Source organism: Pyrus communis, chromosome 5 (assembly GCF_963583255.1).
Source record: "Pyrus communis chromosome 5, drPyrComm1.1, whole genome shotgun sequence".
Taxonomy (NCBI): Eukaryota; Viridiplantae; Streptophyta; class Magnoliopsida; order Rosales; family Rosaceae; genus Pyrus; species Pyrus communis.
Genome location: NC_084807.1, coordinates 7,203,056 through 7,274,369, shown reverse-complemented (window position 1 = coordinate 7,274,369; position 71,314 = coordinate 7,203,056). Strand labels below are relative to the sequence as shown.

At 35.9% G+C, this 71,314-nt stretch overlaps 7 protein-coding genes across 11 annotated transcripts in view; 2 read left to right on the top strand and 5 right to left on the bottom strand.

Annotated features, from left to right (window-relative positions):
• The window catches only part of LOC137735106 (ethylene-responsive transcription factor ERF035-like), a 7,150-nt gene extending 2,511 nt beyond the window's left edge, over positions 1-4,639 (top strand). For both annotated transcript variants that reach the window (XM_068474483.1, XM_068474482.1), the window contains one exon: positions 4,235-4,639. In XM_068474483.1, coding sequence (XP_068330584.1) covers positions 4,235-4,248 — 14 coding nt within the window. In that variant the 3' untranslated portion in view covers positions 4,249-4,639. The remainder of the gene's footprint in view (positions 1-4,234) is intronic.
• Positions 4,640-21,826: 17,187 nt separating this feature from the next.
• On the top strand, positions 21,827-22,871 carry LOC137735462 (ethylene-responsive transcription factor ERF034-like). The gene has a single exon (XM_068474889.1). It carries the CDS (start codon positions 21,903-21,905, stop codon positions 22,779-22,781), a length of 879 nt encoding a protein of 292 aa, XP_068330990.1. The 5' UTR covers positions 21,827-21,902; the 3' UTR covers positions 22,782-22,871.
• Positions 22,872-31,178: 8,307 nt separating this feature from the next.
• On the bottom strand, positions 31,179-36,522 carry LOC137734722 (autophagy-related protein 3). Its single transcript, XM_068473988.1, has 10 exons — positions 36,289-36,522; positions 35,797-35,867; positions 35,236-35,352; positions 35,000-35,160; positions 34,797-34,870; positions 34,524-34,575; positions 33,324-33,389; positions 32,709-32,836; positions 31,744-31,853; positions 31,179-31,363 (listed from the first exon to the last, which is right to left on the bottom strand). The coding sequence occupies exons 1-9, from the start codon at positions 36,447-36,449 to the stop codon at positions 31,757-31,759; spliced, it is 927 nt and encodes a 308-aa protein (XP_068330089.1). The 5' UTR covers positions 36,450-36,522; the 3' UTR covers positions 31,179-31,363; positions 31,744-31,756.
• A 1,268-nt stretch (positions 36,523-37,790) lies between these two features.
• LOC137734106 (E3 ubiquitin-protein ligase BRE1-like 1) lies at positions 37,791-48,719 on the bottom strand. Its single transcript, XM_068473390.1, has 19 exons — positions 48,226-48,719; positions 46,861-47,022; positions 46,648-46,732; positions 46,250-46,477; positions 45,993-46,154; positions 44,665-44,843; positions 44,485-44,568; positions 44,239-44,358; positions 43,955-44,141; positions 43,704-43,864; positions 43,561-43,632; positions 42,199-42,275; positions 41,604-41,798; positions 40,299-40,371; positions 40,130-40,216; positions 39,824-39,961; positions 39,539-39,741; positions 39,295-39,460; positions 37,791-38,544 (listed from the first exon to the last, which is right to left on the bottom strand). The coding sequence occupies exons 1-19, from the start codon at positions 48,334-48,336 to the stop codon at positions 38,413-38,415; spliced, it is 2,622 nt and encodes an 873-aa protein (XP_068329491.1). The 5' UTR covers positions 48,337-48,719; the 3' UTR covers positions 37,791-38,412.
• A 4,205-nt stretch (positions 48,720-52,924) lies between these two features.
• LOC137734934 (uncharacterized) lies at positions 52,925-58,133 on the bottom strand. 3 transcript variants are annotated; one of them, XM_068474266.1, is made up of 9 exons: positions 57,909-58,133; positions 57,755-57,814; positions 56,982-57,114; positions 56,182-56,458; positions 55,153-55,281; positions 55,011-55,060; positions 54,624-54,721; positions 54,242-54,529; positions 52,925-53,652 (listed from the first exon to the last, which is right to left on the bottom strand). In XM_068474266.1, the coding sequence occupies exons 2-9, from the start codon at positions 57,797-57,799 to the stop codon at positions 53,170-53,172; spliced, it is 1,503 nt and encodes a 500-aa protein (XP_068330367.1). In that variant the 5' UTR covers positions 57,800-57,814; positions 57,909-58,133; the 3' UTR covers positions 52,925-53,169. The 3 variants fall into 3 exon arrangements, with proteins under 3 accessions (XP_068330367.1, XP_068330368.1, XP_068330366.1); XM_068474267.1 differs by having other exon boundaries at positions 56,182-56,461; positions 56,982-57,108; XM_068474265.1 differs by having other exon boundaries at positions 56,182-56,461; positions 57,909-58,131.
• Positions 58,134-58,728: 595 nt separating this feature from the next.
• LOC137733300 (type III polyketide synthase A-like) lies at positions 58,729-60,246 on the bottom strand. Its single transcript, XM_068472454.1, has 2 exons — positions 60,036-60,246; positions 58,729-59,714 (listed from the first exon to the last, which is right to left on the bottom strand). Exons 1-2 carry the CDS (start codon positions 60,244-60,246, stop codon positions 58,729-58,731), a joined length of 1,197 nt encoding a protein of 398 aa, XP_068328555.1.
• Positions 60,247-67,280: 7,034 nt separating this feature from the next.
• The window catches only part of LOC137735244 (probable helicase CHR10), a 7,234-nt gene continuing 3,200 nt past the window's right edge, over positions 67,281-71,314 (bottom strand). Inside the window, exons 9-17 of one of the 2 annotated variants that reach the window (XM_068474654.1) lie at positions 70,973-71,062; positions 70,611-70,718; positions 70,309-70,512; positions 69,867-69,992; positions 69,146-69,789; positions 68,285-68,430; positions 67,882-68,046; positions 67,660-67,774; positions 67,281-67,568 (exon numbers count right to left, since the gene is read on the bottom strand). In XM_068474654.1, the coding sequence (XP_068330755.1) occupies positions 67,544-67,568; positions 67,660-67,774; positions 67,882-68,046; positions 68,285-68,430; positions 69,146-69,789; positions 69,867-69,992; positions 70,309-70,512; positions 70,611-70,718; positions 70,973-71,062 (1,623 nt within the window). In that variant the 3' untranslated portion in view covers positions 67,281-67,543. The remainder of the gene's footprint in view (positions 67,569-67,659; positions 67,775-67,881; positions 68,047-68,284; positions 68,431-69,145; positions 69,790-69,866; positions 69,993-70,308; positions 70,513-70,610; positions 70,719-70,972; positions 71,063-71,314) is intronic. The other variant, XM_068474653.1, reaches the window with a different exon arrangement.

The window sequence follows — 71,314 nt, the reverse complement described above, 5'->3', positions numbered from 1 at the left end:
AATACTTTTGGAATCCAAATTTTTTTTTCACCAAAAGCGCTTCCAGTCATTTTAAAAGCACTTCCAAACTAGCCCTTAATTCATGTTTACTTTGGCTTTACTAGATGATTGCCGCCGGGAAACAACTTGCCTCCAACATCTATACCGCTTTCCTGTTTTAATTCATGTTTATTTTTGGTTTGCTAGATTGATTATAGATTTGTAGCTGTCCTAGCATTTTCTCTAAAATAAATTATACATTTATTGTCTGTTTGAATTATAATTTTCCTTTTGTATGTTTAATATTTTACATTTAGATTTTAGGTTGATTCTGTTCTAAAACGCCTTTGTATTTTCATTTTTCCTTTTCTGTTCTTCTTTTCCAACTTAATATGATGTTTCATCATATAAGATAAAGTGCCGTTGTCTAGTTAGGTCATCTCCAACCGAAGGGTCCAGAAGGCCAGAGGGCCAGAGGGCCAAAAATAGCCCGAAAACCGTCGTCAACCGAGGGTTAGGCCAAACGGCTCATGGGCCCCACGGAATCTGAAAGGGCCAAAGGGTTGGCCCAATCCAGCGAGCCACAGGTTTGCCAAAAATTTAAGAATTGTTGTCGGATATAACCGACAACATTGTTATTAATCCTGTCGGTTATATCCGACAGGAATTCTTAAACAAATTTTTGAATCCAACGGCTAGCTAACGTCAGCTAGCCGTTATTTTTTATTTTTTATTTTTTATTTTTTACAGTTTTATTATTTTTAAATTCTATTTTTTTCCATAACTTCCTATAACTTCTTTTTACAAAATTTGTTTCATTTTTTTTTAAATTCTATTTTTTTCCTATAACTTCTATTTTACAAAATTTGTTTCATATTTTTTTTAAATTCCATTTTTTTCCTATAACTTCTATTTTACAAAATTTGTTTTTAAATTCCATTTTTTTTCCTATAACTTCCATTTTACAAAATTTGCTTCATATATATATTTTTTTTAAATTCTATTTTTTTTTCCTTTGACTTCTATTTTACAAAATTTGTTTTCATATATATTTTTTTCCATTTTTTTCCTATAACTTCCATTTGACAAAATTTGTTTCATATTTTTTTTTTAAATTCCATTTTTTCCCTATGACTTCCATTTTACAAAATTTGCTTCATATATTTTTTTTTTAAATTCCATTTTTTCCCTATAACTTCTATTTTACAAAATTTATTTCATATTTTTTTTTAAATTCTATTTTTTTTCCTATAACTTCTATTTTACAAAATTTGTTTCATATTTTTTTGAAATTCTATTTGTTTCTTATAACTTCCTAAGCCATTATACAACATTAAATTAAATTAAGTAACAAGAAACAACATTAAACAATATGAAACAACATTAAATAACATTAACGAACATAAAAAAAAAAACATTTAACAACATGAAACTTAAATAACATTTTTAAAAACATTTAACAACATAAAACTTAAACACATACTCCATGCTTCTTTTGGCCCAAAGATGTGCAACAAGATCCTGTTGTAGGTACTTGTTTGTGACACGAGAACGTATCATTCTATAGCACCTCATGTACTCATTTATAGAGATGCTACCCGTTCTTAGATTGAAAGGCATATTAGGCCCATTATATATTTTTGCACGAGCCATTTTTGACCTATTTGGATCTTCTTGGTCGTCATCGGACTTTCCATTAATATACCCATCTCGCTCATCCTTCATTATCATATTGTGTAATATGATGCAAGACATCATGATCGAGTCCAATTTTTCTCGACTTCACCCTCTTGCCGGTTCGCTGATGATCTTCCACCGTGCTTATAGAAAACCGAAAGCTCTCTCAACATCTTTCTGGTATGCCTCTTAGTGTAAGGTAAACAACTTTTCCGCGTCATTCCTAGGGTTTGGAATTGCTTAGACAAGTGTCGCTCACTTTGGGTAGATGTCATCTGTCAAGTAATACCCCATATTGTATTGACGGCCGTTGATGTAGTAGTCAAGTTGAGGTGCTTTACCTTCCGTCAGGCAATTGAAGAGGGGTGAACGCCCAAGAACTGTAATGTCATTTTGGGATCTAGGGACTCCAAAGAAAGTATACTAGATCCATGTGTCATATGAGGCAACCGCCTCTAACACAACAGTTGGCTTTCTCGACCTTCCGCTAAAGCCTCCTTGCCATCCGGTGGGAGAGTTCTTCCAATCCCAATGCATACAGTCTAATGACCCTGTCATGCCCGAAAACCCACGGTCTTAGGGACTCCAAAGAAAGTATACTAGATCCATGTGTCATATGAGGCAACCGCCTCTAACACAACAGTTGGCTTTCTCGACCTTCCGCTAAAGCCTCCTTGCCATCCGGTGGGAGAGTTCTTCCAATCCCAATGCATACAGTCTAATGACCCTGTCATGCCCGAAAACCCACGGTCTTCAGCTTTGTGAAGGAGCCGATTTAGATCTTCTTGATTTGGCTCGCATACATACTTGTCTTTGTAAACCTGAACAATTGTGTCACAGAATTGTTCAAGAGTATCAAGGAATGTAGACTCAAACATACCATGGGTTTGATCCATCGAATCAGCTGGGGAGCCATAGGCCATCATTTGGAGTGCAACAGTAACCTTCTGATGAGGTGAGAAACCAAGGCGGCCTGCTCTGCCCCGCTTCTGTCAAAAGTATGGATTGACTAGCTGGACCTCACAAAGTAAACACTCGAAGACGTGACGCCTTATCCGGAAGTGACGTCTGAAATCCTCTTATGTGTACACCAAGTTGGGGTTGAAGTAGTTTTTCATCAGATTGGCATGAGTCATCGCTCTGTCTCGTGGTTTGTAAGAGCGACCAGCAACAGAGCCACCCCATTGAGGTTGTTCCTCAGTTAGTTAACACACCATGGCTGCTGCTCTGTTTTGTTTGTTGCGCCTTACTTGAACTTATCAGACTCCTCATCTTCTCGTCTGATTTGCACCCATTTTTCTTCCAATTTGGAATTGGATGAGGACCCCCAGTTGGAATCCAAAGAGGATCCAAAGTTGGAATTTATTGCAAACTTGAATTGAAAGAGATTGAATTGAAGTAGATTGAATTCAAAGTTGTGTGAATTATAGCCCAATATCCATCCTATTTATAGCAAAAAAAAAAAAAAAAAAATCAAATCCAACGGCTAGCTAACGTCACTTAGCCGTTGGATTTGAATTTAAGTTGTAGTTTTTCAATAATAAATTATGTTTGGCCCTATGGTCCCTTGGCCCTCGGTTGGAAAAGGTTTTTTGTGATAGGGCTAAAACGAGCCCTATGGCCCTTTGGCCCTCGGTTGGAGGTGGAAGCAAATATGGCCCTACAAAATATTAATTTCTTGGAGGGCCAGAAGGCTAAAACGAGCCCTCTGGCCAACCCTCGGTTGGAGATGACCTTAGTTTATAGAAGTAGTTGACTAGCACGAGTGGCATTAAAAATGTGTCTTTGGTGTCAAATAAAGCTGGAAGTCCTAATATTTAGAATGGACAATGTATTTAATCTTTTCATGCATAAATTTTAAAATTTTTCTCGTATAAAAACATCCATGTTTGAGATAGAGTAAAGCATGAATAATTCTGTTCTTATTTGAAAAAAAATAAAAAAGAACAAATAGAGAAAAGGATAATACTGCAAGTCATGGAACCTTCATTTGAAATTTGTTATTTAACTGCTGATATTAAACTTACCGGCAATTATCACTCTTTTTTTTGTCTTAAATGAGGGGTTTAGGATGAGCGAACTCTGGCGTTCTCCTTATGTTGTTGTCAAGGGCTTGTCAAAGACGGAGGCAATAATGGAAATAGTTGAGTTGGGTTTAAGTACTTATTGTGTGCCTTATGTGGTCCTTCAACCGGACAATCCATATTTTTGTTTTTTTTTTTTATTTGCTCACCGATGTTTGGTCATTGTCAAGTGGCTTTGAGATTGTGGTCTACTTCAGGTTGCTACGTTAAAGTTGGTGCTGCCCTTTTCATGCAATTCAGTTTTTTTTCGTTGTTGAGAGTTTCTGCAGTGTGTTAACAGCAGTAGTATTTGGGTTATTTCGATTGAAAGGAAGAAGCAAAATTTTTAGGCCAATGTGGGATAAAGTTAGATTCTGGACTTCACTTTGGATATGGGTTTCTCGTTCACTTTGGTTTTGTTTTTCGGGTTTTCCATGTTGATATGTTTTGAGTGTTTTCTTTCAATGTGGATTCCATAATAATGTACTCATTACTTGTTATTGTATGAATAACAGTTGAATTATCTTGATATGGACAAAGCTTTTGAATCGATCTTCCCTTCTTGGTTATCCAACTCACCCGAGAGAGCCTGACATCTCAGCATCATCGCCTCGGCCGCCACTAGAAGATGGTCCATTCTCCTTGTTTACCGAAAAAGATCCACCGGACCACTACCCAGTAAAGTTTAGATTTTAGGATTTGTTTCTCGTCTTTGATGATGTATGTATATAAGCTTTGGATGAATGGTTCACTCTTTGTGGTAGTCTACTTAACCAGTAGCAAATTATGTTTTCTGTTTGTAAGATTCACTGACTGGTTACATGTACTAGATCACCTTCTTCTCAACCCAAATCGCCCGTTTGGAAGCCTCCGGGTGAGGCATTGATCGTCATTGTATGATTAGTCTGTGATTCTCCTCATCCCGTTTCAGTCTCGATTTCCTCATCCTGCTAATATTCTTGTCTTTGATTTCAATATCTTGAAGTTTTGAACCCCAAATCCCAATCATCCGTTCCTCCACCTCCTTGGGTCCATCTCCCTCCATCATCTTCATCTTTTGGCTCCATCTTTCCACCTATCCTTAATTCGGATCCGCCACTGCATGTGTTCATCTGCATTTGTCGCGGATCTATGGGCGATCGTTGTGGTGCTACTTGGAGGATAATGAGGCTTTCTTCTTCCTCAATTATGCGGGTTTCGCTGGTGTGACTGTTGATCTCAGGCGTTCGTGGGAGGCGACATATTGTTTTGATCGTCTGTGGAGTTCGGGTGGCGGTGCTAGTAACTATAGGGGTTGTAGATTACTTGGGTTCTTCTGTTTTGTTTTCTGTAGATTCCAAATTCAAATCATGGACCATAAATATGAATTGATCCTTTTAAATCTTCAGATTTGATCAAATATTTGATCATGAGTTTGGTTTTTGGTTAAATAAAATACGTTTAAAATTAATCAAGTCCTTTCAGAGAATGGGTCTCCTTTTTTTTTTTTTTTTTTTTCAAAAAATAGGAATTAATTGTGGAACCTACTCCACATCAAACTTCAACAACTCAAATTGTGTATTTCGTAAGTCTCAATTCATAGATCGTTATTGCAAAAAGTTCAATTCAATTCGAAACCATTTACCTATTTAATTATCATGATAATATTTAATATTTTTTAAAATATAGTGTTTGTCAATTTCTTTTAACTTAATTAGATGCCTCTCAGGCTGGGTACGGGCCGGGCCGGGCCAGGTACATCATATTTCATTACAGGAATTGAACCGAACCCTGCCCGTTTGAAACCGGCCGGTACGGGCAGGGTCCACGGTTCACTTTTTTTTTTTTTTTTTTTTATTGTTTGGGAAAAGACAATTACAGTAGCACAAATTCAGTTTTAAACATATTACATTCCAACCATTACACCGGCATAGATTCAAACATCGTTCGATAATAGCCTCTTGAAATCTTGAGGAGCCCAATATTCGTCCTACAAAAATTTAAAGCTATTAGCTATATAAAATATATTGCAGCCATCTTCTGGTGCACAACTGCACATGTTCAACTTTAACAATTCTTTCGGATAAAGTTGGCTTTTGGTAAAAGGAAGATCACTGCTGCAGATTATGTTGGTTATAGCAGATCATTGCAATTTACACATACTGCAAACCACAGATTGCAGCAATTGCATAGATTCTATGATTCTAGGTTTCTACCACAGCACTACCAACGTCCAAAATAACAACATATCCAAATTCCGAGAGTCCAAAATAAAATATCAAAAAAACCCTAACGTAAAAACGAACCAACTTCCTAACTTAGGAAAAGAAAAAAACAGTGTCCTAATTTAATTATTTTCCAACACTCTCTTCAAAAACTTATTTTCCAACAAACGTACCCAAAATTCAATGAAACAAATAAAAAAAAACTCAGAAATATCTGGAATTATTCAATAATGGTATTGAAGTAGGTAGGTAATCGTGAGCTACTTGTTTGCAGACAAGGAAAGCAACTTGCTTTCTATTTCCACAAAACAAAAAAGGAAATGGAGCAAGTTGAAAAGTTTCAACTTCAATATACAACATCCATTATCCAAAATTAGTTACAGCATGATTAAGTAATACACCTGTTCAATTCCAACCGCATCAGGACCTCTATATAAACCGACCATGGCATACCAAACCCACAACTTATCCTTCCTTCTCCCTTTGCAATATTCATATACAAATTAAGCTTATACCTGGTTTGGTACTGAGGTGATTCTGAAAAAAGCTGCTATCAAAAAAAGCTGGGAGCTGTTTTTGTGTTTGGTAAACACTCAGCTTCAGTTTTTTTTCACAGTTTTGGATGAAAAAAAGCCAAAAACAAGAAGCTGCAAAACCTAACTTTGAAAAACCGGCTTTTTTTCACATCTGTTTTACATAAAAGTTTATCAAACACTCTAATACTGCTTTTTTTTTTTCAAAAGCACTTTTACAAAAAAGTTTACCAAACACTCTGCTGCTTTATTTCACAGCTGCTTATTCTCACAGCACAGCAGAAGCAGCTTTTATTCAAAGCACAGCAATACCAAACCAGCCCTTAGCCTATTGAGGTTCTAAAATCTGGTCCGACCTACTTATGATATTTATAACAGAATGGCCAACACTACTGAAACTTCAGAGCGCGGGGAGGGACAATCTATTACGTTTTCAAATATCATATTACTGACATTGAAGATAATCTAATGACCTCCAGTCTTACGAAACACAGAAATGGTTCTCAGCGCTAAAACACATTGATTATTTGAAGCTTTTCAAGTCCTTCACCCAAATGTTCCGAGGACGACAAATAAAATCGAAAACAGAGAGAACGAGAAACAACAAGAGGTTCATCGGACTTGAGAAATCATCATAGATCTTGCCTTAATTCCAGGGCAAAGCCATACATAGAAATTATCCAAACAGATCCACAATTCCTTCACCCAAATGTTCATGCATTCATCAAATTACTCCCACCTAAAGATTTAGGCTCTAATCAAATCCTATTATTCATGCATTCATCAAATCCTCCGCATCAACAAAAATAAAATTCGGAGAAGTAGACTTACGGTAGCCGGCGAAGTAACGGATGTCGTCAAGGTCGGAGGATGGCTGGATGGGTGGTGGTGGTGTCGTTGTGTTGGTCGCGGCGGCGGTGATGGGTATCCTCTGGAATGTCGTCGGAGTAGGGATTCAAGATGGTGGAGAGGTGGGATTTTGAGACTGTGAGAGAGAGACTGAAAATCTGAAACTGATTCTGGAACCCTAGGTTAGAAATTAACCGTTCAGATTGCATGATAGGTTATCATTCAATCTTGACCGTTGATTATAATTACAAACGGATTGGTCTGGGGTCCCCTTTTTCTAAGGTTTAGGAACCAGCCCGCCTCGTACATAACAAAGGCCCGGCCCGGCCCGCCCCGTTTGTTCCAAAAAAAAAAAAAATAGGACCTAGCCCGTACCCGTCCCGAACCTACATTATCCGCCCCGATCAGCAGTTCCTCTACCCATTTGCCCACCCCTAGATGCTTCAAATATTTCTGATTTAGGTAATATTTTGTAAGGATAATCTATGAGATGCAATTTGAAAAATAAATAGTTTGGATTGTTGAAGTTGGTGTCGGCTCCACAACTAATCCTCTTTTTTTTCTTTTTTTCTTTTGTTTTTTTTTTTTTTAATGAGATCCCTCCCTTAAAGGGCTTTGTAAAATTAATTATGTGTGTGTGTATATATATATTTCTACTAATTAATAAAACCTTCTTTGTCGTCAACCAAAAGATGATGAAAAGACAAATTAGCCTTCTATCATAAAAAATAAAAAAAATAATGGGCAATAATGTAATTTCACAAGTTCAAATTTTACAGTTTTTTATTGAAGTCTCACCTATAAATGATATTAAAATACCTCCAATATTTATAAAAAAAAATAAACCAAAAACAAAAACCTCCCACTTCCCAACGTTCTCTCTCTCTCTCTCTCTCCCCCCCTTCTCATTTTCTAAAAAAAAATATGTTCATGCATACGAAGTGTGTAAGCAAATGCTAGTATATATTATTACATATTAATATTTTTTTAATTATCGAATCCTCGCCGTTTTCAAATCAAAATTCTTTTGAGATTTCACGAATTCCCATACTCGTGCTTCTGAGCTGAACTAGGTTTCAACGAAAGCCCGATAACTGATCTCTCTATATCCAACAAAAAAAAAAAACTCAAAATCCTAAAGCATTACAAATAAAATATAATGCATAAATTTGGTTCATGTCGATAATAATTTCATATTTCGGCATGGATTAATAGACATTTTATTTTACAAAATTTGAAAATACTTTTACGTTCATTTCAAAGAACACTTTTTTTATTTAGAATTCCTCAATCCCTTTAATGTAACTTACCTTGAGTCAATTGAAATAATTCTTCTATTCAACTAAAGTTAATAAAAACAAAAAAATTTCTCTAACTAAAGGCCAATACCACTTTCTAAAATTCTTCTTTATTGACTTCTCCTTAAAAGCATAAAATGTTAATTGAGAACAAATTGCACCATTCCTTGCTAAATGGTTGCATTGCTTTGCTTATTCATGTTTGGTGGATTGGAAGTAAACTTGGCATTCGTGTCATGTTTTTTTGTGTTTATGTCGTTTTCACAATATACCCGATATCTTAATGGATCGAGTCGTGTCATGTAACACTCGTTAAAGTAAACGACTAATATGACCTGACTCAAAATCGACATATTAATATTATCAAGTAATACAATCCGACTCGTTATCTGTTAAAGTAAATATATTTTAAATCAATAAATAATGGAAATCTAAAAAAATGAAATTTGGTGAATAGAATAAAGCGTAAACTACAATCGACGGTCAAATTCAAATCTAAGGTTTATGAATTATGATGTCAGATTTCGAAGTTAAGCACTTCAAGAAAGTTGTAAAGCTTGTCATCACGAGTGATTGTATATAGTTTTATTTTACATTTTTCACACTCCTACAATAATTTCTATTAATTTTATTAATTTTGCACTCAAATAAAAAACACTAATTGTGACAACTCGTCCCTAATTTTAAGTTTTATAAATTTTAAAGTAGTGATTTTACAAAAATGCCCTTAGAGGCAAAGATGTTTGACTTTCGTTGACCGTTCGAAGTCACAATTAATGTCTCCGAATAGATCTCGAAGCAGCGAAAGCATAGGCGAAAGCCGGTTGCGAATCCAGGTTTTAACGGTATAGTTACGGATATTTGAAGTCGTTTTACTAAGCTATGAATTTTAGATTGATTAAAACTCCCACCATGTGGGAATTGTAACCAATCAAGGTTGAGGACCGACCCAATCATTTTTTTTTTAGGACCAATCAAAGATTGGGGGGGGGGAATGAGGGACCAATCAAGAAGGGTGAGAAAGAACCACCCTTTCCCGTCGACCCATCCATGCTCCGCAATCCGGTTTCGAACTGGTGTGAATTCCAGCCAATCTCATCCATTTTTCACGTGAAACTCAACCATCCATCACCTGCAATCTCTTTTACAACCTCCCCTTTACCATCTCCACCCAAATTCAAAGGGTTTTAGGTCCAAAACTGTGTAGAACTTCACCGGAGCACCTGAGGTGCTCGACGGTGATTCCTTCGATCTGGTGAGTTCTACGACCCACAACTACCCTTAGTCAACTTCCCTTGGACCCAAGAACAAGACCCAACCAGTGGTAGAGACGTTGGAATACCGAGGAAGGAGAATCGAAGTTCACCCATTTTAGGGTTCCGGTGGGTTTGAGTGAAATTGGAGCATTTCCTAGTCAAATTGAACTTGGTCACAGGTATAAAACTTGCTTTACTCTGAGATCTTCATTTCTATAAAATTTGAGAATTTTTGGAGATAGTTGAATTCTCAGGCAAATTGGGGCGGCCGACCACCATGTGCAACGGCGCGTGAGCCGAGTCGCCCCCTGACCTTCCTAAGCTAAGTTTGACACCCCAATTCCATAGGTGAAGTCCAATTGATAAAATCTCATCGTTTGAACATAGTTTTGATAAAGACCGCTACTTGAACATTATGTGAAATTGACAATCCGACCATTGGATCGTCACCAAACCTTAGTACATTATAGTACGTAATATTTTAGGATATTAGAAACTTATAGATTGGGAATCTGACAAATGGATCTTCCCGAATTGGATTTGTAAGTTCGTAAAATAAAACGTTGACTGCCACTTGAATTTTGCAATTGGCGAAGATTTAACCGTTGGGTCATAATGAAACCTTAGTATGATGTTCTAAAAGTATAATGTGGATCTTTAGAAGTTACGGATCAAAAATCCGAGATGCGGATCTTCTGGATTGAGTTACATAGGGTTGTGGACCTTACCGTTGATCTTTGACCGACGATTCATTTTTGGTCAATGGGTCTCAAATCATTCTAGAACGTCCTTGGGGATGTGTTTTATGTAAGTTACGTGTTCTATCGATAATAATTCTGAGACGTGACTGAATATTTGTTCTAGGCAATGATCTTTCGTGACGCCTAGATATTCGTGCGAGAGAGTTGTTGTGCGGATCTCAGGTGAGTGGGTATTTTCATTTTTATAGTATATATATGATTGATAGTTCCACAAATTCTTTTGAATTGATTTATGCATTTTATGCCATGTCATATATATATATATAATTTTTTTTTTTAAATACTATGATATGGTTAAGTTTTAGATTGCATCATGGCATATCCATATGCATATTCCCTGCATATAATTGTTCTGAATGCTTGGAAGTGCTAAGGTGAACGCGGGACGCGTAGGTAAGTTCAAGTGAGTTTACGATGTTATTTGAAATGATTGAGTTATGGCATTACTATATTTATGTTTTAGGCAATAATAGGCAACTCCGACACTGTCGTACAAGTTGCATTAGGCAACTCCAACTCATGTGTCAGCATGGATTGATGAGCACCTGATTTTATTGTGTGGCTGCCGATATGTAGTGATTGGAATATTTCTGGATTTACGGTTGATTTGCATTTGATTTCATACTTACACGTACTATGATTTTCTGGAAACTATACAGGTTTTACAACGAGGGGTTATAACGTTTTCAGAAGGTTTTTATTAAAACTTTATTTTCAGGCCCTCTTACCCTTGTTTTTTTTTTTTGCCCCTCCAGGTTCTAGTAGTAGAGCTTTCATACCAACGAGGACTATTGGCAAATCTTGGTGTAGATGATTACCATCGATGGTATCACTCTTACCCTATCTTACTATGTACTTATGCTTTGACGTCACATGTGAAATGAGTTCATTTCCGCTCACAGCGCACTCTCGTATTTAGGCACTTTTAGGTTTAAATTTATTCACATTTTCCACATCATTACACTTTATGGCTTCGTCACCTTCCAAGTGGCGGCCAACACAGCTCGATTCGGAGTCCTAGTTGACATTCCGGGTCGAGGTGTGTTTCTAATCATGAGATTTGGAAGGTTTTAAAAATGTAAACAACCATGTAACCATCATCTAAGTATAGAGGATGCAATCACGAGGCTTTATTTTACATTTTTCAGACTTGTACATTAATGATTATGAATTTTATTTGTTTTGAACTCCCTTAAAAATACTATTTATAAGGGTTTGTATAGTTTTAAAAATTCAAACAACAATATATTCATCCTCAATGCGATCACAAGCATTTGCATATATTTTTTTTCATATTTTTGGCACTTGTAAATTAATTATTATAAATTTTTAATGTGTTTGGTATTTTTAAATTACTTGATATGTTTTATGTTTTTTAATATCAGTCTTTGTGTGACATCCCACATCGCCCAGGGGAGTGATCCTTAAATGTATATTCTCATCTCTACCTAGCACGAGGCCTTTTGGGAGCTCACTAGCTTCGGGTTCCGTAGGAACTTCGAAGTTAAGCGAGAAGGGGGCTAGAGCAATCCCATGATGGGTGACCCACTGGGAAGTTGCTCGTGAGTTCCCAAAAACAAAACCGTGAGGGAATGGTAAGCCCAAAGCGGACAATATCGTGCTACGGTGGTGGAGTCGGGCCCGGGAAGTGATCCGCCCCGGGCCGGGATGTGACAATTTGGTATCAGAGCCTAACCCTGGTCGCGTGTGTGCCGACGAGGACGTCGGGCCCCTAAGGGGGGTGGATTGTGACATCCCACATCGCCCAGGGGAGTGATCCTTAAATGTATATTCTCATCCCTACCTAGCACGAGACCTTTTGGGAGCTCACTAGCTTCGGGTTCCGTAGGAACTCCGAAGTTAAGCGAGAAGGGGGCTAGAGCAATCCCATGATGGGTGACCCACTGGGAAGTTGCTCGTGAGTTCCCAAAAACAAAACCGTGAGGGAATGGTAAGCCCATAGCGGACAATATCGTGCTAAGGTGGTGGAGCGGGCCTGGGAAGTGGTCCCCCCCGGGCCGGGATGTGACAATTTGGTATCAGAGCCTAACCCAGGTCGCGTGTGTGCCGACGAGGACGTCGGGCCCCTAAGGGGGGTGGATTGTGACATCCCACATCGCCCAGGGGAGTGATCCTTAAATGTATATTCGCATCTCTACCTAGCACGAGGCCTTTTGGGAGCTCACTGGCTTCGGGTTCCGTAGGAACTCCGAAGTTAAGCGATAAGGGGGCTAGAGCAATCCCATGATGGGTGACCCACTGGGAAGTTGCTCGTGAGTTCCCAAAAACAAAACCGTGAGGGAATGGTAAGCCCAAAGCGGACAATATCGTGCTACGGTGGTGGAGTCGGGCTCGGGAAGTGATCCGCCCCAGGCCGGGATGTGACACTTTGTCTATAGTATACTATAAAAATAAATAAATAAATAAATAAAACTTACATTTTTTAAATTCATATATAATAATAATATAATAATACATATTTAATATACAATATATACATAAACACTTCGGCTATTTTATTTTATAGTAAGTTTTTTTAGTAGTTTAAATTTTAAAATCAACAAAATAATTTTTTTCTTAACTTGTTGAAACGGGTTATCCACGAGTTACTCTCGTGTAAACCTGTTAAGAACTTGTTGTTAGCATGTTCTTATCAACCTGATTAGTTATCGTATTACCCACGAGTCACTCTATATTTAATATTATTATATAAAATAATAATAAATATATATAAAAATGCTAATTCGAGCAATATATATATATATATATATATATATATATATATATATATATGTTAGCAGAGCCCACAAACCACAAGCCTACACGTATTATAAAGCAATATAAAATGTAATCAATTAAATACAACAAAGAAGTCAGAGTCAAACCGAAAAGGTTATCAATTTTCGATTATCAATTAAGAGTTAGAATCCACTTTTATTTGTCACACCAGACGCCCCACACCCCACGTTGCGCTCATGTACCTCCCTTCTCCACTACTCTTTGTCCCATTAAACCCGGATTCATAATTTCATGCAGTTAAGAAAAATTTTTATCACTGAGACTTCAAGCGATTGGAGTGATGCAGACTTTGATTAAAGTAAGATATTTACTAATATAAATATACTGATTTGAAATTTGAAGATTTAGATATTTCTCGTTTATAATAATTTTTTTCTTTTGTACTTTTTATTCATAGTTTCATGCAATTGAAGAGAAATTTTCATATCACGGAAACAATTCAAGTGATCAGAGTGATGCATACTTTGACTATAGTAAGATATTTACTAATTTAAATATCTTGAGTTGGAATTTAAAAATTTAAGTATTTCTCATCTATAATATATTTTTTTTTCTTTTGAACTTTTCAGGGAAAAACTCAAGAATTAATCAAGTAATTGTCACAACAAGAAATGAGCAGCCATAAAAAATCATTAGACGCATAGGCATTGCGGCTATCAAGTTTCATTGTTCATACTTACTATAATTTAATTGTAATCTTGTTTGAGATATAAGATATGACACCTACTAGAAAATAACCATTTGGCTACTTAAAGCACCAAAGAAAAAGAAAAGTTGAACAACTGACTCAGTCTAAAAAATGAGACATTGATAGGTTCTTTGTTAAAGAAAAAGAAGCACAAAATTTGTTCAGTAGTTCTTTTGAGCATCAATACATTCAATACATTGTTCAATTATTTTATTTTTTATTTTTGAATATTGTCTTATAAGAAAGGCCCCTTTTGCAAATGTCGCATAGGTCATTCGAAAATTCAGAAATGACCCTACCTTTAAGTATGGAGAAAGATTTATATGACACAAGTGTATTATTATGATAGCGTTTTATACTAATAATATATATATATATATATATATATATATATATATATATATTACTGACATGTGACGTTATCATGTCAGTGAACATGTGTCATAGTTGATCTCTCAAATATGAATACACGAATCATGCAATTAAACTTAATGATCAATTAGGGCTGATTTGGTGGCTCGATCGTATCTTCCAGTCAAGCAATGTCTCAGAAAGTAAGTTGGTATCTAGAAGACCTGAGCAAGGTTGACATTTACGACAGTGCTTTCCTCGTGTCGTATTTTTTTTCATTTTAAAATCAAATCCCATTTAACTTCATTTGATATTTGAGGAAATTAGATATGGCAAATCTCTACCACGTACAATTGATAGCATGTATCACAACCTACAACCTGTTAGAAAATTTAATTCAAAATGAATTAAATTTTATGTGTATGAAAATTATATTTGATGAATTGTGACTATTTGTGAATAAGTTTGTGACTAGGTGTGTTGAGAGTGAATTACACATCGGAAAAAATATAGATCTTGTATGTGTTAATAAGTAATTGGGTTACTCTCCATACTGTCAATTAGTTTTATAGGGAAATCTTAACTCTCTTTAAGGTGCAACATTTTCCTTTTAATTGAAAAGATGCAGCTATTGATTCTTAAGGAAAAGATAACTATTCTGAAGAGTTCTTGAAGAGTCACTTCTACATTTATATAAAAGGCTCATCATATTGAGTCAAAAGTCAATAAAAAATGTGGAATCATACAAGTTCATGTGAGTCATATCATGCTTAGAGATTAAGTGAATTTTTTAGAGAGTTCAACACAACCATGGTTCACTGCTGGTCATTGTGTCTTGGGAGACAAGCACCAAGCAACTAAGGGCACCGTAGTGGGTAAATTGTCTTAAGAAGAAAGAACCTAATTCTTGACTCGACCATATTTTCAGGTTTTTCTAATCTATTTTCATGTGCATTAGCATTCTGTTTTGTTTATTAGTATGTATTAATTTTTATGTTTACTTGCATGATAATTTATGAATTTTATAAGCGACTAATATAACAAGAAGACCCTACTTTTCCAAAACAATCACATCCACATTGACATACAATAAATCTTATTTTTCTTCTCTAATTCCTTTGGCATACGTTGCCCCATATGTGTTTGCTTGGGTGTAGAGAGAAATTGAGATGTTAGGTTTTATATTTTACTTAAGTGAGGGAATTTCATGAACTAAACTTGGTTCTCGTGAGAGAATAATGGTAATTTCTTTCAAATAAGACGTGGGTGGAATGCATGTTGTGTCCCGAAACAAAATTGTTGGGTCTAAATAAGATCCTTAATGGGAATTAGCTAAAACAATGTTAGTAAATTAGAGAAGAAAAAAAGAAAAAAAAAAAAAAAAAACACTCCAACATTTGTAATCTAGAAACACCACTTCAACAACTTCAAGAGTTCAGCTGTATATACAAAAACACTTTCAAGAGCTCAAACTAAAATGATCCTTAAAATTTGTCTAACTCCTCACTTTGATCATTGAGATTTGAAATCAATAGAAGTTGTACTTGAGATTGTCCACCATCAATCATCTTGGTCCTTTGGTGAGAAATTATGTTAAATAAAGATCAAAATGACAAAATTATCCTTAATATAATAAACAATAGGCCAAAATATTTAACAAAAATTGAAGGTATTTTTATCATTTTATCCTTATTTTATGGATATTTTTCACGAAATGACCAAAATGATTTATTGTGGACAAACTCATGGACCAATTTTATCGATTTCAAATCTCAGAAACCAAAGTGAGGAATTATGCAAATCTCAAAGACCATTTTGATTAAAAAGAAAAAAAATAAATAAAAAAAATAAAAAAAATCTCATTAACCATGTACTTGTCGTGCTCTAATTGATTCGTAATTTTCAATTACAAAGTTAATAGATTTTTATTTTTATTTTTTATTTCTTTATTTTTAACTTTATAGTGTACTGAGTCTGAAGTAGTTTTCTTTAAAGTGTAATACTTTGAGGACTTACATGTGAAAAATTGAAAAATTGTTTGCACCAATTGTATTCAACACGTGATATAAATATAAATTAAAATAGAGCTAGATCCCAATTCCAAAGCATTACTTTAGCAAGCCTCTCAAGGCACCGCAACAATCCGAAACCTTACACGGCAAAAGTAACTTATGCTATGAAATTAAACTACTTGTTTACACTAGAATGACTTCGGAGGGTGGAGATGTGTACCCACCCAAACTAGGGTTTTATTTTTATTTTTATTTTTGTGATTGAATTTGAGGCCATGTTTTCCTTCTCTAGAATGACTTGAAATAATTAAGGAGTAGGTTGCTTCGTCAACTACTGATCAAATCCTAATACGTAGTCTAACTTGTTTAATTTTTTTCGATTCAGGTTAAGTTTTCTTCCTATAGACTATGATTCTTTTCATCATCAATATATATTATCACTTTTCCATTATTTTTTTATTTTAGTATTGATAATAACCAATATGAAACTTTTGGTAATATTTGAGATGAAAAATTGAGGTTCACTAGATTGCATTATTGGAGGTGCCGTTTATAGTGGCAATTTTTCTAGGGTTTGTGACACACTATATGCACGTACCTGTCAATTGGAGTGGACGTGGACAATTAGCAAGTACTACCTCCTCTTGAACGTATGACTCAAACCCCCTTTTTCCTTTTAACTATAAGAGTTGAGTTTTAAGTCACTTTCTGGGTTATGCAAGTTTCGGACTTGAGCCAAAATATGGAAGTTAGACTATTTGTACAATATGAAAATTTGACAATTTAGTCGCATAATAACATGCATGAGGTCCATCCACGTACCTTTGTGACAATAACTTCAAGTATGGGAACACGGTCCCTAAGAATATGTGCACAATGCAATGTTTGTACGTGTACACATATTCCGATTCGGTCAATTTCCAATTAGAGATAAGTGAAACTCAAAAATTTTTCCTTTTAACAATAAGAGTTGAGTTTGAAATCACTTTCTGGGTTATGCAAGTTTCGGACTTGAGCCAAAATATGGAAAGTTAGACTCTTTGTACAATATGAAAATTTGACAATTTAGTCGCATAATAACATGCATGAGGTCCATCCACGTACCTTTGTGACAATAACTTCAAGTATGGGAACATGGTCCCTAAGAATATGTGCACAATGCAATGTTTGTACGTGTATACATGTTCCGATTCGGTCAATTTCCAATCAGAGGTAAGTGAGACTCAAAACTTGTGAAGTTTTTCTTGTCAAATAAGAAATAATATAAACTCTGGAGGATTCCAAATTTCAGTTTCCTTTTCAATTTGGAAATTTTAAATATTTCGTCTGATTTTCTAGATTCAGTTATACTTTTCATAACCGTGATCGTGCTCATTAACTTCGGTCATAGTGTATATTCTTTGTTGTTTTTGTAGCAACAAAACAATGGAAGGATAGATGTGTTGATTTCATTGTTGTCCGGTCGCTTGCGGCATTTGTTCGTACTCTGGACCGGGATCTAATTTTCCTTTACCCCAATGCAACATCTATTATGATATGGTGACGTTCACGTGCCTAGTGTCCCCATTTTGTTGTGTGGTTTCAAGCTGGACGCATGCATCTTCGATGCATTGTTGTTAGTGAGGACTGAAACCTAACCTCTCAATAAAAGTTGGAACATACTTGGTTACTAATGAATTAGTAGAAATTCTTATTCAAAATTGTTCATGATTGGTTTACAAAACTTCGTACTTATCAATAGAGCTCCAACATATTATTCTGTAAAGATAATATATGTCAAAATATCACAAAAAATTAAAGTTGTTTAGTCAAATCAAATATATAGACAGTTTAAAATATTACAGTTGGTTTGACTAAACAAACCGACTATCTATTTAGTATCTGCTACAATTGATTGACAAAACGACATAATTTTTTATTTTTTATTTTTTTTAGAAATGATCTTTACAAAGTGCTTTATAATATGATTGTTCTGATTATAAGTACGAAATTTTATGAGTTAATTACAAAGAGTTTTGAGTAGGAATTCTCACTCATTCTTAAGTAGTCAAGTACTATTCTTAAAAGTTTCAATACCTCTGCAAGAAGAACAATATAATTACCACTACAACTCGTGTTAATAATACAATACTAAATGAAGAAAAACTTACGCGTTAGCATTTTTTTTCTAACACATAGCATTCCTCAATTACAAAAATCGTTAGGATGACAACGTATATGTGCCACGTGCACCATAAGCCATGGATCGGTCAATTTTATTGCTATATATAATAAGAGAGAATTTATTTTTCTCTTACGTAAATTTAAATTCCTTGAAGCCTACGTCTGAACACGTCCCACCTCTCAGAATATGATTTTACTGTTGTTGTTTGGTCCATGCCATGGACCATACCAATACATACAATGATGGTAAACAGGACAACCCCCACCTAAGAAACCTTTACAAAATTAGTAATACTAAGGAGAATTAAATTTTTATGAATGAAGGAAGAGAATTAAAATTTTAAACTAAATTTACAAATCATGTAATATGTCACAAATAGAAAATTAATATGTTGTTCAATACTTAAGTAATAATTCAATTATCAACAATCATACTATGTAATTTACAAAATATAATTTTCATAGTCTCCCTGCATTACCCGAATATCAAAACAAAATTCGGGTAATGCGGGGAGACTATGAAAATTATATAGTATGGTTGTTTATAATTGAATTATTACTTAAGTATATATCAACGTATTTATTTTCTATTTATGACACATTACATGATTTGTAAATTCAATCTAAAAATTTGATTCTCTTAGTATTACTAATTTTGAAAAGGTTTCTTAGGTGGGGGGTTGTCCTGTTTTAGGAAAAACAATTGCGGTATTAATCCAAATTTCTTAATTTAATTTATGAGCTGGTGATTAGACCACAAACAAAGCCAACAACTTAGAGCTAAATTACTCTCTCAATGCTGTCAAAACACAACCAATATGTGAAATTCTTCATCCTAACAATACACGATGGTGCAATCCCTAGTATATGTTGAATGAGTAATGTTAGGAAAACTAAATTTGGTAAACTAAATTTTGTGGAAGTTGATGATTGAGTTATTATTTAAGTGTTAATTAACGTATTTATTGGTGACATATCATTTTGTTTGCAAATTTAGTCTACAAATTTCTTCTCCTAAGCATTACCCATGTCGAATACAGCACCAATTATTAACCAACTTTTTAAATGATGTATCTTATAACATAACACTTGCTTATTAGTTGTAAATAAATGATACTTAGAGTACGCCCAAATATAAGTGAAATCTGAACATGAGAACATATATATAGTAGTTACTTGTTAACGTAACACTAACTGGTGTAGCACATAACATGACAATTGCTTATTAATTATACATAAATTGTATCTAAAGTGCATCAGATATGAGTTAACAAAATTCAAAGTAACATGATGTGAGTCAGTGTCTCTTGTATATTTTAGATTTAATAATACCAAATTAAGCTGCTCATTGTGTGCGGCTTAGCCGAACTCCCCCTTCTTTTAATGTAAAAAATATCGATGTAATAAAAAAAAATAAAAATCAAAGTAACATGATGGCTTTGAATATCTAATGCAAAAATTCGAAGTAAAAAGTTAACTATGTGAAGGAAAAAAAAAATTCTTGAGGAAATATAAGGATAAATTAATTCATCAGATCCCTAAAAATCGTGAAACTTGATCAACGTAAGGTGATTAAGAGATATGTTGATAGCAAATACAACATATTAATTAATCAAGGATTACACGAAACTAATTAAGACAGTGATTAGCACAATTAGTTATGGAGAAAATGCATGAGGTGGTAGTCTCCTAGTATTTGAATAATATTCATGTGTATATGGGCTGCATTTATTGTCTTCATCCCTAAGATCAGATCTTTGTGTGACTACTTTATGGGTTTTTGACACTTCATCATCTGCTTATGCTGTCTTGTATACCAAAGATTCTTAGAATAGTAGCCATATTTCAATCGGTCCATTCATTTAATTTTAAAATTAAATTAATGAAGATCAAACATAATATTAGTTAAAATTAAATTAATAGACCAATTGAAATATGGCTACTATGCTAAGAATCTTTTCTAAGAATCTTTGGTACAATATATCAAACAAGGTTGTAGCAGAGGCCAGAGCAATATGGAGATATAATTGGACCAAGTTGAAGGTAGAATACGTATATGATCAGGCCCTTTATCTAACGGGATCCTCGTTTTTGGATAAAAATGGGGACTAGTTGTAGGGCTTCTCCACGTCGAATTTTAACAATCCGAACCTTCCATTTTGTACGTCTCGATTCATAGATCATTCTTGCAAAAATTCAATCTAATCCGAAACTATTTGCCTATTTGATTATCAAAATGAAATTTCATTGTTTCTTATAAAACAAAGTGTTCGTCAGTTTTTTTTTAACTCAATTAGATATCTCAAATATTTCCGATTTGACTAATATTTTGCAAGGATGATTTATGAGGTCTAACTTGAAAAATAAACGGTTCGGATTGTTGAAGTTCAATGTGGTGTGGGTCCCACAACTAATCCTCATTTTAAAAATGGAGATCGCTTCCCTTAAAGGCCTTCTATATATGACATGAACGAATAAACTTAGAATACTCATAGATTTTTGTCCTATTTTTGCAACTTTTATTCTTTTTCCATTTCTTAATTTTCTTTTAGTTTCATTAAACTAAATGCCAGAAATAAATAAGAACGTGGAAAAAGACAAAAGAAAGTGTTTAAAAATTATTTAATATTTTTGGACATTGATACATGATGTACTCTACTAACTAATATGTTAAGAAACACACCCTAACTCCTAGAAAAATAAAATAAACCTGAAATATATAGGTGGTTTCCTTTCAAATCAATTGGACAAACTAAACAAACCTCTAGTGTGAGAATTATTGAGACCACAGTGAGGCCTACCAAAATCTCAAATAATTTTTTATGTTCTTCACATAAAAAATGAATATGCTTAGTCACCAAAAATATATATATTATTTAAGGTGAAAAAAAAAAAAAGAGAATAAGGAGAAAAAGAAAGACCAAATTTTGTGACCAAAACAAATATATATTTAACATGAAAAAGTGAAAAAGAGCAAAAGATAGACCAAGAAAGGATAAGATGGGAAGATAAAAATCAAATTTACATATCTTAAATAAAAGAAAAGCAAATTGTGGATGCAAAAGATGGTCTCAAAGCGTACCCTGCTAATCCATTCCCATATGCGCTCTCAAAGCATACACCCAAGTCTATTTACCCATATGCTCTCTCTCTCATGCCATTGGACCCCACCATGCTTCTTCATACATATTCTTCTTTTTTTTCTTTTCCTTTATATTTTAATTTCAATTTTTTGTTTTTATAGAGAATCATAAAAGCCCAACACCTCTATGTTTTTATGCACCACTCACATTTGTTTCTGTAAAACTCTGGAGCTAGTTAGGCCCCCTATCATGGCAAACCAAATCAACATAGAGAGTGATGCTCAAGAAAACCTCCTCACCACCACTACCACCTCCTCCTCCTCCTCCTCCTCTTCCTCCTCCTCCACGATAACGAATTCCCATTCATTGGCGGATCATAAAAGCACACGAGTTTCTCTATCAGAGAATTGTACTCCAAAAAAAGGGCAAGAGCCAAACAATGAGAAAGAGCAAGGCAACAACAAGAAGAGGCGGAGGACAACTAGTGATGACAGTAATGGCAAGCACCCGACTTTCCGCGGCGTACGAATGCGCAGTTGGGGAAAATGGGTGTCGGAAATTCGCGAGCCGAGGAAGAAATCAAGAATATGGTTAGGGACATACCAAACAGCTGAAATGGCAGCTAGAGCTCATGATGTGGCAGCTCTAGCCATCAAAGGTGCTTCTGCTTATCTCAATTTCCCTGAACTGGCCCAAGCACTTCCCCAGCCAAACTCAAAGTCTCCAAAGGACATCCAAGCTGCAGCTGCCAAGGCAGCAGCAGAAGCAGCATCTGCTTCTGCTTCTGAGGAAAAGCAGCTTATTTGTGAAGCAGAAACTAAAGAAGCAGAGGCCAAGCTCCCCATGTCAGCAAATTCAACTTTGTCCAATGCTCAAGAATCAAGTAGCACTTGTGCTTCTGCTTCAACAGATTATGATGAGGAGCAATTGTTTGACCTACCAGATCTTGTCATGGATGGGAAAGATGGAAGCGATAATTTTTGCTATTATTCTTCTTCAACTTGGCATTTGTGTGCAGCTGACACTGGATTCAGGCTAGAGGAGCCATTCTTGTGGGAGTATTAGTTAGCTAGTACAGATTAAGGACTGCAATTTTTTCTCTTTTTTTTGTTTATTTTATCAAAAATAAATAATTAAGTTTCAAAATTGGTCACATTCGATCACTGCATTGTCCAAACATAAATAACAGCGTGGATGCATTAATTTGTTAAAAAAAAAAAAAAAAAAAACTTACTAATTAAATTGCCCATGAAACTGTCATGTAGTCTCAATTTACCTTCAAAAATTGTCATATGCAACTCATTTAGTCTCATTTCGTCACATTCAGTGAAAAAAAACATCAAATTCAAACATAATAAATTGTCCAATTTCGTTCTCTTCTTTCATGACTCCAATTTGTTTCATCAAGAAGATCAGTTGCCTAAACTGAAGGGAAGGATGGAGGCAAGACAAAGAGATGTAAGAAGTTAAATGCTCAAAATGCTCTTGAATTTAGAGTTACCTTAGACCAAAAGATGGCAGTTTTAGAAGGTAAAGTAAGACAAAACCAGTTTCAAAAATATAAATCGAGACTAAATGACAGTTTCATAAGGCAATTTAGAGAATAAGCCTTAAAACAATAGTTGTTAGTTTGCTTATAATTGGCCTTGGAAAAGAGAAAAGAGCACAATCTTTCCCCCAGTGTACTATATGAGCAGAATAAACAGTGTTAGATTTCTATTTATATGATTATTTTTCTGAAATTAACTATAAATGGAATTATATTTCCGTCTTGTTATCCAATCTAATTTAAAACTCGGTCAGTAAACACTACATTAGTAATAAAAGAACTATCACGATTTACCTGTTACTTTTCACTAATAGAATTGGATATTTCCTTTAATTCTATACGCAAGGGGATCCAGTCCTAAGTTTTCTTTAGTGAGAGGGTTTCATGGGGTTCAGAGAAGAAGACCATAAAGTTAACCACCTTCCTAGATTTTAAGCAATTTTATGTTAAATGACTTTTAAAAGCTACCCACTTTCAAAGGTTTATACTACCCTTCTTTCTTTTTCCTTTTTTCATTTTTCTTTTTCTTTCATTTTTCAATTTCTCTCTCTCGGAAATGTACTTGGAGAATGAAGTACTTGATGTACTAATGATGTTTTTATAATTACTTTTCCTTTAGGAAATTATTATTGACATTCTAAAAATCTTATTTTACATTCTAAATTTTGTATAATTAGAAGGAAAAATACATTTGTGAGGAGTGTAGAATAAGATTTTTTGAGTGCTAATAACAATGCACTTCCTTTATTGTCTTCATTTATGTAAGTATCGGGTATTAGGATCATTGTGGAAATCTTTTTTAGCTAATTAGAAACTACCCACTACCATTTTTAGCTGAACTTAGAGGGTCGCCTAATGTTCCAATGTCAAGAATAGAGTGATTTCCTAAATTATTCGTGTAAAATAATAAGAAAAATTACGAGCAACGCATAAAATTAATGATAATATATTATTAATTATTACTCACAATAAAAGTTCAACTCTTGTTCTCTCGTCTTCAAATCTTAGAAACTACCCACGACCATTTTTAGCTAAATTTATAGGGTCACTTAATATTCGAATGTCAAGGATACAGTGATATTTCTTGAATTTTATGCTTATATAATAATAAGCAAAATTACAAGCAATGCATAGAACTAGTAATAAAATATTTTTGTTATTCATAATAAAAGTTCGACTCTTATTCTCTCGTCTTCAAATCTTAGATCTACCATGAAAAACTTGAAGAAAAATATGATTCTACAAAATTATCTAATGAACTGAAGTGAAAGATTCGTGGGAGGTTCAAGTAGTGTCAAAGTTGAAGATGGACAATCTCTATTTCTTTTCATTTTTATATATGCATGCCACTAAACAACAAATATTTGTTGAGCCAAAAATTATGCATAGTTATTACCCGAAAAGAAAATTCATAAATAGTTAGACCATGTGAGTGTATGTAGCAAACACTTCAAGATTCCATTAGAAGTGATCTGCCCAAATATTTTCAATACAACGGTGTGTTTATACTAAGGGATCAGAGATTTGGAACAAGTCATACAATGAACTAGCAAAATAATGAGTATCGAATTTCCCATTTATCAGAGTTGATCAAAGTTATAACCTCTAACTTGCAAGTGAAGAAAAATAATATTAGACAGTAACGTCAGGTGGCTTGATGTTGATATGATTAAGAAAATGAAATGAATTAATGTGGAGTCCAAAGAATGTAAACAACCACGTAGGGTGCTCAAACTAGGTGACAATACCAAGTAATTAAAGAAATAGTTAGGTGCGTGTGTGTGTGTGTGTGTGTGTGTGTGTGTGTGTAGAATTAGGGTGTAAATTAATTTAGTGGGGAAACCCTAAAAGGGCCCCAGTGCTTCCATTAGACTTAAATGAAATTTAAAACCCAGTGTATTAGTGGTTATCTTGTTCATAGTATTCATTATTATCTCCACCTTCGTTATTTGCCACACTTCATTTGCCCATTGGCCTAAATTCAAGAAAATAAAGAAAATTGTCATGTCTTGCATACAATGCCAACTGGAAAGCTTTATGTTAAAAAATGACTCACGAGTCTCTAATCATTGAGCTCCTATTACTTTCCTCTAAACAAATAATTAACGACTAGCTAAACACAGCGGCGTGAGACAAAACTAATGACATAAAATCCCTTCTCTCTATTTTTAGAGAAATTTTTACGTATATTTGGAACGCTATCACATCAAGTATTACTTGTTAGAGAATAAATTCGTGTAAAAAATATAACAAAATAATATATAATTTATATGTAGAAGATTCGACTCCTAATATCATCAAGATTTTTTTATGATGACCATATTAAGCTTAAAAATTTATCATTACTTTTTTTGTTATAATTAAGGTTCTAAAATCTGGTAGGCGCTAGTCAGGCGGCAAGCTGCGGCCTAGCGCCTAGACGGATTTAAATAAATCTATTATATTTCGTGTAGATAAGTGTCTTTATACTTAAAATATATATAATTTCATCATAAACTACAAAATAAAATGACATATATATTATGAAGTATTGGAATATAAGGAAAAACATGGGGAACAAGCATATAATGTGTGTTCATTTAAGTATTCAATAAGTCTCTTACAATTTATTAAAATAAAATAAAATACAAAATGAAAGTTATCTATTTTTTGTCTAAGTGAGTTGCAACCTAAACGGATGCCTAGGTGGGTCTGGGCAGGTTAGGAGGGTGCCTAGGCGGTCTAGGATGGCGCCTCAGCAGGTTTAGGCGCCCTTTCTTAATGTTCAAACACCTAGGCATTAATCGGGACCGTAGCCAACCGCCTAGCGCCTAGGCTGTTCCAGGAAGAAATTTTTAGAACAGTGGTTATAATATAACTGAGTAACAAGGTTGATTATCACATTTTTAACATATATAAATACAAAATAAATATATTTTGCGATGCTCTTTGGATGTTATGAGTAATCATGCGTCGCGGTGAGAGCGTTAAACCAAATGATATTGACTAGTGCTTGCCAGTAGTGACAAATTTTTTATTACAAAAGATGGATGATTGGAATTTTTTTTTTTTTTTTTTTGTGTTTTCCCCTCACAAACGGGATAATCCACCCTCTCACTTATAAGAGTGAAGAGGAATATCAGTCATTCATGTGGTTTAAATTTTCTTTTGACAAGAATTAAATCTAAAATCTTTCACTTACAAGTAAAGAAAAATATCATTAAATCATAATACTAAGTCGCAGATGAATGATTGGATTTAGATTTGTGAAAGTCCATCAGGATTAAGTCAGGGTAACAGCGGCTTTAATCATGTTGATGCTTCGTTTGCCATCAGAATGAAAGACATATCTAAACTCTAGTGCCAAATAATTGGTGTCTACAAAGTCACTAAGATGTTAAGATTGGTGATTTTAAATAATGATGCTGAAATAATTGTCCTTCGCAATCACACTCACACTAAATCAACTTAAGTGGTACCACTAATGCTCAAATATTATTTACACCTATTTAGGTTACAAAGCTTCTCAAATATTTTTATTTTTATTACCCTCATTTGTTTTATTGCTTATTGCTCAACCACACATTCTAATTTTAATATCCAAACTATGAGGAAAGAATTTTACACAAGGGTAAAATAGTTATGGTGTTCCTGTGACAAATGAGAGAATTGATAGGTAAAACCTTGTCATACTGATTACTGGTGTGGTGTGAATAAAAACCCCTCCATTGTCTAAGTTAGACTCTAAAGAATAGTAAAATCCGAAAGCTATGGGTTTCTTGGAAGAGGAACATTTACGTTTCCATGGTTGGTCATTATGTCTTTATGTAGTAGGAAATATGAACTTGAAAATGATTCATTACGGCACACGTGACGCTCCTTAATTGGTTTGTTTGAAACTCTCACTATCTCTCGCGTTTGGTCAGTGAACGTTTAACTTATGGATACATTGATAAAGGTCACCAATTAAGAGTGCCGTTTAAGAAAATATCTTTGTTGCATTGGATTCATGGTATATCTCGGCCATATAGGGATTGTAATCCCATTAGTAGACGAAATACATAAAAGAAATTACTCATAAATATTGATAATTCATGTTTTTATTTTTTTTTCAAAATTCATAATGCTATTTAAGATTTTTTATTTTTTATTTTTTACTTTAGTAACTTCTATTTTCTCAATTCTAACTCTTTCTTAAAATATACTTTTAAAGGACATTAAGTTGGGGAAACACTTAGATCTTCTGGTTCTTAAATTATGGCTTATTTGAAAGTTATTTTAAAATGATTGAAAGTGTTTTTGGTGAAAATATTTTTGAGTTCCAAAAGCACTGGAAGTGCTTCATGCAAGAAGCACTAGTAGCACTTTAAGTGTTTTTTCAGGATTTACTTTTTACTAAGGATTGGTTCTATAAGCACTCTCATCAAAATCACTTTCAGTCATTTTGAAAGCACTTCTAAACGAGCCTTTAAAAGTTTGAAATTATTATTAATTTTGCACTCAAACAAAAAACATTATTCATGAGGGTTTGGAGGGTTTTAAAAATCCAAACGACAACGTAATCATCTTCCAAGCATAGAGGATGCAAAGCGTTTGTATATTTTTTTCACATTGGTACATTAATTATTATGGATTTGTGCATGAGGGTTTGAAGGGTTTTAAAAATCTAAATGACGATGTGCCCATCAATCAAAGCGTAGAGGATGTGATCACGGAGTCATGCTCTCCTAAGGTCCTTATTTTAAGGACTTGTGAAGACCAAATGCATATTAGCCACAAGATTATATTAGTTAGACCAAAAGGCTCAAAATATTTGACTACTTAATAAAGCAAAACAAAAAAAATGAGTTTTCTACTGGTTTATGGATTTTAAGTTGGTTTTGCTTTATTAAGTTGTCAAATATTTTGAGTATTTGGATCTAAACTAATATAATTTTATGGCTAATATGCATTTGGTTCTCACAAGTCCTCAAAATAAAGACCTTAGGAGAGCAGGGCTGTCACGATCACAAGTATTTGCATATTTTTCACACTTGTAATTAATTAGTAGGAAATTTTTTTATTGTGCTTTGGTATTGTGTAGGAAAAATCAAATTACATTAAAAATTCATAATAATTAATTTACAAGTGTAAGAAATATGAAACAAATATGAAAACGCTCATGAGTGCATATTTTACGCTTTTGACGATATACCCATCGTCGTTTGAATTTTTTAAAACCCTCGAAACCCTGGTGAACACTATTTTTAGGTGGAGTTGAAAATGTGTAATAATTCATAATAATTAATTTATAAGTGCGAAAATTGTAAAAAAAAATTATATCAACGCTCGTGATCACATTCTCTACGCTTTGACGATTGTTACATTATAGTTTGAATTTTAGGGTTTAGGACCTAGAATAACAGGCATATAGATACTAATTTAGTGACAACATGGTATATAGATACTAATTTAATATGACATTTTTAATTTGATTCTTTATTGAAATAAAAAATATATTTTTTATTGGGTAATGGGTTGGGTCATATTACTTGTTAATTTTAACAGGGTCAGGTCATCTACCCGTTTTTTTAATGAGTTTGACACAACACATTAAGATTTCAAGAATGTCACAAAAACGATACAAACATGGCAAACAAGACAAGATCGATTGCCAAACCTAGAAAGTATGTACTATGTATCACCCTATGGGGGTTTTGTTTGACCGATCTATGACTTGATTTAATTAGCTATTTAAACTTAATTTCATTATGGGGAAAACATGAGTTTAATTAACTTGTGTAAGTTAAGATTATAGCTCATTTTTAAACCATATGAAATAAAGGGTCGAAATAGAATCAACTCAATCCAAGTCAAACCAGTCCAAGCTAATCTCAATAATTAATCCAAGCCAAACGAATCTTGTATCAAATGTGTCCTGTATGATTAGTTCTAATCTTTGATATGATACATTTCGTTTTGGTTTAAAAGGGTCTAAATCTTTGAGGTGTATGTTTTGAATATTTTTTTCAGGTTGATTAACGTTGTGTGTTCTGATTGCTTATAATATATACAGTTGGCAGCATATAATTTAAATATATAACAAGAAAATCATGTCGATTTGGGTTGCATGTGTTATATATCTTACGTACAATGGCGTTGCATTGTGTCCGAGGATGACAATGGAGACCTAAAAAGAAAGAAAGCAACATGAGGGGACAAAGACACTGATTACACTACACATGAAGAATCTAATCACAATTTAGAGACTGGTTGATTATATATTTCACTAATTAGTCATAAGACTCGTAACCACAAAATCATTAGACAATTGGTTCGCAACTACAGCCAACACTAGTACAAAAAAGTTGTAGTCGTAGTCTTAGACAAAATTTTTAAACTGTCGTCTTGTATGAAATAAAAGCAAACAAACAAACGTTTGCAGAAATAAACCTCATCACAAAAGAGACGTCATATATTAAAATTTCAATCATGCAATGAAGTAATTGTGACTGGGATCGAGCTATATAGAACGTTTACAACGAGCAAGGAATCGATCTCATGAATTCTTTGAAGTTGGAAAGAGCTGCATTTGAATGCTTTTGCTGAATGAATGATTAGATACTTGTATGCTTTTGATGCATGCATGTTTTTCTCTTTTGTAGTGGAGAGATCTAGACTCTGGACACTGGACTCTGGAGAGAGAAAAGCTCATTGCTTATGGAGTAGGATTCTCTCCCCTCCTATTACCATCTCCTTCCATTATTCATACAGGGAATGATATGGCGGATGTCTCTTCTCCATGACATGGACTAGTGCTATTCACACACTTCTTTTTATTCTTCATATACTTTTGTTAATTTTTGTCTATTAATCTTCTTCAATTCATTCGATTCGATGACTGAAAATCGAGAAGGGTATACAAAAAGTAAAAATAATTGCGCGAATAGCACCAACTGATTAAAAATGGTCACTCAACTCCCACCGTTCTCCAACATTCTTATCAATTTCGACTTGGTCTTTAAATGAAATATTCGCTAACTGAGGTACCTGAATCAACAAAACGTGCACCATTAATTCATGCTGTTAACTTTCGTTAAAATGTGTGTTACATGGATGATGTGGCACACGTATTCCAGACCCCCATATCCAATTTTGTGATGTCATGGGAACTAACAAAAGAAGCAATTATATATATGAGTGAAGAACCGAAGATGCGTTTTTGACATACGTTTTTGTGAGGTCCATTCTGTAATGTATTTTAACATCCGAACTAACTATTTTTAAGTCATCACTTAAAGATCATGTCTAGCAAAAATCAACCAAATCCGAAAACATATGACTATTTAATTTAGTGTTTCTTTGTAGAAACATATTTATCCATTTTATTTACTACAAATGAATGTCTTAATAGGTTAAGATTTGTCTAATTCAATTTGTCCAATTCTTTTCACAAGGATGATCTATAAATGATGAACCAAAATATAAACGGTGTAGATCATTAAAATACATCACAACGTGGATCCCGCTAAATGAGTATCTAAATATGTGTGAGGCAAGATTTTATATAGCTCTAGGCACTAGTTAGGAGGCGAGCAAGGGCTAAGGCGGGTATCTTTATTTTAATTACATTAATTATATAGCAATAAATACACGAGGAATTAAGACAAGTATACAATGGATTACAAAATGTTAGATATGAACAATTAAAAATGCAGCATGTGAATTCCCACTTGAAATGAGTCATTTACAAACGCCTCTTACTCCACATGGTGTCGTAAAATTGAATGCAATAGTTTCTAATTTGTTGAGTCCATCTCGCATCAATCACTTCAAGCCCACGCAACTACGCGAGAAGAGTTTCTAATTTGTTCCTAATTGACAAAAGTTAAAATACAAGAGCAGCATGGGTAGGATTAGAAAACAATGGACGGGAAATTATGCACTGCAACACATATCAACGAACACCTAAGAGAATTTTCACCATAAACAATTTAGCTATCTGTACAAGCAGTCAAACGTAATGCAATCGGAGCAGATTGTTCGAGGATGCGTAAAATATACTAGTACTCCAAACGGCAGCATATTAACTTCCATCTCCAATCTATGACAAGCGACGACCGAGTGCATTTACGACCCCCTGAAAAGCCAAGAATTAGATTCAGTAGGTTATGCATAACATTCTGCAGCAACTTTCTTAGTGGGGGAGGGGGAAAAATCTCGCCAAATATCCACTTCATAACCACTAAAGCAGTTTTTAAAGCATCAAATACTAATTTTGATGATGCCGCACTAATATTTTTTTCCTTAGGAGAGTACATTTCCATGAGTAACTTGAAACAGCTATCGGAACAGACTTATCAATACACTTTCAAAACCCGACTGGCAAAAATAAGTTTTTATAGACATACTAATACAAATGAACCGTCAACTGGTAAACAGTTTAATGGGGCAACAGTTGCCAGCATTACTTCACGGATACTGAAGAACAATAAAATCCTTTTCTTAGTCTAAACTTACCTCTGCGAAGTTGTTAACTTCTGGCGCTGCCAAGATCAAAGTCCATCGTATAATCATATTCAATAGTTGGAATTACAGAGGCAACAAATTTCAAGAATAAGAATAGGTACCTACAACACAGAAATGCACAATGATAAGAATGTTGTCCATTGACCATTCAAGGTACTATTCTAGTAAAACATGGTGTAAGCGTTACTGTAGGATGCGTATCTCACAACAAACTGGTGGGAATGTCCCAATTGAAACATATAAGAAAAATTAAAATAGAGACAAAATAAATTCCTAAATCAATTAACATCTCAAAATTGATAGTTCATAGTATTAAATTGTTCTTTCGATAAGTATATGCATGCATTAAGGTAACGTTTGGTACGTGGGACGGGACGGAACAGAGTGGGACAAGGCGTTCCGTCCCACGTTTGGTGCGCCTAAAACGGGTGGAACGAGCTATTCCACGGAACGAGTTTTGGGTGAATTTTCGTTCCACCTCATCCCCCTGGAACGACTCATTCCACATCCGTGGAACGCAAAATTATAACATCTCCATCTCCTTCTTCCTCCTTGTTTTCATCCGAGGGCATCTTTGCTCCCGCTCCGTTCCGTTCCGTCCTGTCCCGTCCCGTCCTGTCCCATTCCGTTCCGTCCTGTCCCGTCTGCATACCAAACAATACCTAAAAGTCCACCTCATGGTTTTGACATCCTAGTGATTCAACCACATCCCAGCATCAAAAGACGCAAGGTTTGTGCATGGCTCAAAACATACCCTAGTGAACACCTATATTCACCGACACTCTCACGTAACATGGAGAACAAACTCCAAGATTGATGATGTAAGACTATAAGACATTTTTATTGGGAAATTAAAATTGCAACTATCCAACAAAGCAGATAGCATCATATGACAAACAATTAGCTTAAGGATATATAAATGCATACAAAATGGGTGAGCCAGGAGAAAAAATTACTTATCAACTTCTGGTTCTACTCCGCGTGACATTAGTACATCAATAATTTTTTTCATCACAGGCCCATGTTGGCATGGATGTACAGATGCATGCTTTCCAGGCAAATGGGGATGATCCTCGATAGTTACCTGTGTCCAAATACTCAACCGTCAAACACAATCATTTGAAGTTTTTCCATTTCTCCTCACAATTACAATTTACAAATTGCAAACTTCTCTGCCTTAAAGAAGTACAAGAAATAAAAACTAAAACAAGAAAGAAAAACACAACCACCTAGGGAACTTGAGCAATAAATAACAAATTCATAGCCTCAAAAAGGAGTAAATGGCTTTGCAGCATAATCAACAAACATCATGGCATGTGGAATGAGGTACCACCCTCTTGATGTGGCATCTTCAAGGCATGGTTTCACATTAGAGACAGTCAAAATAGAGTCAAGTAGAGACGACAAAGAACAATGGGAAAAAAAAAAAATTCTTATATATGCTCCACCCCTCCCTACCTTTTGAGTTGTATGTATTTGTATAACTGTATACCCATGAACAAATGATTTGGAACCCATGGAAGATAGATTCTAATTATAAAAGCAAGGAATAATATGAGGCATCAACTCACAGTTTTGCGTGCATGATCTTGACTGACATCTTCAAGTACAAGCTCTGGTTGTAAAAGCATCCTTGACTAACAGCATTGGAAAGGGAGATTAATCAGTTCTTCAAGTCAAATTTTAGAGAATGAGAAACCAGACAAATTGAGATTCCCACACAAGTTTAAAATGAAATAAGTCTAAAAATGTGTAGCCATAAAAAAATGATTGTATATTTTAACAAGCAATTAGCCAGAGCCTAAAGTATGACCAGGATTGAGGAATAAACAGAATCAGTTACCTTAACACAGCTAGAACTGAAACAAGCCACTGCAACTTTTTAACATTCATTATCTTCTTTAATTATTAAATCCCAACTGTAATAAAATAGACACTAACCCTAACCCTATTGAGCACTAGGAGCCATAGAAAATAAGGAGAGGAATGAGTTTCTTGCAAAATATGTACCTATTTAGTATTTACCCATCTTTAAAAGAAATATACTCACTATAGAGTCAGCAAGCAAGCAAAGAGGTTAATACAAGCTGGTTCGTATGCACCCTTTCCTACTCAAACTAGATGTTGGCTTAGAGACACTCCAGCTAAGCTGTCAGCTCATTTAATTAGTTTCTTCTTGAAGAACTTGGTCTCCAACAACTACATTTGATATATCTCCACTATTTTGCAATATCTGTCGCTCTTCTTTTTCTTGATCTCCCAGTGGTCTTCTTCACCACTTGTTTTTCTCTTTGTTGTTTTATTGTCATTTTCAATATCATATCTAATTCTCAATCAAAAAAATAAAATAAAAACTCAGGCATACAATCGTACGGAAAAACACTCTTGAGTTTATTTCATTGGAGTATTTAGCTCTATAAGTCAAGCTAGGAACCAACTGAAATTAAATGTTTCTGTTTCCTGTGAATTGGATGCTTGCTGTTTCTTGAGATGATTGTACTCCTTTTGTTGTCCCTTAATGTTAGTTGCGTGCCAACCATTTTGTACCCCTATTGTAATTCCAACATTTTTGTATATTTGGTGACAGCTCTTTTCTTTTTCCCTTATTTTCATTTGAAGCTCAAAATGCAGCCTCCAGCTTGATAAATTGGGCTGAAGAACATTCTTAACATGCAAAACTTTAACTGCCTCAAGTTGAATACCAAATGACATAAATTCTTGACAATCATAGGAACCATTCAAAAGAAAAATTGCTAGTTACTGAAACTAACCTCATCATACCCAGTAAGCCACACTCGAGGAGTCTGGTAGTATTTATCATACCTGCAAGTGAGTAACATAAATAACGTCATTGATGCCAACTTTAAATTAACTACACAGACCAACAAACTGAAGCAATCTTCAATTGCCTCATGATTGAATTATCCTGAAAGCTACTTCATTATCATAGAATTTTGGACCTGGTAAAAGGAAATATGCTACCGAGTTCAAATGTGGAAAATGTTGGACCTGGTAAAAAGTTAAAACAAAAAAAATAATCTTACGTGATGCTAACATCATATGTTCGGGTTCGTAAAATATTGTCATCGTCAGGTTCATGAGCAATAAGATATGTTCCCTGCAATATAACCAACATACATGACATACTAAACTGATGTAGCAAGCATCAATTTCATGGTCAATATGCATCATAGCCATGAGTGTTAAAGGGACAAGAACTATCTTTTTGCTCCAACTAAACACTTACAGGATCAAATTCGATGTTGTCAGCTTCTTCAAAGTCAGCCATGTCAGGAATATCGTCTTCATCTTCTGCTCCAACACGCGAGGGGACCGACTTCACATCCCTATTCTTGCTGATTTCTAAACTTTCAATGGAGGGTAAGTTTTCCTCCTCACCACTTCTATCTTATAAAGATAAGAAAATGTCTGAGTAAATGGTTCTGCGAAAGTATGGATAGCAATTTAACCAAAGTAACCTACCCTTCGGCTTCCCATGGGTTGCCAACCAGCCATCATTATCTTCATTATCAAGAAGAACTTCCGTACCAGCAGCTTCATACTCCTCTTCCAAACATGCAGCCCTTCGTAAGCATGGCACTGAATGAAAACAAACAGATTACCCGGCGTAGATAAAGGTACGAGGAACAAGTAATGGCAGCAGTCTCACAGAGCTTAGATGTGAAGCATAAAGAGAGGCAAGCGACTTCGCACACACATGCATAAATTGAGAGAGAAGCACGCGAGCGGACACACAATAATAGGTGATTAGCTCATATGATTCTTGACTCAGTGAAGATTATGGAAACTAATTGAGGTAACTTAACTTTGTGGAAGACAAAACTTTCCTTTCTTTGGTTTTCTTTCATTTACAAAAACCGTGTAGAGGATCACTAGATAGGTGACCGTTATGATGAATGATTAAAACGAAAAGGAAAAGGCGGAAAACACTAAGCACACACTACCATTACTTATGTGTTTGAACATTATGTTCTATGCAAGAAAAGGATTGTAAGGAAATAGCACAACACGATGTCACTGTACCATTTCTAGTAATCAAATACTGCTTCTCCGGTGGTAAGTACGGCTTCCTCTTGCTCGGTTCACCAGATTCCCTAACACCATATCAACAGTACGGAAAATCAAAACTGGAAAGTAAGATAACAATTTAAACCCTTAATACCAAAACAAAAATCAAATGTGAAGAAAAAATAGACACGCAAGTTAAAGTCGAATGAAATTAACAAGAATTATAGCCACAATTTATCATCTTTCTGCAATTTTTATCTGATTAAACATTGAATTTTAACAAAAAACTTTCGATACTGTCCAGTTTAATAAAAAATCACATTTTTAGACTAAAAAGTTAATAATGGTACTATTCATGATCAAAACTCAAAGTTTTCAAATTCTTTTCATTAATTTTCCTTTGAATTAAATCTCGAATTTCAGAAAATTTGAGAGAATTAATCAAAATTGGAATTTGGAAATAAAATTAAAAAACTTGAGAGAAAAAGAAAGGGGAAATTTAAATACCAGGACCAGGTGGGGCACTTGGAGACGAGGTTATCGCCGGCGGTGACGAACTCGGAGACGCTGAGAACGCCTTTCTCTTTGAAGGCGGAGACGGTGCGGGGACCTGTGATTTTTTCGACCGTTCCTTTGAACGCCTCGTGCAGCTTCTGTTTCAAAACCATCTCCCTTCTCTCCTAAATAAACAATCAAAGTCGCTCCTTTGCTAAAGCCTTTTGCGTTCAGCAACAAAGGGGGTAGAGATACCGTGGGAAAGAATACTACATGCTATATGCTATATGTGCGGGAGATATTAAGTTTGATTATTGTCAAAGCGCTATATTATTGCTAAAAGGCTAACCAACTCATTAGATAATATCATTTATTTAAAAAGTAATTATTATTATATCTGTACATAATTGATATCATTTTTTAACCTCATAGCATACACATGTTTTATCTTCTCCTTTGTTTATGAAAAATAAAATAAAACGATATCGGATGACGACAAATGTCAATAGTTGAACTCGGTATTTTGAATGTAAGAATGAATGATCTTAACCAACTAAACTATAAATCTCTTGCTATAAAAGAAATCTCTCCAAACAATAATATTAAATAGAGGTGAGAGGTTTGAATTTAGGTCATTACATATAGTTACTTGAATCACAAGTGTCTTGTATAAAACGGATTGACATTAAATATAAAATATTTCTATACAAGTGATCTTATATTTTGACACAACTAAAAATTCTACTTTAGTGTGTTTTTTAGTACAAATAATATTGAGATATTCTACATTAATTTATACCAAATGAACATGAAGAATTTGAACTCAGGACGAGAATATAGCGGATTGAAGACCAAAGCAGCACTACATTTTGATGAAGAGCTTAAAGGCCAATTGGTTACTCACATACTGTTTTCCCATAGTTAAGGACATGAATAAGAAGAAGAGTGATTTCACACTTTTTAGCTTCTCAAACCACTCTTTATTTTTGGCTACCAAAATGAATAAGTCAAACAAAATCAACGATCAAGATTAACAAAGGTGTGAGAAGCATAGATGTATGAAAATCACTTTTCAAAAAGAGAATTGAGGTTACTTTTCGAGAGATTATATTCACACACCCCAAATTACTTCTCACACACCTTTTTAATTTTTTAATATTTTCTACACACCACTAACGCTTGATAGAAAAATATTAAAAAATTAAAAAGGTCTGGAATAAGTAATTTAGGATGTGTGAATATAATCTTCCTACTTTTCTGCTATTCTTTTTTGAGAATCGATATACAAATGGGTGCTCTGGTAAACTCGGATGAATTTGGTATTGAAGGTGCAGAGTCATTTTCTCCTTCAAACCGGTCTGTTTCCTCTCGCGCCTCACCTGTCCCTTCCGCACCCTTTCAATTTTCCTTGTAACCAAGCAAGCAAGAACGCTGACAGGCTCACAACTCTGAAGGCTTAAACCGAACGTACAAAGAACAAATGGTGAACAAAAAGGAAGTTTACAACTAATAAATGAACAAAACCGAGACCGTCTTTGCATTTATAACCAAATGAATAATCAATCTCAGTAACATTTACATACCAACTGCTCTTACCAAATGACAAATTAAACAGCAAAAACAAGGCTACTTTAGACAACTCCCTAAATATCAACTAAAATCTGTACAGCCAATAGCTCGGACACAGCTTCATCTGTTTTCAGCAGAAACAAAAGCCCTCGGGTACAAATAAACACCGACTACCAGTCCCCAACACAATATCTTGTTCTTTTATGATCACGCGGGTAAAACCGCCTCTGGGAATACAATCGGTATGACAAGATCAGATAAATCTGACGATAAGGTGAGATTCTAGGGCTCCAACCAGTTAAAAAGGGCAAAACCAAACGGAGTTTTATACTTCACTGAAAAACTCAGTTATATTACCATCCTAGAAGCAGAACCAGCAAAACTAAGGTTATTTGTACTGATCCATGAGGGGAAGGGAGAGCTACTTTTCTAAACAAAGCTTTTCTAATTTTCACTACGATAACAATTACATTTGAAGCTGCAAGAGCCCATAATTCAAGTCTCGGATCGTTTGCACTTGCCTCACATGCATGATGCTGATCTCACGAAAGTTTCATCCGTCTCCTTTTAGATGTATACAGGTTTTACATCATTAGGTCCGAAGCTCACGGCACACCTCGGGCACTTCCTCTGTCGAGTTTCAAGTACTTTTTTCACACAAGGGTTGCAGAACAAGTGATAGCATTTTGTAATGACAACCTGGGCATTCAGATAAAGAAAAGAAACTAAGTGCTCTACCAGAGACACCAAAATAACGATGATGATTATAGTAACATAAATTTTCCTATGATTGACTGGCCACTGGCATCTGAACTTTAACATTTCAATTCCGAAAAGATAAGGATGGTGGAAGAGGAAATAAACAAATAGCAAAAAGACTTTAAAACCACAATTGTTGATTGGGGAAAGCTAGCAACCTTCTCATTTCAACCTTCTCACTTTTACTCATGCCACGTGTATTCCATTAGCATGCAAAACTAAAACTTTAATTACTTAAAAAGTAGAACTTTAATTATATTAAGAAAGGAAGAAAAATATTGGGATTTAAATATAATTACAATTTTAGTTTTCGGTGTCAGTTTATTACACTTGGCATGAGTAGAATTGAGAAGGTTGAGAGGAGAAGGTAAGTGAGAAGGTTGTTAGCATTTCTCTTGAAAATAATGCGTTCCATTTCACATACAAGTTGTTTTCGCTTAAAATTAAATCCATATTTGTGATGCTTCATATATCATTCGATGCCCTTATTCTTTACTTTCTATTAAATTTCAATGTAAAGTCAGACCGATGTTCACATTTTCCTAGTTGCTCCGCATATTAACTTGCATAGCATCTGATATTTGGACCTTTTCAGCTCCAAAAGTTGATATTTTAGACTTTTAACCATCTAAAATCTAAGAATTGCTGAACTGGAAATAAAGTATAAATAGAAGTTATTTCAGCTAATACCTGTTTTGTTCTGTCAAGGCAGACATCACACTTCAGTATCTCCTTGTATTCTCCAAGTTCCTGTTGAAGCTTTTCAACAATTGATGAAGCCTCCGTCTCTGCTCGAAGCCGTGAAGCCTTTCTTTTTAAAACTTCCAGTTCCTCCTCTTTTCTTCTCTTTTCAAACCTATTGAATAACAAAGTATGAGTTGACACCACCACTATAAAAACATTTGCAGGAGGGGGAGCAGAACATCCACCATACCGTTCCTTCTCTAGTTCCAACTGCAGCTCTGACAGACCCTTTCGACTTTCTCCAACTTTAGATTGTGATGCGGCTAAAGCCTCCCGTAACTGCTGAGATTGCCTTCGGACTTCTAACAATCTCTTTTGAGTATTTTCCAACGTAATTTGTTTTTGCAACTTATCTTCTGCTACTTTCTGAACATGATCCTTGCATATTTTCAACTGTAAAGAAAGAATCGAACAATCAGTTTAACTTAACTCTATATGAATCAAATTTAACGTTTTACAGAAGATTCAAAAGTACCTGATCTTCGATTCGAGCGGCTTTCATGTTATAGAAATTAAGAGAATGATGGCCTTGTTGAATCTCCCTCTCCATTTTCCTATTGTCCATGAGTACAGCATTCTGCTGTTGTCTTGCCCTTACCCCCTCTAAAACAAGCTGCAACAAGAGCCACAAATTAAAACCTAATATTAGAACATGTTTATAATCATTCAACACTTTAGCATGCCACATGTGGACTGATGCCTGTGAGTATTTTTGTTCCCCTTCGGTATTACAGCATATAAAATTTAACCTTCAGACAAAAGAAAATGGCAAGTCAATCACCTTAATGTTATAGTCATCTCTCTCGGTAATTTGCTGCAGTAGATGTTGGTTTTGCGTTTGCATATCATCATATGCCTGTCCAATTGTCTTAAGAAAAATCAAAATAAAATGTCAGAACTATCCGATGACAAAGGAAAACTCTCATCCGCATATGCTGAAGAGCACTAACCTCAATTTCAGATAAGTATGCCTCATTTTCTTCATTTTTGGATTTCAGAACATCAGAAAGTCTCAAAATATCCCTGAAATGCCGAGAGAAGGAAAAATCAAATTTCCTCTACGCAATAATGAACTAGGAACAGCCAAACAACAGTGTACTAGTTACCATTACAAACTAAATGTAATCTATAATTCCATTGTGTTTTGATCTCGTTTTAAGCCCATATAAAGTAGGAAACTCACACAAGTGTGCACAAAGTTGTTAATCCCATGAGTGAGTTGCCACAATCAATCATTTTTTGAGATGAAGGATGAATTGAACTATGGACAACTATTCCAATGCTTCAAATAAGTACAACGGTTCAAAGTGAACCATATACATACCAACTCCTTATTTTAGGCTTTTAGCTCATTGAGATTCCACAAGTAATAAATAAATAAATTAGAGGGATTCAATAAAAAGTAACTAAGACGAAGAACGAGAGCTCAATCATATTTTGTTAGTCCAAATCGAAAATGAAGGGAAAGAGTGGAATGCTTCATCCATGCAACCAGTTAAAACCCAACAAGAAGACCCAAGGCTTATGTTTTCTTAGTTTCTAAAAAACCCTTTAAACATCCTACTAATCCTAGCATTTCTCTCGAACCAAAACACGACATTCAGCAAATTTTTTGGATAGTGCTATTCACACACCCATTTTTACCTCCCATACACCCTTGTTAATTTTTGGCCATGGATCTTCCTCAATTCATTTAATCCGACAGCCGAAAATTGAGAGGGGTGTGTGAGAAGTAAAAATGGGTGTATGGATAGCACTACCCATTTTTTGTTTGAAGTTGGGTAATTAGCCCATTGCTCCATTGCTTGAAGTTGGGTAATTAATCATGCATGTCCACAGCTATTCATAAAGAAGAGAACTATTGTTCTTTTAATGGAGGGAAAAAAAGTAAAGAGTTTTATGGGACTCTGGTGTAATGGTAATGTTCCGGATGGTTTGTCAAGAAAGAAATATCAGGATTTTAAGGATAAATTTGGACAATGAAAAAATTGTTTTGGGTCTCGGTTTCTAATGACTCTAAAGAGTGCCCTTTCTTGTTGAATGTGAACAATTTCCTAGATTTCTTTGATGTTCTTTGGCCTGCATGTGTTGCAGTTTAAGATTGTCTCTTGATTGGAGGGTGTTATGTTTTTTCCACTGCATTTGTATTATTTGATACATCTTTTAGGTAGAACACTGATTCAATGTGTCTCTACTCATTTCATACCATCTGTTTCCTATCATGCAATTAAAAAACTAGTCAGAAAAAGTGTAACCTTTTGGAAGCTTCAAATTTCTGCCTCAAGTCAGCAATCTCAGCTTCAGCAGCAGCTAGCCTTTGTTGAGAAATAGCCTCAGCTTCGTTTGCTCTCTTAACCCGTAATTCCAAGTTGCGTTCGTCAAGAGAGGACTTCAAACTTTCAACATGAGCCCATGCCTTGCATTCTGAATCTCTAGCTTCCAATACATCCCTGCAAACAGAAAAAATCCACACATCAAACACATGTTACATTTGCACAACGAAACCAACACATGACAAGAAAATCAGCCGTTATTGTATAATCACATTAATTTTATGGAACTCATTTATTACAGTTGTGTTATAACACTGTTGAACAAAAGCCATCACTATGCAAGTGAACTGGAACATGAGATCTCAAAAATTCACTTGAATCAGATATGGAAACCCAGCTGCACCCTTTACAAAATTTGCATTGATTTAGTTAATAAAACAGAAACGATTTTATTTCAGAAAATACAAAGCACATTTCAAAAAGTCTAAGTAGATGGTTCAAGTGTCATTCTTTGCACAATATGTAAAATGGAAGTAGTGAATAACTAAATAACCAAAAACTAGTACAGGCACTTTACCTTGAATCAGTCAACTCACGTCTATACATTTCCAAAATCAGATTTAACTCTGACTCGCTTTCCTTTAAATCTTGGACCTACACCAAATAAATGAGAGAAATGAAAACTTGATGAAGCAAAACAAATCACATAAGGGCAAAAAAGTACAAAGCAAATTTATAATCTGAGAGCCACTGATATCTAATACTATACGAATCTGAGAGCCACTGATATCTAATACTATACGAACAGATGCAACTCGATGGGTGTGGCTATCTAAAATGTACATATGCATGCGTGCAAAGGAAACGAAGTTTATAAAATGTTCAGAACGGAAGGATCGTATCCCTGTACTATAATAAATGCTAAGCACCTCATCTTTTATTTTTATTTCATTTAAAACCACACATTAGGAACCCAACAAGCAAACCAGACAGCTATATTATGTGTTCTCATCATCTTCCATAGGCCATTCAATATAAAACCATAGTTTCAACTATTAGTCTTTGGATTTTGATCCTCACACTCTGTGAGCATGGATTTCCTACTCAATGGGGAGCAGGAAATTAAAATCCAGTATATACATTTTTTTTTCCCAAACGTGTATACATATATACATCACTTTTCTAGGAGAACTTTCAATCGAAATAGTTCCTTATAGTTGCTACCCTTTCACTCAAAGAGTGGCCACCGAATATGCTGCCTTTCCTAGTTGCTAAACTTTTCTCTTTGGGATTACAAGGTGGGTTTTCCAAACATGTGCCGCCATTCATATATTGAAGAACCAATCTCCATCTTTCTAATAGAAATAACATAAAAGAACCAACAAATCTGATGAGGATTGACGCCAATTGATTCACTTCAACTTTCAAAACTACTTGCTCTCAAAGTCTCAATACAAGTGGAAGGTACGTATTTCTATCATCAGGACTTTTATTAATTTAAAACAAGAAAACTACAAAACAAGACAGACAAGAAGTCTGCCGTGGGCATGCCAATTAAAAACAAAGAAAGTCCACCAATCCAAACAAAAATAATTATTCGGAATAGCAGACCAATCTAGATATATTAAACTAATATTAGTGAAGCTTTTAGCATATCCAACATATCAAATGGAAATGCAATCACTTCCACCAAACATAACAGTCAAAACATAAAATAATATTCATGCATTCAAAAAGAAAATAGAGATAGTCCAACACAATTGCTTAGAGATGACTCTTTGAATTTTATCCCAATAATAAAGGCTACATAAAAGTGCTCCTTGTACACAAACAAACTTAACAAAAATCCTAGGTCAAATAAGACAAGCTCACAAATTCAAGTCTTCCACCTCATGATAGCCTTAACATAAATTCAGTCACAAGATCAAGAAACACATACCACAACATTCAACTTTTGTATCTCAGCGTCTTGATCTTTGGATCTGGCAGATAAAGTCTCACACTCTTTCACCTGTTTATAAAGGCAAAGGTTAACCTATTTCAATGCAACCAAGACTTTCACTGCATAATAGAAATACCCACCTTCCTATCAAGGATGCTGGATAGAGACTGCACATCAGCCTTCAAAGAATGAAAATCAGAAGCAGCCTCTTTGTATTTACGTAATTGAGCTTGCATGGTGCCCATTTTCTCAGGAAATGATGAAACCAAAGCTTTAAATTCTTTAATGATTTCTTTTCTTCCTGAAATAGAGAACATAATTTCAGCATGTATACTGTGAACAAATGCAAGAATTCCACAGTTCAAAAGAAAAGCATCAGATATCCTCTAACCTGGTTCTCTTGATGCCTCTTTGAGCTTGGCTTCAATCATTTTTCTTTCCCCAATCTGTTTCTGTATTTCTGCACCTAGATCAGAAATTCTAGATTCAACAACTGCAGAAGATCTTCGAAAAACATCAGCAATGTCACTCTTGACATTAAGCTCCCTCTCCCTCCACACAAGATTATCCTTCTCAGCCTATTCCATGGCAAAAGAAAAAATCAGCATTACAACACTAAACTTTCAAAAAAATTACAGTTAAAAGGCATAACTGAAACTACCGACCAGTTACAACCTGTAGTTTCTCAAATAAGGCCTGGCACTCAAAAACTTCTGACTTTGATTTTTCTATTTGATCTCTCACCAAGAGATAGGCTTGGGAAGAAGAAATACACATCACATTCTTAAGCACGTTCTGTCAATAAAATATCCCAATTTTAGTAAAACGACTGAATATGAACTAAAAAAAGTGCAAGAAATTAAAAGTAAAGTTGGACTTGCATTGACATAGAAAACGACAATAGTAGCACAGTAAAAGAACCTGCAAACTAGATAACTGCTGTAATATTTTTAGCCTTTCTTCATGAAGGCCTTTGATGTCCATTAGTCGAGATGAAGCTTGGTCCTGCAGAGCTTAAATCAATTGATAAGCTTACCCCATCCAGTATAAGTTTTCAGAAGTCAGTCAAAAAATTCAAGAAGAGAAAATCCATCACAATACCATTAGATCCTTGAGAGTAGACTCCATATCTTGCAGATCTTTTTGCTTATCTCTTACCCTATCAACATGCTTGTTCCCAACATTTAGAACTGGGGAAACTGTGCCTTTTGCGGTAGTAACTGTCTGTTTTAGTTGACAATCACTGTCTTCTAATTCACCAACTACAGTTTTTAATTCCCCTTCAAAACACAACGAACGCATAACCAACTTTCAGAACATTCAAAGACCTATCAAACCATGAAAAGCTGCCACCATCCAAAGATTCTTCCTTTCTACTTTATGAAGGGCAGGTGATTAAGCAACATTTTGTTTGTGGGAAACAGCAGTGCATTAATACAAAGTGAAAAGAAATAAGTGCAAGAAAAAATGGAGAATTCTGCACCTTAAGAAAATAACAATCTAGAAAGCTCATAGAGAAAGAAACTGTTAGGTTTTTCCAGCCCATGATAAGTTATCCTAAATCTACAAGGAATTATAGTCTTAGAGGATTAAATTGTTTTCCCAATTGGAGTTGTTTTCCCAATTGGAGTTGTTTACCCAATTGGAGTTGTTTACCCAATTGGAGTTAGTTTCTCAATTGGAGTAGGATTTATAACTAGACTCCAATTAGGATTAATAATCCTTATTGAAGAACACCTTTATTATGTCTATATAAAGGGGCTATTGTACTAGTTTTGAATGTAAGGGAGCAAAACAATAAATTGTATACCACTCAAGGGATTAGAGTGAGAGAATATTGTAAAGTGTGTGCGAGAGAAAAGAAAAGAGATAGTGTATTTCTTGTTCTTGTTCTTTCAGGTTTTTTGTCGAGTCCTAGTTCTAGAGATTTGGCAAGATTATTGGTTGTACTCATTATTGATATAGTGAAAGATTGTTGTTGCTGTCCCGTGGACGTAGGCACATATTGCCGAACTACATAAATTCTTGGTGTTATTTATCTTGGTTACTTGTTTTTCAATTTCCAGAGATTGTTCTATTTTTCCCATTCTTAAACACGATACTCTCAACAGAAACTCTCATTGTGGGGAGGAGAAGATACCAACCAAGGTGGATTATTAGACTCTTACATCCTGGAGAGACAGACTACCCACGAAGGACAACATTAATAATCAATGCGAAATCCTCCCCCCCCCCCCCCCACCCCAACAACGCTCTCCACCCTGACCCGCTCTGCCCTTCTCAACCCCAAAAAAGATACAAAAATTAAATGTAAGTATATATATATAAAGAAAGATGGAGCAAACAAGGAGAAATGTTAAGAAAGTATTTGGCAAATTATCTCACAGGTTGGTAAAAAGCTGTATAACACAATAGGTGTAAAATTTTACCTTTCAAACGTTTAAGCTCAGCTTTATTCTTTGCATCCAAGTCACGGTGGCTCTGCAGTTCCCTTGCCAATGTTCTGTGCTTCAAAAACATATCGATAAAGGCCAATCTCAAGTTCTTAACTTCATTTTTAAAGTCAGTCGATGTCTTCTGCCTACTTGTGCCTATCAAAAGGAGCAGTATACAGAATTTATGAGGAATAAGTTTCAAAGGAACTAGATCATAACACATTTGAAAGACATCTAATCTAAACTCTCACCATCTTCTGGAAGCTCTTTCACAAGTGCATCATACAATGCATCCTTCACACGCCACTGGTTGTCAATTGCAGCTACAACATTACATACAATATTCTTAGTCTTTTCACCAGTAGCACCTTTATCTTCTTCCATCTGATTAGAACTTTTATATGTACATGAACTTTCAGTTGCATCTGCTTGTGCAAGACGGTTAAGAAAAGCATCCTGCAATGCAGATGGAGCGCCATCTGACAAACAATCATAATAAAATAAAAAACCATTAGTTAACCAACTCAGGACTTTTACACCGACTACCAAGTTTAATATACAATATACACACACAAACTTCAGAAAGCTAAAACCAGAATTAACTAAGCTTTTTCATCATGACTACATTGAACACAAGTTTGATCCTCACCTTCCATGATGGAAATGTCTTTAGCATCTTTCTGACTGTTCGATTCTCTTGTACGGATGGAACAAGATTCCAAGTCATTAACCATCTATTGTTAAAAACATATTGTCAATTTCCCACAATCAATATAGAGTACCATAACCATAACACCAAGGACAACAGAATCATAACAGATAAGAAGGAAATAGAGAACAATCACACCACAGAGTGTCCTACCTCTTCCCAAGACTTATTGACCACTGTTAATATGGAATCATATGCCTTTTGTTTGTCCTTCATTTGAGAAAATTTATTCTCAAGAATAGAGTGCTCCATCTTCTGAGTCTCTAACTTCCGCGATAGATTTTGATTTTGAACTTGCATGACAGTAATGTTAAGCTACAAGACAAAATATACAACATAAGTTCAAAAAACACGAAGATTACATGTATTTATGTATTTCAGCTAGCTGATCGTATGTATGCCAGTAAAAATGTCTATCAGCTTTCAAGAGGGAAGTGAAAGGAAGATATGCATAAATCTTACATCACTTGAATAGCTGATTGACAAGAGCATTTGGTCCATTTGTTAACTCTTCCCCAAAAGAGGACAGATTTGAAGCGAATTTGACATTCATGTTTCATTGTAATTTCAAAGAAATGCTTGAAATTTAGATTGTTCTATTCATTTATTCATCAAGCATTCAAATCAGGGCTAAATAACTTCTCACTTATTTTCTTCTATCTCCCACCCTATCATATATCATAGCCCAACCACATTACCTTAGAAATGATAATTCACAAAGAAAACAAAAGTTAGAACATCTGGAGTGCATGCATCATCTTTAAAGGAGGAAATGTTATCATATTTGTATTGAGTCATATAATCTACCCTAATCCATGTTTGATGATTTTATATCAAGCCAACCTATTTAATAATCGAAATAGTGTTCGAGTCAACACACATTTCATTAACCATTAAAATCAATTAATCATACCCTTAACAAAATAAAGATGCACCCAATTCAGATATCAGTAAAAACCAAGAAAACCTTTATAAGGATTCATACAATACAGAGAAGAAACGAAAGGGAAAAAAATCCTCAAATGGCACTAGTCAAACTTGTCTTTCACACAGAGTCTGGCTATTCTGTTTGACACTAGCCCAATTGATCTATTCTTAACGTAAGTGGATTTCATCCCTGAGATTGTGCCAATAAGAGCAACATGACTCGCTATCTACAGTTTCCATACATAGCTGCGTAAACTCTAGGTACAACTGAAATGAATAAAATCACCACAAATAGCTGGGGCAAAAACCAGAGACTGAAAAACTGCAAAAATTAAGCGGTAAAGTGCCAACCTGGCCGTATACTAAAATAATTCAATTGGATAAAGTAGTAAAATTTCCTCAAACTAAGATCAATTGATAAGTTCAATGGTGTACTATAAATCCTTCAACAACGATAAGAGCACGAATTTTGTTCCAATCATCGGGCAAACTCAATCAACAAAACAACAAATACCAATAATCCGAATACGAAACCTCCAATTCAAACTAAGAACAAAACATATGAGCAAATACAAGCACAAAAGACCACACCTTTTTGTCCTCAGAAATGGGCAAAATGGGCTGCTTCTTAGCAGTAGCAGCCATGGGCGATAAGGAGTTAAAGTGACGCCGTTTTCGATCAGACTCACCTGTGCTCCCCATTGGAAACCCTAGAACCCGCAAACACTTCCACTCACATTACACCAGACACACCCCCACAAAAGAAAAACGGCCCCAATTCAATCAATCCCTTTTATACAACAGCTAGGCAGGCACACCATCAAACCCTAAAAATTCCAGCACAAACCCTAGCTGGAAAAAGCCCTAGAAATTTTCCCAAAAAGAAAAAACAAGTTTATTTTCCTTTTCTGCTCTCTTAATCCCCAAATTCTCCAACCCTAATTCAAATTCCACAACTGCAATTCAAAACCCTAATCTCTCAATCTTAAGATTGTCAAGGAATTTTGATCCATCAGATCTCTCTCTCTCTCTCTCTCTCGCGTTCTCGGCTGAGACTGGAAGCCCTCAACACACAAACAGTCAGAAAAAATAAATTATAAAATAAAATAAATAAAATAATTTGACTTTTTTATGGTTTTGTAAATTTTGTGCAACAATATTTAAGAAACTGAAGGGGCAAGCGTGGAATTGTGTGAATTTTAGAACGGTGTTTTGGGGTAGAGAATGATGTGTGATTGGTTGGGTGTGAGGTTGCACGTGGTGCGAGAAGCAGGGGATTATTTGGTCAGTTTCACTACCAGTTCTCTGCATGATGAAACTGCCACTCTGGTTGCATATGTTGTTGCCAGTTGGGCTCTCAATTTGAGTGACTTTGACTGTTTTAGTTAGTGCGATAAACTAACTTTTTTTTTTCGACTATTCTCTTCAACTAACGATCTAACTTACTAATGATATCGATTACCGTAAAAGAAAAAAAATACAAAAGAAAAAGGTATTAGCATTACAACTTTTTATTTAGTACAATGCTACTTTACATTAAACAGAGCATGATTTGGTTTTAAGACACACAATAGTCAATCATCATAATTTGGTACACAACCTAAGTCGAATCTAAAACTTTACACTTGTAAAATAAAAAGAAATATCACTACCCGATTTACAACTCTTAACAAGAAAAACAATGAGTAATTGTAAAAACAAAAATCATTGTGCAACTCATTTCTTACAATTTTTTAATAATGATATAATAATAGTCTAACACTAAGGGTCGAAAAATTATTGTCGAACTCATCATCAAGAGTTCAAATCTAAGACTTTGCACTTACATGTGAAAAATATCATTAAAATTATCTAGTTATTTCTCACATTTAATCATTCACTTATATATGAAGAGAGATTTGTGAGCAGTGGTTGACAATATACAAGATTTTCTTGATTTATTGCCACAAAATGTTAACTAAGGTTTAGGTGAAGTCGTTAAAAAGATATAATCTCCACTATAAAAAAATAAAAAAAAACTTTGGTTAATCTTTATTTTATCTAAATTAAGACTTTGAAAGATTAACCTAATTTAATAATAAAAAAATATCTGTCTCTAAATTCACAAAGCTTAATAACAAATCTGTATCTAAATTCAGATTAAAGAATATAGTAAACAATTTAAATTTTTAACAATAACAAATAACATGAAAGTGCAAACATTTAAAAAAAAATCCATTTTAGAATAATCACTAATTTTCCTAAAAGAAATTCGTATAAGAATGCAAATGCATGGCACCCAAATACATCAATCAAAACAAAATCATTCAAATTGATATCCATTCATCACACAAACAAAAAATAAAAATATAGAAGAGTTATTTCACAAAATATTGTAAAATGTATATCAAATTTTCTTCCCTTCAAGAATTAAAATTAACACCTACTACAATTTTTTTTTTTTTCAATTTGAGTTTTGCTTGTCTCTTTATTTTGTAATGGAAGCAATTGGTGAGATTGATTTTATGGTTAGCTTTTACGTATTTCAGAAAAAAAAAATAAAAAATAAAAATAAAAAATAAAAAAATATTTACCTGCTGAAATCCTTTGGTGGGACTCTTGTTTCTCTTTTCTCTTCGTTAAATTTCACGATGCATAAATGACTTCACAAAACTAGTTAGCCTGATTGGGAGGTTCTCGTATCTCCAAATTAGCTAAAAAGTTTAGATCTGAGATGATGGAGTTCCCCCATGAGCGAGAAGGGGAAGGACTGTTGCGGCGTTCCCTCTATAAATGTGAAATAAGTAATAAGACGAAAGTTGATAACCCTAATCTTACCGTAAAAATGAGACAAGAAAGCACACAAAAGTTATAAAATTTCACATCTACAATACCATATCGAGTAGGTTTATATAGAGAAAGGTTAGTGACAAAAGACTAGCCTTTGTACATTGTATTTAAGGAGTTATTATTCACGCTCAAAAAAAGTTATCATATACACATTTTTTCATTCTAATAAATTAAATTGTACAAAATGAGTGAATTATGTCTTTTCTAAATTGTGAATAACATTTATGTAAATTTATTTTGTTGATATTTCTTTGAAAAAATGTTGATAAGAAAATATTATTAGATGGGTCTACTACATTGTATTGAGAAATTAACATGGTTACAATTGTACAACATAGCCCTAGTTCATGGAGAGAAAAACTAAGAATAAAGCTTTTGTCGACCCTACCTTTCACCTTAGGGTCAAGAACAATCCTGTTTTATCTTAGAGTCAACGACAATCCCTCTTGATTTTTTCCTTCTCTTTATTTCTATGTCTCTTCTAGTTGTGACTTTTTTTCGCTCTTTTGAAGAAAGTCTTCATCTTTTGCAGTTGTTCTCACATTGTCAAAGAGAGTCTTGTGTTTATTTATTTATTTTTGTGCACTTGACAAATAATTAGGAGAAGAAAGTTAGACATTTTTTGAAGATGACGCATGACATGGCTTCTTTGTTGATGATTGCAATATCACCAAAGTATAGCACAATCTTTCCTCGTGGTGTTTTTATCATAGTTCTCCAATTTGCAAGGTTCAATCATCATGAGCGTTATTTTTGTGTCATTTTTATTAAACTATATTTGACAAATAAATTTTACAAAAAAATCTTTTATACACGTGTACATATTGAAGAGTACACTAATACTAAGAAATGAACACACATAATCTAACACAAAGAAAGAAATTAGACACATGGGCTTCAATTACTTATCATTGTCACTCAGTAACATAATGTTATTTTCTCTCGATTACATAATGTTTCTCACTCAATTACATAGTCACATTGACTCTTATTTACATAGAGTTAATATTGCACTTGCACTCAATAAAGGTAGGAACAAAAACAATCAAGCATTCAAAATTCGACTTCAAACTACACATTACCTGGCAGTTCATTTCAATGTTATCAATTTATCTAAAAGAAGCAATGTAAGGTTGAGGATAACATTTTAAATGTATTTCAAGTAAAAACAACCACAACCAACCACTATCGATTGCCACCGAAATTTTCAAATGGAAGAAATATGAATTTGGAGAAGATAACCATAATGAAAGCCCCAAATTTCATCATCTACCATCAAAAAACTTTTTAGGCCTAAATTCAATCTCTTGAGCCTAATTCGAGTCTTGTAGTAAGCTCGATTCGCAACATTTTTTCACCAAACTCAAAACATCATACTTCAAAGTTTCCGTCAAAATAAGCTACCTAAGAACTTGAAAATCATTGGAGGTTCCATTTGTTCAATTGTTTTTCAGAAAATGACTTAAGGGTATGTTTGTGAGAAACTTGATTTAGGCATAGTGAAGAAAGAATGGATCACAAAAAGTTAAATAGGAGTGATAAAAAGTACACCACATGAGCATTACAAAAGGCATATGAGAAAGATTTGCATATGACTTGGAAATTTAAAAGTCCCACCCAAACACACCCCTAAAAACACTTCTATAGGCACTTCATTAATCAACATATAATTCAAACAAGATTTTAGGGTCTTACCAATTTACTTGACTTTTGTTTTTGGTCGACCAATTTACTTCACTAGTGAAATAGTAATGAAACAGTCAGCCCTTTTTATCACAGTTAAATAGTAATGATATAATGATTTGGCATTTTGAGCCGAAAGGTCGTTTCACTATAAAATCGGCTTATCACGTAGCGTGAAATTGGCTCCAACAGCCTGCCATGGGAATATCATCATCGTCTAATGGACTTTCATACTCCAAACTTTGGTCGGGACTTTCAGCTCCGACCACCCTAAATGGTCTCTCCTGCCAACGGGAAGATGAATTTTGATGGCGCATGGAGGGAGAGTCTTAAGGTAGGCGGAGCAGGAATTGTCATTAGAAATGATGGAGGTAATTTTGTCGCTGGCTACTGTAAGATTTTTAAGGATGTTTTCACTCATTTACAAGCAGAAGCGTTGGTTGTTCGAGATGGTATGGTTTGGGCGGCGTCTAGGGGGTTTTAGAAATTTGATAATCGAAGGTGATTCTCTTCAGATTGTGGATGCCCTCGCGGAGCCTTCTACCAATTTGTCTAACATTTGTCTAACATTTCGCTGAAGAAGCATGTACCCATGTCCGCCACCAAGCCAATGGGGTTGCCCATCGTCTCGCTTGTTTCAGCCTTAGCATTGGAGACCATTGCGAGTGGATTGACTGCCCTCCTCCTTTTATTACTGAGCTCCTTTTGGAGGATTGTTTGTAATAGTTTTCTGGGGATAGTCCTCTGCTTGTATAACCTCTAAAACTCAGTTTTCTGAGCTTCTCAATGAAAATCATATCGTTTCTATCAAAAGAAAAAAAGAACAGAAGTAATCAAGTGAGCTTGCGCTTATACTGTATTGTGTTTCCATGTCCATGCCCAACAGTTACTCAACTTTCCTACAATTGAATCAAAAGAATAAGACGGAGAGGAGCACAAATATATACAAAAAATGAGCACCATACCTGTAAAGGATATAAAATACCAATAACAACGAGAGATGAAACGCAAAGGTCATCGGCCTCATTCATCTTTCGTCCCATTATCGTGTCTCTTATTCTGCCCAGCTTCGACAAGCAACGTCAAAAGAGCTTCACACACTTGAGAAGCATCTGCTTCGGAAGGGTCATCTGACAATGACGAGTATACCATCCAGGCATGGTCTAATTTACGCTTTGGACGCACAACAATGGATCCAGGAACTTCTGCATCGCAGCATGTGACAAGTCCATCACTCTTCTTGCCATATCTGACCTGAAGAAGCTGTGCACAGGCAGCCATAGCTGCACCAAGGGGCATTACCACTGGAAGTTTTGCTGCTTGGCCCGCAGAAAGAGCGGCAGGTAGCTCGGCATGCGCTACACGAGATAATGTAGCTAAAACAGCAGGAGAAATGGGAGCTTCAGTGTGGCATGAAACAACCGGGAGATCCTTTGGCAACGGGTGTTTCCTTATAAATTCTCTTCTTTTCTCATAAGTCAAATCTTCCAGGGCTTGCAAATCACCCTTCACAGAAGAAGATGACATGGTATTTCAGAAAAAAATTATTCTAGAAATCAACTGAAAAGTGCTTCACAATATTAACCTCCAACACACGTTTAATCATAACAGAAACATTATCGGAAAAACAAAACAATCATAATAGTAGCACCATAACACCGAAAACATGCTTGACTTCTATTGTTTCTTCCATGGATATCACAACTTATTAAGATTAATACAACTATCATACTTCCGCTAGCATATGAAAGCACAAAAATTGCGTCCTTCACACCATCTACCCCCATCCTCAGGAAAAAACAAAATTAACCCCCGTCACCCACATCTTGAATGGCCATCATCAGTCTAAGCAGCACTTGAAACTTCACCAAAATTTTCATGTCAGGCCAAACACCTCAGTCAATAATAGATATACATATTAAGAGCATAAGTCACACCTACGAGTGCAACCTACTACAGGAACCAAAAGAAAACATGATGACAGGCAAGAAAGCTCAACTGAATATGACAGTGGAACAATGAAAAAACATTTTTCTTTACCGTTGTTTTCATTATACACCAGATAGTCACATGCACGCACGCACTCCTTACATACCTTTATCACTTTACAGATCACAATCTCCATTAGCTTTCGCAAGTTCACATAATCACCAAGCTGTCCCTCTCGCAGGATATCTGTAGCTATTGGGCTACCGCCATATGGACTCTGTGCTAATGCCAAACCGGCAACCTTATCTTTCAAATCAGGCCAATACAACGACAGAGCAGCTGCTGCATCTATTCCCCCTTTGCTATGTCCAAGAACCAAGACACGTTTTTTGGAACCCCAATAGAATTCCTCAATGTATTCTTTTATCTCTTGAGCATTTTTTTCAACTGAAGCCTGATTGGTGATTATTAACACTTAGTTGAGAATATAATAATAAGGTGAAAAAGGGCTTTCTTTAAGCAAAAATAATAAATAAATAAATAAATACCTCACTATGAATCTTGGCTATATGGCAGACCAGACCCAGTTTTGATAAACTCGTTTTTGTATTTACAAAATATAGTGGTCCATGGTTGCTGAAAAGACCTATTGATTACAAAAGTAACCAAACTTCATAAGCACATAACTATAAGCAAAATGAAGATATATAAAACACTTTGGAATTCCAATCTCCAGACCAAGTATATAGGATTGAAAAGAAAAGCACAAATTTGACGAAGAAAAAACCAAAAATGATCCCGAATGCATCATCCACATCATACAAGCAAGCCACATCAGGGCAGAAATGGGAAGGGAATGGAGATGTTGTTTCTCCTTATCCGTTCCCTGACTAAAGTACTATTAACCATTTGTGTTTCATTCGAAGAAATTATACCTGGAACCAACAAACAAACCATCGAGTTTGGCAATCTGTGAACACCATGCCTGGCAAGGGGAGAAATATTTCATTTGATACTGGCGTCAACAGGATAAGAAGATCTATATGCAAAATAAAAATAAAATACGGTATACTACACCTGATATCCCCCAAAATCTCCATGAACCTTTCAGTGCCGTCTTCAACAGGGGGCATTGTCGGATCACGCTGTAGCCATCCTATATCATCCGCCGACCCACGCACAGTTTTTCGAACTCGATCAATAAGGCTGAAATTCAACACAATAATCACCACTAAGTTGAAAGCCAGATGATGCAAAAAAAAACAAGAAGCTCACAGATACCCAAAATCTACAAGCTTAAAGATATTTCTCTGACAAATGTATGGCGTAGTTTCAATAAGAGGCACATAGGCTACTCTGGTAACTGTGGCAATGAATCATATTCCTACTTTGTGTTGGGAAGTTGCTTGAGGAGGTAAGTTTTTAGCGGCAAGGTTATTTTGGTGGAATTTCAAGATTTGTTGCACAAAATTGGTACAAGCATTACTTGGGTCCTAATAAGGGCCATCCCATACTATTAACACTTCATGGTTTCTAAGCTATGTAGGTTTCTTGGACAGCATTGATGCCTAGAAATTTGTTCTGTCTTTCTTTTTCTGCTGCTGTTATTCTTACCTACTCACTGTAACCATAACCAGAATGTTTTTCCCACAATTCCCTGTAAAAGTTTTGTTAGCTTCTTGTAGTGTAATAACCATCAAGATACAAAAATTTCTGGGTCAAGCTTCTTATTTCTCTGTTAGGGTAAATATTTATTAATAATTGTTTTAAAATTTTTTGGGCGGGTTTGCGCTTGTGGTTAGCATATATGCTCTTCCAAATCCTCTTTTTGGGTTTTAACTCTATTTGTGGCAGGCTGGGGGTTGTTAATATAAACTCTCCAGATTGAGTCCATTAGTGAATATTCGACTAACTTGTATCGCTGACTTCTTGCTTGGAGTCCTACATAGTCCTCCATGCACTGATGTCTTAAGCAATGCAGTAAAGTGTTCCTCTCTTCTACTAAGTTTTCTTTTCAGAAAATATTTTAGGTTAATGGTTAACGCATTTCAATTGAAGACTTTACAAGGATAGGTCACCAAGAAGTAGTATGTTAGAAACAAATACCCTTGAAATAAAGGAATGCCACTTTGGCCACCATTGGTAGATTTGATGATGGCACTAGAGTTTCCAGATGAATCTGCTGAAGAACTTCTCACTGTTCCATCAACTACAGAGGGAGCATCAGTTGCAGAACTAGATGACTCTGCAGATGCTGAATGGTATCCACTAGAAGACACATCATCGCTAAATGTAGCAAGGGAGGCAAAAGTTGGCCGAGACCAAAAGGTCACCATTTCCTGAGCATGTCCATTGGAAACCCCTGAATCACTAGAAGAAGGTTCTACTGCAAAATAGCAAGATCCATAACTTATGACAACTCAGAAAAAAAGCACACAAGTAAAATAAAAACTAAACCATAATAATAAATGGTAAGGAAATATATAAAAGCAAATACAAAAGGTACATGAGAGAAGCTTATTTCAAAGTGTTCATTAAATTATTCTCATACATGGGAGAAGGTTGAAAGGGATGAAAACGGATCAACTCATTATTTGATGAAAAATCACTTCCACACTCAGAGAAATTATAAGCACAGAGTACTTGTAAAACTAAGAGAACTGTTCTTAGGGAATGACCGGGGAAAAAAAAACACAAAAATCAAACTAATGACAATGTACAGAGAAAAAAATACTGCTGCAAAAGAACAATTTTCCAGGTTTATACAGTAAAGACACCACATTTCATAACCAACTCCCCAGCTCACCTTCGCCACTCCCACTATACGTCGAGAAATATAAAGAAGGGAAAACAAGAGAATTAAGAAACTCAAACAATCTCGATATGGAATAAGGATGATTACTTACCAGAATAATCAGTGAAACAGCGTGTAAATAATGAAGTTGTCTGAGAAAGATAAGAGGCAGCATCATTGAGAGCTGGTACTGAGGTAAGCAGCTGAGGAAAGACCCCATCATTTCTCATAGTACCATTCTGAGCCTGGAAAAAAAGGAGTTGCTAAATAATTATAATTGTTTTTTTCCTAATTACAAATATTGTAAACAATATATCAAAGAAAATGAGCAAGGAAAGAAATTCCGAAGTTTCTCAAGTTTTTCTTTTATCCAGCAATGCGACGTAGAGTGCAATAAACAGAGGACAGCACCAAAAGTGGAATACACAATCAGATTCCGGCCACAAAACCCAAAGGGTTGGATCATCTAAATTTTCATTTCTTTGTACATAAACAAGAGTGCTTAAAGTATAGAGATTAGTCACAAGCAATAATTGGTGCCCTAGTTCCCGATAACCGAGCTTGCTGGAAACTAAATTGAACTGAGAAATAATACTACATTCTCTGCGAAACCATGTGCACCAAAAAAAGCTGATCGAAACCTTGCAATCTAATCTCATCCTCATTATATACCTTGGGCAATACCTTAATAATCTCAAGAGGAAACCCTGATTCAATGCGATATCAATAACTCCATTTTAACCACTAAATACAAAGCAACTGCTTTCACATCATAAAATTAATTACCTAAACCTGCCCCAATCTTTCAAAATGTAAATTTTTGCAACAATGTTAATTAATTAAGCCAGCAGCAAAAGGAAACAAGTTGAATGATAGATAGGTTACCGTCAACGGTGTCGTTTCGGTGGGATTGGTCTTTCCATCTTGCATTATAGACCTCAATTTCTGCAAAATTGAATCATAATTCCAAGGTAAATTCAGGTGCCTAAAAAGAACCCTAAAAATGAAAAGTTTAGAGATGTTGGTGAAATTAATTTACCTGGATTACTACTGCGATTAATTCAGAATCAGATGAATATTGGACGAATTGAAAAAAAATCGGAATTGAATTGAAGTGGAATTAGGGTTTTTGGAAATTTGAAATTATCAGATTTTTCTTCTGCAGGAAAGAGAGAAAGAAAGAGGGAGAATTGCGTAGCGGCAAAGCAATAAGGAAAGAACACAAAAGAATAAGAAAACTACGTCGTTTGGTGTGAGTTTGTCGTTGTTTACGCGGCACCGCTCGAAAGCCACCAAAATACAACACTACTAATTGACGAAAATACCCCAAAAGCTATCAGATTTTCCTACCATAGTACTCGTGTGCAAAGTGTCAAATGTTATATTCGTGCTAGATTTTGAATCGTGTTAACGTGTTTTTATATTTTTTTTGTAGGAAACAAAATAACATTACGAGAGGGAAAAACTTCGGGAACACCTAACGCCCCTAGAGTCAAATAACAAGGCATCAGATGCAGCTAGAGGTGCACAACAACCCAAACATGAAAATTTTCTAAACCATGCCCATGCAAAATGATGGCAACAGTTACAAAATTAGCTTCTTTAAAAATTTTATTCCGTGAAATAAATTCAAAAAAAGAGGCCAACTATTTAATGTGTTCAATAATAACCTTGATACGCCAAGGAATCAAAATTCGAACAACTCCATTTCATTAAAATGACCAAATTAAATTAAATTGAAACAACACCATTTCATAATTTCATTAATGAAATTCTAACAAAGTATCTTATCGTTGTATCCGTATCGGTGTGCGTGCAACATGCACAACCCTCGTAGCTTATTGAGACAAATCACACCACTAGAGGCTGCGAAGGAGAATGCCTTCAAAAGTAATCCCAGGCCCAAATGCCAAGGCAAGTCCCCATTCCTCATCCCTCCCCTCCTTCTTCTTCAACTTCAACTCTTCCCTCATATTTTCCATCACATAAAAAATGGTGTTGCTGCTCACGTTCCCATAGTCCATCAGTGCCCTTCTGCTGCACTCCAGCTTATCACTACTCAGCTTCAGCGTGCTCTCCATCTTGTTCAGAATCGCCGGTCCACCCGGGTGCACGGCCCAAAACAGCTCGTTGAAGTTCTTCAGCTCTGCTTTCGCCGGCACGGTCAGCTTCTTGCAAAACTCCTCTATGTTCTCGTCAATTTTCTGGGGCAGGTCCCTTCCAAGCTTGAAGTTAATGCCTTCCTCCGACAGCCTGCCGTCGATCACATTGTGAGTCCCAGGGAGGAACTGCTGGACGGCGTAGTTGAGCTCCATGAAGGGAGACTCTTGTCCTGCTATTGGGTTGCTTCCAATGATCACAGCTGCAGCTCCATCCCCGAATAGCGCTGCCCCTACAAGGTCGTAAGGGCGCGCCTTGTTGGGGGGCCTGAAGCCAAGGATTGTGGTCTCGGAAGTGGTTAGCAAGACGCGGCTTCCAGGGTTGTTTTCAGCTATGTCTTTGGCAACGCGGAGGCCGCTGACACCACCGTAGCAGCCTAGGAAGTAGAGCATGACGCGGCCAACATCGTTCCTTAGGCCTAGCTTGCTTGAGAGGTAGAGGTCGCCGCCTGGGAGTCTGATTTCACTTGAGGAGACATAGACAATGTGAGTGATGTCTTCAACCGGCCTTCCCCATTCCTTGATGCAAGCAAGGCTGGCTTCCAACGCCATCTCCACCACCGCAGGGTTTGCAATTTCAAGCCGCTGTTTGATGGTGGCTGTGCCCTCTGTTGCTAGCTCAGGGTATTTGTCTAGGATCTCCTTGGACATCACTGTGTACCTAGTCTTCACAGTGGTGGTTTTGCCTAGAAAAAATAAAGACATAAATAATCACATAACGCGTCTAAGTACATATTATGTGTACCACATCAATGAGATCGACAGATATGGTACAAATAATGGGAATTGTTATTAGCACTTCAAAAATCTCATTCTACACTCCTCACAAGTGTATTTTTCTTTTTAATTATAGAAAGTTTGGAGTGCCAAATGAGATTTTTGGAGTGCTAATAACAATTCCCCAAATAATTATACAATTTAGTCAAAAACGTAATTTAGAAACAAGCAAGTAAAGAAACCATTCTAAGAAACTTAACACAAGACATAGTATAAGTAATTTTGCTTACACAGGCGCTCCAGTTTCTCCTTGATGGCGGCGTCTTCACATTTTGTATCGCGAATGTAGCCCTCGACCAAGCAGTCTTGAGGGATGAGCTGGCTCGGGAAGGCCTTGCCCAATGCAAGGATGGTTGCCTTCCCCGGGGTAGGAGCATACCTACATGGGGAACGATATTGCCCGGAAGAACCATTAGTGCCGTTTCTCTCGACCTTCGACATCTTTACGAGACTATGAGGAGGAGACTGAGCAAAGGAAGTTATCTGAGTTTGGAGAAAAGCAAAGGGAATGTGTTTATAAGGGGGAGATTTGGGTGGTGTTGGAGAGGAGTTGGTTTCAGAGGGAAAGTAGCATGAAAAGAAAGAGATGTCTAATTTATTGTGGTTTGGTGATTTTATGGGTTTCTTTTTTGTTGGGGAGGAGTTAGGAGGGTGACTCTTTCAGGAGGGAACTAAAACAATCTTTCCCTTTTGTTTGGTTTGGTAAAACCACACAGTAAAAAAGTTGAAAACAAAATAGTTACCTTCTTCAAAAGCATGAGTAGTTAAAAGGGTTAGGGTTTAGGGTTTCGTAGAATCAAAGAAGAGTGCCTGAGTTCAAATTCTCTTACCCATAGATTAGAGTAGTATTGTTCATTTCTAAATCATCTCATTCCGAACACGCTCTGTAATTTGAATATTAGAAAAATGATTTGGGATTGAAATCTTTTACACTTGAGGAGCATATTAGATTCCAGTCACGCTCTTTGCACCTGATGACACCTTTTGTTTCTTCAACAGTTCAACTACCGCCCTTTCACATTATTCAAGCCTTTTCTTTTAGAGCCTTTTGCCTCTCTTTTTTTTTTTTGGCCATCCAGGCTTTGGCTAGCTGAAGGAGGTGGGGTGTCTTGTGTATTGTGTATGCGATCGGACAGCCACGTGGACTGGTCATTCGCACCCAAGAATTTTTCAAAACAAGGGAATTCAAATCTAAAAAATCTCTTAACTATATGTAACAAATATAAGAATTCAAATTTCTCGTGACAACATAAGGTGGTGGATATAAGAGATTTACAAACTAATGTAACACCAAGAATATGGATCTTATAGCCTGCCTTCTGGTTAGTAAAGCACGGGCATGCTTCACTTCTCATCGCTGTGATTTCACTCCACAATTTCGTGGCCGTATCCATTTTGTGTTGTGCTGCACTTCCCACTCGATGGTAGTTGACTTCACGTTGTTCGTGCTTCGTGGGTTTTTAGTTTCGAGCAGGTGTGGTTTTAACTGGGTACAAGTTTGGTTTAGTGGGATTTGGAGTGTGGAAGGACTGTATATGATCCAATGGTTGAGACGAGGGGTAACAATGAAATTGAGATAGCGGTTAGCAGAATGTTGAGAAGATGTTTTAGGATGAGGAGGGTAGCAACAACTGTATATTTACAAGATTGAGATGTGAGTGTGATCGAGATGGCCTTAAAACTCCACCGGTTAGCAGCAACAAAGATGTGCAACCTAAACACAACGAAAACGAAGGAAAGTCAGATTTTTCGTGTCAAGTTACCGTTGCTTATACATACCCTGCGACAACAGGCAATATGAAAAAGAAAGTAAAGAATGGCTAAACGAAAAATGTTTGGGAAATCGTTTGTCTCAGATAGATTATTGTTGAGAGAGCCTTATTGCCCTGGTGTCAAGGAACAGGGCTAAAAGATTTTTTTGGAGGAATGGGATCAACTATTTCGATTTTCAGGCAGAAGTTTCCTTCGGTGGCTGAGTTTTGTTTGATTCTCAGACAAAGTTTCCTGGAAAAGAGAGAAGGCAACTGTTTAAAAGAAAGGTTTCGAATCAGGTGCATAGGTTCTCTCTGGGTTTTTGAAGGTGAAAGTTTAAGTCGGTAGGGGAGCACAAATGATGTAGTAAGTAGGATTGAGATACTAAAATGTCAATTGCTAGCCACGGGAACCTTAGACGAAGTTGAATTCTTGCAAATGAATATTCTTGAGATTTAAGTCCTTCAAGAAATAAACAGGCACTAAAATCAGTGAGTTGCAGACCTTGTTAGTTATGATACTTCAGCCTTGGGGACTCAAACAAGATAAAACTCCATTCAGTTTTTATTGGAAGGCACTTTCGGCACTTTCTTCCTTAATTCAAGGGATTAATCATCTCCCTTAATTCAAGGGGATGTTATTTTATTATTCCCTAAGCCAGACAACTTCCATAATTCAAGAGTGCTTTCGGCACTTTCTTCCTTAATTCAAGGGATTAATCATCTCCCTTAATTCAAGGGGATGTTATTTTATTTTTCCCTAAACCAGCTGTTGTGGTGTAAAGCAAGAGGTTAATCCTCTTATATATTGTTGTACAATTGTAAAAGAACATACAAGTGAAAAATAATTCAATCCTTGAAAATCAATATGGTATCAGAGCAGGAAAATTAACCTGCGTCTGCTATACTGTTATCCGAGCGTGTTCAATCCTCAAAATGTCTGAAGACAATCCGCTGATATCCGAAGCTGAAAGCTCACAGGAGCCTTCCTCCATGAACGTGCATGAGGTGGACGTCAACCCAAATCAAAGATTAAGCTCAGTCGTGTTGAATGAGTTTAATTACTTGCCTTGGTCGAGAGTTGTGTCTTTGGCGCTAGGTGGAAGGTCCAAGCTGGGGTTCATAAATGGAAGCTTCAAAATACCTGATGCTTCCTCACCAAACTATGAATCCTGGCTTAGCAAGGATCAGCTGGTTATGTCATGGCTTTTGAATTCCATGGATCGTAAATTAGCTGAAATATTCAGCTATTCAGAATCCTCGTACCAGCTATGGGAAGCGGTCAAGGAAATGTATGGCAGCCAAAACAATGTTGCACGGGTCTTCCAATTAAAGAAGGACATCTCCGATCTGCAGCAAGATGGCAAACCATTTGTGCAACTCCTAGGAAGCATGAAAAGCATGTGGAATGAGTTGGAAATCTATCGCCCTCACACAACCGACGCAGCACTGCTACGAAAGAGAGCAGAAGAAGACAAGATATTTCAACTCTTGTCTAGTCTTGATTCAACGTATGAAGATCTTCGATGTCACATACTCATGAACACTGAGCTTCCTTCTTTCACCAGTGTGTGTGCGACGATTCAACGGGAAAAAGTAAGAAGGAAAGTCATGAACATAGGTACAACGACCAGTGTACCTGAGGCTAGGGCATATATAACCAACGAAAAGAGGTACAAAGGAAAACATCCGAACTTGAAGTGTCAACACTGCAATAATATAGGTCACGTCAAAGACACATGCTGGATCTTACACCCAGAGTTAAAGCCTGAGTTCATGAAGGACAACAAAGGTGTGCAAAGGATGAACCGTGCTCCACATCGAGCGAATCATGTGTCTACCTCCACCTCCAATGGGCCAGATCCACTCAAGAACTTCACAGCGAATCCTGCTGAACTAATGAACGAGTTTATGTCGTATCTTCAAATCAAGAAAGGATTTGCTGGAAGTGATCGTGCTGATAGCATAGAAGAAGGGAACTCGACGACATTGCTCGGCAAGTTTGTAGGGTTCTTAGCAGACACGAGATCCATACCCCAAGAGGACATGCAAGGTACCATGAAAGCCTTTAAAACTGCTCTTAAAATAAATATGTTGCATGATTTTTGGGTTGTAGATTCGGGTGCCACAGATCATATGACCAACCATGTGTCTAAGTCTCAAAAATTTGAAAAATTAGCAAACCCTTCTCAAGTTTCAATTGCAAATGGTGAGAATGTAAAGGTCTTAGGGAAGGAAAAAATAAAATTAATGTCAGACAAAATTGAATCAATGGCTTTATATGTTCCTTCCTTCCCATTTCAACTTCTATCTGTGGGAAAGATCACAAATACCTTGAATTGCTTAGCCATTTTTTCTCCTCACAATGTTATCTTTCAGGATTGTGCCGAAAGTGCCTTCTCCACTCGAGGTTATGAAAGGAAGGAAAATTGACCTCTCACATCTTAGAGTGTTTGGCTGCATCTGTTTTGTGCATATTCAATCTCTTCACAGAGATAAATTAGATCCTAGAGCTGCCAAATGTATTTTTCTTGGTTATTCCTCTACACAAAAGGGATATAAGTGTTATAATCCCCAATTAAGGAGATTGATTGTGTCCAAAGATGTGCGATTTCATGAAACTAACCCTTTTTTCAGCAAGTCAAGTGAACTCACAGCCCAAGGGGATGGCATCTTGGATGTGTTCCCACTACCAAGAATTGAACTGGATGAACCACATCAACACGAGCTCAGTTATGTCAACGTTGATGCTTCTCCCAATGAAGATAGCAATGAAGGGTCTCATTCTGAGGATACACTGCATGACAATTGTGACAATGAAGATGATGCGAATGAGTGTGAAACAACGCTTCCAGCTCCTCGACGCAATCCAATGCGAGTTAGAAAAACTCCCACAAGACTTCAGGATTTTGTTATGTACAAACCCACACATCCCATCTCCAATTGTGTGTCATACAAGAGAGTGACACCGAATCATGCTGCATTCCTAAGCACTATATCCAGTTACCAGGAGCCTCAGAATTTCCACGAGGCCAACAGCCAAGAGGTGTGGAAAGAGGCAATGCAAGAAGAACTTAAAGCTCTAGATCAACACCATACCTGGAGCATCACCAAACTTCCAACAGGCAAGAAAGCAGTAGGTTGCAAATGGATTTATAAACTCAAATTCAAGTCAGATGGTTCAATTGAGAGACATAAAGCAAGACTGGTGGCTCGGGGATTCACTCAAACATTTGAGGTAGATTACAAAGAAACGTTTGCACCTGTGGCCAAAATGAACACAGTAAGAGTGTTATTGTCTGTAGCTGTAAACAAAGGATGGTCCATGTACCAAATGGACGTAAAGAACGCATTCTTGCACGGTGATCTCAAAGAAGAAGTCTATATGAAATTGCCACCAGGGCATCCACAAAGCAATGAACCGAATGTGGTGTGCAGATTGCACAAAGCCATTTATGGCCTAAAGCAGTCCCCACGAGCTTGGTATGCCAAACTGAGCTCAGTTCTCACTAGTGTTGGTTTCAAAAGCAGCAACGCCGATTCCTCATTATTTGTTCGCACAGGAGCTGTGGGCACATTAGTTGTGCTTATTTATGTTGATGGTCTGATAATTACGGGTGATAATACTGACGAGATCTCCACTCTCAAACAGTCTCTCAGACAAAGATTTGCAATTAAAGACCTTGGGATATTGAAGTACTTTCTTGGTATAGAAGTGGCAACCTCACACAAGGGACTGTTTCTTAACCAAAGAAAGTATGTCTTGGATTTGCTCAATGATGCCAACATGAGCGATGCTAAACCAGCCACCACTCCTCTTGACAGTAAGCAAAAACCTAGCTTGAAGGGCACGCCACTCATGGATATCACCCATTATCAGCGATTGGTTGGAAAATTGATCTACCTCACAATCACTAGACCCGACATCACCTATTCTGTAAGTCTTGTGAGCCAATTCATGCACTCCCCGACTATTGAACATTTGACTCTGGTTAAACGAATCTTACGCTACTTAAAAGGTTCAGTGGGTCGTGGTATCATCATGCGGAAGAATGACAACCCTCAAGTCGTAGGGTATTGTGATGCTCGATCGTAAGTCCACCTCAGGCTACTGTACATTTGTCGGTGGAAACTTGGTCACCTGGAAAAGTAAAAAGCAAACTGTTATCGCCAGATCCAGTGCCGAAGCTGAGTACCGTGCAATGGCTTCCACTGCGTGTGAGTTGATATGGCTCAAGGGTCTTCTGTATGATTTAGGGTTTCCTGCAACTCTTCCTATGTCCTTATTCTGTGACAATCAGGCAGCAATGCATATAGCATCTAATCCCGTGTTTCACGAGAGAACGAAACACATTGAGGTTGATTGTCATTTCGTTTGGGCACAGGTGCAGTCGCAGGTAATTCAGACACGGTATACACGAAGCTTCGACCAATTGGCCGACATTTTCACCAAGCCCTTGGCTTCTCATCGGTTTCAATGGCTTCTGTCCAAGCTTGGATCCATAAACCTTCTGGATCCAGCTTGAGGGGGAGTATTGGAAGGCACTTTCGGCACTTTCTTCCTTAATTCAAGGGATTAATCATCTCCCTTAATTCAAGGGGATGTTATTTTATTATTCCCTCAGCCAGACAACTTCCATAATTCAAGAGTGCTTTCGGCACTTTCTTCCTTAATTCAAGGGATTAATCATCTCCCTTAATTCAAGGGATTAATCATCTCCCTTAATTCAAGGGGATGTTATTTTATTTTTCCCTAAACCAGCTGTTGTGGTGTAAAGTAAGAGGTTAATCCTCTTATATATTGCTGTACAATTGTAAAAGAACATACAAGTGAAAAATAATTCAATCCTTGAAAATCAATAGTTTTAAATGATTAAGGCTGGTTTTGTAAGTTTCAAAAAGATGGACGAGGACATAGACATTACTATAAGCAAAATACCGTCGAAGATTGTAAAAACTTCAGCACTAGTTCCAGGAATCATTACCAGAATCGTTGAGCAACTCCGAATGATGGCCTTGATACGCAGTTTAACTCGTGTACCATGCCAAGACACAAATTTCGCTGCGAACAAGTTTTCCGGCAACTCCCCAAGAACGACCTGATTTTGTACATCAGCAACCTTCATTCTGTTCAGCATACAGGTCATTAGTTCATGGTGTTAAGACGTCGTATTGAGAGGTCCACCAAACGCTTGAGAGCCTTAATATTTGTTTTTTTTTTTTTTAGGGCATTACATGCACATGCACCAAGCTTTAAATCTGGCTACAGGGTAGTAATCTGGTGTTCTTCAAGGCTCCTGACCGGTAAAATTGAGTAAAATCAGGCCAAACCCAACCTGATCTCAATTCGAGTATTTATTGGATTGGATTGATGCATTGTCCGTCCATTTCATCCCAAACTCAATCCGAATTTTCGCCTGAAGTCAATTGTCCACATATTATTAGTCCCACATCATATTATATAAGTTATGTATAACATTGGATGACAGTTTGTTGACTTTCAATTGGATGATGAATGATAATTAGGCTTTACATTTCTCGGTTAAAACTTTAGTACATTTTTATAATTTAATTCCAACTTGCTTGGTTAAAAAAAACTTCCGTTTCTCTTGAAGAAAAAAAAAAAGTAAATAGCGGATTGCCCTACTGGTTAGAGTCTTCATTTTCAACTCACAGCGTATCGAGTTTAAACTTTTCAAACTCTTCAAAAGCCATTCAATAACTAGAAGATTCAAATCTTTTAACCAAAGATATTTGGTATCACTCATACATTTGAGGGTTTTACACAACAACACTTCATGTTTTCATGTTCCCAGTTCCTACACTAGAACATTATCAAACAAGGGAAAAGGTCAACATATTTACTCTGGAGGTGAACAGAATTACTTGACAAGAAAGGCGGCACGCGTTCATTTTCCTAACGTAATTCTATCAGCTACATCTGTGGAATACGAGGACCTCGTCCTGCGCAGGATCAGTCAAAAAGATCAAGCAGACCGCTTAAAATAATACCTGCAAAGATTTCAAGAAATTAGTTTGTTGCGAAAGTCGGTATGTATGTATGTTGGGAGAGGATGAAGGAAAGAAGCGAAAGAAAACATACACGTATATCTTTATGCCATAAATAGAAGCATATTTTCGTAGAAGGCGTTCAACGGAGTACCATTCTGCACGATCTGATGCATCTTGATACCCAATACGTGGCATGTGGATTGAAGCTTTAAAATCAAGCAGAAGAGTATGATATGAGAGGTTTAACTGTCAGAATCCAAATTAACAAACATTAACACATAAAAAACTGCACTTTTGGATTGCAAATATTTACCAGAACTTTGAGCAGCTGAAAACGATGCTTTCGATAAGCAACCTTCCAAGTCAGGGATAGAAATCTTGCTGCGGGGTACTTTACGCCTAGGATTATAAGATTGCACAACAGCCAAAGCCACCCATTGAGGAGGATTCGAGTCCATCTCAGGCTCATCTGAATCCTCTACAGTAAGGAAGAAAGTTAACTACAAATTGTAAAATATACTTCAAGCTGAAATGATATACAAATTCTTGCATAGTGCGTTGTGCAGCCAAGAGCTACTTAAAGTTTTCTCAACAAATTATTGTGTTGCAAATGATATAATCACGTTTGTCGAGTACTTGTACTTCTGTGCAGAATAGATTCCTTTGTATAATAAGCGACAAGACGAATTTAGATAACATAGAGACCAGAGGCTAACCATAAACTCTTATAAGGTGAAGATCACCAAGATGCAGGTCACCAAATTCGGAAGCTCGTTGATACGCATCAGGGATACTTGCAGATAGCTTGGACAGTGCATCAAACATTCCTCCACGACCCCAGTGTCCAGAATCATCAACACAGCTGTGAAATAAACATAGAAATAAGGTCTGGCAGTAAATCACCAACCACCCACCGAGACACAGAGTTTTTGAAACTGAAGAAGTTTGAACACATTTGTAATACCAAAGGAAAATAATTCAATAGAACCTTAAATCATATGGTAGCAAACTCTCATAATCTCTGGACATAATAAGGAATCATGCTGCAGAATGAGTTAATCAGCAGAAAAAGTCCACTGACAAATAATTCACTTGAGTAATAATCTTTATTTTGTATTCAAAGATTCATCAATTCTGTGGTGGCCCTGGTTATTATCTCTAGAGAGTTAATAAAATAAACTTGGTAACAACTATTAATATTTAGAATATAAAATCCCGCAACAATTCAAAGTCTTGCATCACAATATATAAGATCTTGTGCCCACAGACACACGTCCAATTGGTTTGGGATTAACATGATGTTAGAGCAGGCGATTCATCCACTTGTTTGGCTCAATCCAGCCACACTTGAGATTAGTCTTGGGATTATAAAATAACCGATGTTGGATTCAAGGAAAGAAATAAAGAAAGAAAGAATGAAAAATTATTCAAGCATTAAGAAGCCTTACAAACAAAAGAAAACTGTTTGAAGAGCAAAATATCAGAAACACAAGAAAACACATATTCACCGTTCTAACTCATCCAATGCAATATAATGAGAACACTCAGGAGGAGGAATTTAGTGATATTAAATTTACCTGAAAACAATGGCAGGCTCAGAGGGGCAAACTTTTGATGGTTGTGTACAATCCCCATAAACAAATTGGACAGAACCTGAATCAGACATCATGTCACTATCCACAGGGCTGATAGGGTCTTCAACAGACAGTGAATGGTATCCAAGCTCTTCCCACTTTGACAACTTCTTCTCGTCTGCTTTCTTCTTGGCAGTCTCAAGTTTTAGACGTTTTTCCTCGAGTAGATTTCTTCTACTTCCCATATCCATATTTTCTTGTGACACGTTCTTGAATTTTTCAACCCAAGAGAGATATGAAGATTCATCATAGCCCGAATTGAAACTAAGAGAAGTGGAACCTTCTCCTACAACAAGATCATTTCCATTCAAAACATCTGCTGGATTAAGCTCAAATTTCCTCTCATCCTTGGTAGCTACTTGTTTATTCCGCACTGAAATTACCTTCTCAACCATAGTATTCAGTTCTGACATCTCAAGCACACCATTGTTGACTTCATCAGGATCGAAGAGATGTAACCCAAATATGATGGATCGTAAGTCACTAGGTTCAACTCCACTTGTTTCTTTACCATCCTGGTCCATAACATTGTCCCCGACAACATTATGGCTTAGCTGCAATTTCCTCTCTGCTCTCCGCATGATAACCTGTATTGACACATTTGAAATATTTATGTAATGGCCTCAAAGGCTTTAGAGGCAACAACTGATGTATTGTGTCTCACCTCCTCCACCGTACGTCCTGTAACTAGGTTTATTGACAGTACGTTATTCATCTGACCAATCCTGTGTGCCCGCTGCAGAGCTTGCTTGTCAACCTGGGGATTCCAATCTTGCTCATAGAATATAACCTACCGTATGCAAATTGAGCAAAAGAACGTCAGTAAAGAAAGAAATGGCTAATGTAAAATGAATAGAATACGAATATGATGTGATTAAAAGCAACTTCAGGGAAGAATTTATGTTACTTGAAATTTTACAACATAGCCTACTTTAGGTTCCTCAACAGCAATATATTATAAACCTCTCAAAATTATTCTATTAATGTCATTCTCTCTGATAGCAAGTTACCCAATCTTAAAGTAATATGCTGGACATAAGATTATCACTTGTCAGACCCAAGATTCTTGTTAGTAACAAGGTACACTACTGTTTGCAAAAACTCACAGTATCAGCAGCCACAAGATTCAAGCCAACTCCCCCAGCTCTTGTAGAGATCATGAAGACAAAAGCACCACTTTGATCAGCTTGAGACTTCAAACTTTTTTTTGTTGATTGTGTGCTGAAACTTCTTATGGCAGCAAAGCGCTCCTCAGCGCGAATTGATCCATCAAGCCGCTCGTAGGAATACTTTCGTAACTCCAGAAAATCCTACAGTACATAAGAGAATATAAATTGTTAAATGCATGCAAACAAGCTGAAGCATTTATCATTTTGCATGAAACAGGAGAAGGACAGAAAAAACAAACCTGCAGAATATCAAGGGAATGCGTCATCTGTGCAAAGAGAAGCACACGGTGTCCATACTCATGTAGCTTTTGAAGTAGTCGATCCAAGATTATAAGCTTACCACTAGCCTGATCAAAAAATAAAAAATAAACAGAGAATGGTTGGTAGGAAATAAATATTACAAGAGAGCAGAATACATACTAAAAGTACTTAAATCGAGATTCAGGGATCAGGCATTTTAGCTTAATGAACCAAACCAACTAGAGCTCCACTATCGTATGTTAATCAGAAATGCTTCTATAGATGTTAAGAATTTGGAAATTACATGACTTGGCTACACTCTCATAGGTCATTATCATTTACCAAGTGTTGATATAAATACCTGAACCAGGTGTTCGCCCTCTTCATATGGTTCAGGCTCAATACCAGGGAAGAGATATGGATGGCTACATGCTTTTCGCAGCTGTATTACCTATATTGCCAGTGGCAGAAGTAAAATCAAAAGGGCTGATCACTGCATATAACAATTAGCAATGAAGTACTGAATAAGCACACAAATACTTGAAGCAAGAAGCCAGATTAAACAAGAATAAGGAACTAACAGTACCGCATCAGGAGTTAGCACCATTTTGGTATCACTATTTTAGGTCCTCCTTTTTTATACGACTTCTTCCTTGTAGTTATAGGAAAAGTAACACATGCATTTGGTACATTTCTGATTTTT

Coding starts and splice junctions, on each gene's coding strand:
- LOC137735462 (XM_068474889.1), top strand. CDS start 21,903: ATGTTTTTATGCACCACTCACATTTGTTTCTGTAAAACTCTGGAGCTA.
- LOC137734722 (XM_068473988.1), bottom strand. CDS start 36,449: ATGGTTTTGAAACAGAAGCTGCACGAGGCGTTCAAAGGAACGGTCGAA. Junction 35,161..35,235: donor AACCCATGGGAAGCCGAAGG/GTAGGTTACTTT, acceptor TATCTTTATAAG/ATAGAAGTGGTGAGGAGGAA. Junction 31,854..32,708: donor GTAGAACCAGAAGTTGATAA/GTAATTTTTTCT, acceptor TCTGTGTTGTAG/GTACCTATTCTTATTCTTGA.
- LOC137734106 (XM_068473390.1), bottom strand. CDS start 48,336: ATGGGGAGCACAGGTGAGTCTGATCGAAAACGGCGTCACTTTAACTCC. Junction 46,733..46,860: donor TCAATAAGTCTTGGGAAGAG/GTAGGACACTCT, acceptor TTTTAACAATAG/ATGGTTAATGACTTGGAATC. Junction 43,633..43,703: donor CCAGCATCCTTGATAGGAAG/GTGGGTATTTCT, acceptor CTTTATAAACAG/GTGAAAGAGTGTGAGACTTT.
- LOC137734934 (XM_068474265.1), bottom strand. CDS start 57,799: ATGCAAGATGGAAAGACCAATCCCACCGAAACGACACCGTTGACG. Junction 55,061..55,152: donor GAGATTTTGGGGGATATCAG/GTGTAGTATACC, acceptor TCCCCTTGCCAG/GCATGGTGTTCACAGATTGC. Junction 53,653..54,241: donor TGATCTGTAAAGTGATAAAG/GTATGTAAGGAG, acceptor TCTTCTGTGAAG/GGTGATTTGCAAGCCCTGGA.
- LOC137733300 (XM_068472454.1), bottom strand. CDS start 60,246: ATGTCGAAGGTCGAGAGAAACGGCACTAATGGTTCTTCCGGGCAATAT. Junction 59,715..60,035: donor GGAGAAACTGGAGCGCCTGT/GTAAGCAAAATT, acceptor TATTTTTTCTAG/GCAAAACCACCACTGTGAAG.